Raw genomic sequence first — 72089 nt, 5'->3', positions numbered from 1 at the left:
TTTTGTTTTTCTTTCACCTAGTAAAGACCTTAAAGAAGATATTGAACTCTACATTGATTATCTGCAGGTCGATCTACAAACATCATTTCTTCAGTTTACACAACGTTGGAAAGCAGAAATTGTCTTTTAGTCTATGTCAATTATGTTTAGAGTATATTCAATTGGCAGTGAGAAAAATAAGGAAGAAATCGACGTAAACTACCCAAACGTTTTATTTCATATCTCCAAATATAATTAATTCACGGAGCACAAAGTCCTGCCATTGCAGGTACATATAAGGGGTACTAGACAAGTGGAAAATTTATTATGGATCGTTATGGTCGTTTCAAAGTTATCAATATTTTTGTGATTTTGGAAAAAATCAGAAAGCGAAAATTTGGAAGAGACAAACATATTTTTTAGTTTCCTCAAAATTTGAACCCAGTGGTTTTCGGTGTGGTGATTAGTGACCGTTAATCGATATTTATTTAGAAATCGTGAGATACGGTCTGGTGTGATGTAGGTTTCAGAAAAACATTTTCTTTATCGTGCCAACGTTTCGATCTTTATTGAGATCATCTTCAGGGCTCAAAGTGTTTGTCTTCTGTGTGATTGTGCCATTCTTGCGTGTCGTGTCGTGTCTGTACACAGAAAACAAACATTTTGAGCCCTGAAGATGATCTCAATAAAGATCGAAACGTTGGCACGATAAAGAAAATGTTTTTCTGAAACCTACATCACACCAGACCGCATCTAACGATTTCTAAATAAATATTAATACAGCATGTTAAAACATATTTGTAAGATCTATTTATTTCGTTACCTATTATGGTTATCTATTTATATATCGTTTACATCGTTTTAAACATATTTCTCATGTATTAACAACATAAATCTATAGAAAGATGCATTTTTATTTAAATATTTACAAAAATTAGTTTAATCAATTTTTTGTCAAAAGTAATAAAAAATGTTTTATCGTTGTCCGATGATGAAAACCTATTGAAAAAGCATAGAATATTGATATTCAAATAGACAAATCCGCAAATAAAACTGAAACGGATATTTTTAAGGAGAAAAATATAGACTACTCAAGAAAACTTAATAGGATATCAATAAAATGTTCCAAATTTTATGAGATATTACCAAAATCGAATTTTTCAAGTCTCATTTAATTGCAGTGATAAAAATCTTAACGTTTATTGAATCAAAACTCTGTCTATAAAACTAAATATTTTATTATAGTTCGAAAATACATAATATCTCTGAGAGATGCGAATAAAGAAGGATTCTAAGCATTTAGTATTTATTCTACTTATTAGTTTTCGTTTTTTTTAGAAATGTTCTAAAATTTTTCTTAATCATACTAATAAAAATTTATACTTTGAATTTAAATGTATAAAATTTTGGTGCAACCGTTAGTCATAAACCAAGACAAACCATAACCATATATAATTGTTTTTATAAAATATTGAAGAGGTTTATTTAGCCGAAAGTTCGTTAAACTATTTAGTACCACTAATGGCAATGACACAACTTAATTGCAGTACATTAGTAAGTAAATCAGAATATGTAGCGACATAAAATATTCCATTATCATAAACTTGTTTTGTGTAGAAACACAGTTCAACGAGTTTTGGACGAAGATAAATTAGAATTTTTTTCTGTTGGGGCTTTCTCTCCTGAATTAATTTCGAGCGTTTTTCGACCGTCGGGTCTAGGACGCAGACATTTTTGTTTGTATTATTCGAATTTTATTGGAACATTAGAGAACTGCAAAGATATAAAAGAACCATTGGTGGTAGTTCTGCTAATTATGCTCGAGCGCTTCCTGGCTTTTTTAGCTCATTAAATTGAAATAAGTCGTTTAAATTAACGGTGTTAAAATGTCTTTTATCTATTTCTTCGAATCGCTTTAGCAAACGGTCATATCAAAGTTTGCAAATTATAATTTACGTCAATGAAACTGTAAAACAATTTCGGGAGAACGAATTCCGTTCTGGAGCTTATTTTGATTTAGTTTTTTTGGATTTTTTATAATAACAATAAATAAAATATTTTTAAAAAATATAAAAAAATATTAATCAAATTAGAAGCATTTTTTAAAGATTATTGTTCAAACATGATGTGATATTCTTTTATTTATATCTATAAATAATTATTATTACATATATAATAATTAAAATCACAGTTGAAGAGGTATCGCTTGACTTATTTTGCTAATTTTGCTTCTTTCATGTCTGTCCTTTGCAAAACAAAACTGTTCCTCTTTATGACAAAGAGCTGCTTGCTCTCTATTATAAATCTGAAAACTGATACAAGGATGAAAGCCCGATTTTTATTTACGACTTTATCCTTCAATGTTTCGGAAAGCAAAAATAAAAACTGGACAGAAGATGATTCGATAAAGCCAGGTCTGGTGTGTATATTTAATTTAGGAATAACTTTGCATTGTAGTCCACTGTTTTTGGCGCAAAACGCTTAAATGATGAACTAAAGTATTTTTTATGAGGGTTCGCAACAGCACAGATCAATAATCCTTCAGGGTGCCGGTGTTTTTGAAAAAAATCCCATTTGTAAGTATGTCGGTTTTGAATGCAGGGCCGCTGGATTCGAACCCGGGACTTTCACCTTACAATGATGAGCCCCGTGTCAACATTGCGTCCACCGACGCCCCTACTAAAGTAATTCCTGTCATTAGGACAGTTTAAGGTTTAACAACACGATTGGTGACTGAACATGGAAGCAAACCACATTGCAATACTTTTTATGCTACTGCAATTTAAATTCCATAATTTTAGTACCTCATAATATAAATTAGAGTTTTGAAAATCAACTAGACGCCTATGAATAGCCATTTTAATCCGGCTTGTTTTCTCGGGAAAACTGATTATTATTTTTAATCATTTATATAGTTAGAGATTCCAACTTTGGAAGTGGTGATGTACAGTTGAGAGAGAACTAATTACCAGTTAAGTTTCTTCGTACTTGTTTGAATATCGGCAAAACAACCTGCTGTCAAAAGATCGTAGGATTAATCAAACTTTGCTTCAAAAGCTCATGTTCCATTCCAGAAATTTCTGAATATGCTCTAAATTGCCATTTTTGTGCCAGTACAACTCTCTTAGTGACTTTTTTGTAACTGTAAACAATAAATATGAAAATCTATAATTGTCCACACAAAACGAACAATCTGTAATATTCTTAAGTACAATAGATAGAAAATAGTTCGCACAGTATTTACGAGTCTGTCAAGCCTCATTGTACTGCGAAGTTCGACGCGTTTTGGCTTCTTGCCATCTTCTCTGGAGGTTTTCACAAACTTCATGTAGGTACAGTTTGAGGTGAAAGACCTAGGATTAAAGAAGTCTGATGGTAAAAATAACTTGGATAGCCAGATAAACAGTCGAAAAAGAAAACAGAAAATGAAAATATATTTGTTATCCTGCTTTTCTTGATTTTTACTTAAAATACAGTATATTCGCTATGACATTAATTGCGGAAATTATAAGTACACGTGCAGGTAGATTCATTTTTCCCTCTTAAGACACTACGTATGATTTTAATGATTTGGAAATAGAAAAACTCTACGGAAAAAAAAACAGTGTGATTTGTTACAAAACAAGGAAAAAACCAAATGTTACCCATCAACTTCCTTCAAGCTATTAACGGATTTGTACATTTACCATCCACAAAAACGCACCGAAAGAAAGGGGAACAATGCTTCTTTGCATTCCGTTCGCAAACGGATATTTTCCTGAATTCCGTCCGCCGCATTCCAGGTTCCAGAACCGCGGAGCAATCCGTAATACTCAGGCTGTTTACACGGCCCTTTTCGCTCTGTAATTACTCTGGAGGAATTCATCCCAGGGAGTCCGCAATTTCATTAACGGCCAAATCTTCTTTAACTCAACTATGCCGACTTTGAACACGGCAGAGGCAGTTTATCGAAGATAAATTCAGAGATTTGTAAAAGAAAACACTTTAAATCTATAGTAAGTCTAGCATTTTAATGAAATTTTTTTTTATCAAAACAAATAAAAATAAAATGAATGAAAATTATGTGTTGTCTCTTAAATCTCTTAAAAGCAGAGATTTATTTTTGAAGCCTCATCACATTTTCATCAATTTGTTTTCAAAATGGGATATATGTATATATAATTAGAAAGTGTGTGGACGGCAAACAGCTGAGGTCATTGCCAACCATCTGCGTCTTTTTCTTTGCTTTTTCTTCTTGCACTCGTATTTTTGCACTCGGTTTAAACTGCAGCCATCTGAGCGTCTCGATCTGGTTTCTGACTCTCTGATTTTAAATTTGTACCACATCGATATGCTAAAATTGCTAGCCTCTCGTTACATACATACACACACACACACACATATACAGGGTGAATTGCTACTCGTGCTACAAACTTCTCCAGTAGATTCTTCACCCTAAAATGAACAAAAAAGTTCATATTGTCCATGGTCCGATTCTCAACCATTTCAGAGTAATTTCGCTTTTTATCGATTTTGAAAGATATCACGTCCTGGCGTCGGAAAATCGTGATATCTTTTAATCTAAACATTTCTCTGAAAATCTAATAGCACCGTTGAAATTCCCGTTAATTTTTCAATAAGAAGATGACGGTGGCAAAATGTTTGGGCTAATTTTTTGTGTTTTATTTCAGCCAGAACTACAAAAAGAGTGGAAAATTGTGTAAATCGGAAAGTGTATAAAGTAATCCAGAGTTTCTAATTTTAGTCTCAGAAGGCAGCAAATTTGAGGAAAACTACCTGATTTAATAACGCTTCCAACGCACTCGTCATTTTCTTATTTAGTGGTTGTGAGACCAAGATGTTGATGACAAAAAGAGAAAAAATGGTGGTTCAAGGATTGCTAATGTTTGAGAGTGACTTGCTACTCGTGCTACAAACTTCACCAGTAGATTCTTGACCCTAAAATGAACAAAAAAGTTCATATTGACCATGGTCCGATTCTCAACCATTTCAGAGTAATTTCGCTTTTTATCGATTTTGAAAGATATCACGTCCTGGCGTCGGAAAATCGTGATATCTTTTAATCTAAACATTTCTCTTAAAATCTATAAGCACCGTTGAAATCCCCGTTAATTTTTAGAGAGAATCAAAATCATAATTCCATTGAAATTTTTTAATTTAATTTAATGCCCATTTAGTATGTAATGCTTAAGAAGTTTACAAACAGCTAGAAGGTCAAGGAAGAAAGACCCAAACGTTTTGCCACCTTCATCTTCTTATTGAAAAATTAACGGGGATTTCAACGGTGCTTATAGATTTTAAGAGAAATGTTTAGATTAAAAGATATCACGATTTTCCGACGCCAGGACGTGATATCTTTCAAAATCGATAAAAAGCGAAATTACTCTGAAATGGTTGAGAATCGGACCATGGTCAATATGAACTTTTTTGTTCATTTTAGGGTCAAGAATCTACTGGTGAAGTTTGTAGCACGAGTAGCAATTCACCCTGTATATATATATACATCACCACAAACATAGATGTCTGGTCTCAGAGTACTCGATCAGGGCGGGGTTAAACCCTAATAATTTTCTTTACTCTACATGTGTCTCACACTCACCCCAGTATTCGCGATATTGCTCTTGGCTTGGTTATAAGCAACCCATCTTTTTGCGCTAATAATTACATTTAATCCAATAAATTAACGCAAACAAAACACTCAATAGAAACATATAAGTCTGATCACATACACTCCTTCAGAGTACTCGATATTCCTGGGGGCGGGGTTAACTATATATATTTAAAAATCCCTATAGACCTGAGGTACCGGAATAGCGACCTGCGCCTGTTGCGTGCCCCAAGACTACGCACAGGTCCGATGATATGCCCAAATATTGTCTGTATCTTATATGTCTTCTATAACTGCAAAGATGCTCGACTGTTAATCTATCTTTGCATAACAGGCAGCTACACGGTCACTTTCCGGCCAGAAGTTCCCCATTCGTTATTTTTGTATGGCCTACGCGTATTCTTGTCAGTATGGTCTTTTCCTTTTTCGAACCGTTCTCCGTGGACCAGGGACCGACGCCTTTCATAACCTGCCACGGTTTATCAGACTTGTTTCTATTTCTACGAGCTAGGTTGTTTTTCGATTCTCTTTTTATTGAATTTGTAATTAATGGTTTTAGGTCCTTGGAGGTACAGGTTTTGGAAGTACACGTACATACTCCAGTAATATATCACTATTAATCCATCACTTCTGAGTCCAAATTTTGTTAAGCAAGATTAACAAGAGTGATGAAAAAATAGATCATTTTTGATTTAACTCATCAGGTCAGTTTAGTTGAATCCCTAACAAAAACTACAAAAACTAGCAATAAGTGCCACAAACTACCAAAATGACTCAATTTACAAGAGAAATTGTAAAACTAGTAATATATTGGGGTTAAAAAAAAATTATAGAAAGGGACAAAATAGCAATACAAAATACAAAATAGAAACTTCAGGACTAAGTTTCGATAGTTAATATAAGAACTACAAATTTGATATCCAAAATATAAAAGGATTAGACGGAGAAATAAAAAATTAAAATATATTAGATAATCTTTAAAAATGAAACATTTATTAACAAATTGTTTTTTCATGAACACAAAAATAAAAAAAGGTGAGTATAATTGTTTGGATAATACTAAAAACATTGGAAATGAAAGTAAAAATAAAAATTCTATATTCTGTAACACTTCCAAAATTGAAGCGTTATTAAAAAAACAGTCAGCCGCTGCCAATTCACTGTTTTCATTTGTTTTTTAACTTTTGTTTAATTTTTTGCATTGTTAAGTAAATATTAGGAATAAATAAATTGTACGAATTAAAAACATATTTTCAAAAAGTAATGTAAAATTAACATTTTTTCCAGAAATAAAATATAGGATGGAAAATAAGACAGGATTGCCAACTAATTTTTCAGTTCTATTTTTAACAAATGTGTAGAGATTAGTGACCGTTAATCGATAGTTATTCAGATATCGTGAGATGGGGTCGGGTGTGATGTAGGTTTCAGAAAAACATTTTTTTTATCGTGCCAACATTTTGATCTTTTATTGAGATCATCTTCAGGGCTCAAAGTGTTTGTATTCTGTGTAATGTGCCATCCTTGCGTGTCGTGTTAGAAATTACAACAAAGAAGGTTAAAACATCGTAAGACGAGAATAAATATATAGCTTTTTTTAAGTATTTTGTACGAAACATGATTTTTAGCTAACAAGAAAAATACAATGTGATTATGTAATATCCATAGCTAATATAATGAAATAATACAGATATGATTTTTGAATTTTTTATGGGAATGAAGATCGAGTATGATTTTTTAGTTCACCAAACGTCTTTCGATCATTTTGTCAATCATACCCACGCTGTTTTATTTTATTTTTAGACGCGTTTGGACGGTTCACGGATTATAGACGTAGATTTTAGTTTTCGACATATTTAACGATAACATGGCGGAACTAATGTGGATTATTTCAAAGAATCTTTACATTCAGTAAAGTATGATCATTATTGCCGGATTTCTCTGTGTAGTCATCTGGGTGATGATCCTGTAATTAGGCCGTTTCCGATTATCCCGGTCTGAGTATGATGCTGTTTCAGTCCGAATCGAAATGATTATCTTTGGTACTAAGGTACATTGAGAAAGTTCTTCTGGACGATGTCCTGTTTGCTCCATTTATTGGGGAAAACTTCTTGTTACTGCATGATAATGCTCATCAACATTTATCAGACATTATAAATAGATCGTCCGGCTCTTCCAAAAAGCGTTGAGCAGCTTCAAACCACTCTTGTTGCAGATTATGATTCTGTTTCAAAAGCAAACGAATAATCTGTAAGTTGGTACTGTTTGGATGAATAAACAAATTCAATTGTAATTGCCAAGCTTTCCACCTAGTTTAAAATCAATATTATGGCAAAACAATTTTTAATATTCTACACAGTGATTTAATTAAATTTTTAATAGATGATTTTCTAATTTCTTTGAAGACGAAATGGACTGACGCAGACCATATCAAGACCCAGATTATTCGTGAGTTAAAAATTGGTTGATAGACCTAATACTTTAACCCCAAAAGATGATTATATAAAGAGATTACAAATTGACATGGGATTTTTGTTTGTAATTTTTTTATATTTTCAAAATTTCATTCAAAATTCAAAAACCATCATGAACATTTTACAACTGTAACGTTATGTGAGGTATGCAACTCCCTCGAAAAAATGTTTAAAATTAAATAAGATTATAATTTTTCAAACTTCCCTACTCTGACAATAAAGTACTGTCAAAATAAAGCCGACAGTTATTAACTAAACGAACTTACTATTTACTAAAGTTCGTCCGAATGAAAAGATGTTATTAGATAGATATAATAAGTATTGTTCACTGACAAATTATTCATTCAAGCTATAGAAGAGGAAAAGAAGTAAAGTTGTCCCGCATCATTAAAATACAACCAAAAACGAATTATCACTAACGATCAGCGGTGATGGCTGTTCATTCGCCGGCGTGCCGCGAAACTTCACACAGTCGATTTATTCCACTCAGGTATTGGAGTTCCGAAGAGTAATCAAAGCGAGCCTGCTTTGAAGTTTTTTCATTAAAAAATTATATAAATTAACTTTTACAACACAAAATGACTTTTTGCATTACGAAGTTAATTTTCCTTTCCCCTCCTTCCTTCCTTTTGTTTACGATTAAATTATTTTCGTAGAAAGATTTCAAAAAGGGAGAAGAACATGATTCCTTTTACCTTGTAAAAAAAGAAAAAGTTATAATACCTTTGGGTTTGTAATTTTAATATTGTAAAAGTTAAATGTAATCCAAAAGTCTGACTTTCATAAACATACACATTATTTTAAAAACATTTATTCATTAAAAGTTGTAAAATTTTAGTGGAAATACTCGTTTAACGCACGTTATTTTTGAAAAATATCTCCGTTCTCTATTTGGTTTTGGTTTATGTGTAGAGCTTAGTGACCGTTAATCGATAGTTATTCAGATATCGTGAGATGCGGTCGGGTGTGATGTAGGTTTCAGAAAAACATTGTCTTTATCGTGCCAACGTTTCGATCTTTTATTGAGATCATCTTCAGGGCTCAAAGTGTTTTTCTTCTGTGTAATTATGCCATTCTTTGAGCCGTACATCACACCAGACCGCATCTCACGATTTCTAAATAAATACATTTCTAGAAAGTTGCGTTTGAATTTGTTTTTAAGTATTTAGTATTTGTATTTTGGGTAAATCAAAGTTGTATTGTTTTTCAAGTGGTGTGTGGACAATGCTGTCATATTAGTATTTGGTGTTTTAAAGTCATAGATGTGTTGGTTTTTCCGTTTTTCTAGATATTGCTATGTAATTCATATTTATGATGCTCGACAGATCGTACGGTTAATTTTATAAATTAAATCGGATTTGTAGGCTATTGTTGTTGGGTCTTTGACATTGGAAAAAAGTGTGTATACTGTTTTATGATTTTTAAAAGCTATTTTAATGTGCTCTGAGGAAAGAAATTTAGTTAATTTGTGTAACACTGTTTGGACAAATGGAATGAACATGTATATTGGTTTGTCTTTGTATGATTGTGTTGATGATGTGTAGTATGTTGTTTTGTGAAGATGATCTCAATAAGAGATCGAAACGTTGGCACGATAAAGAAAATGTTTTTCTGAAACCTACATCACACCCGACCGCATCTCACGATATTTGAAAAACTGTTTTGGTTTATTTTCTTTTTCTACTTCTCCATCTTATCTTTCTACCCATACCAATGGCAATGGATAGGCTTAGACAGTGTTACGAGGATCAATATCAGTATGAAATACGTGCTTAACAGTGATCCATTTTAATTCCCTGCTCGTGTGTCTTCCCTTACAACACAATCGATCGAACGCTTTCGTAGTCTATAATCGCATTATTGTTTCACGAATAAAGAAGCTTAAGAAAAAAATGCTCTGCCGTTTAATGGTTAAGCCCGGTTAAATAATAAATACGTCTTTTAAAGGTAAAGACATTATTTATGTACAAATTTAGCCAGCTAATCGAGTCGCTGTTGGATAAGATTATTTCATTAGATCGTTTAATTTTAATCAGTCTTTCAGTCGGTCCGTCTGAAAGGTGAGTGGATCCAAAACAGAATTTTCCACTTAAACGAAATAGACCCTGCAGCCTTGCAATTAGAGGAAAAGGCAATTTGGCCTTAGATCCTGTGTATTAATTTTATCCGGGCCATTGGCTTTATTGTTACTAAAAAACGGAATAACGCCATTGTCCCGAATTCAGAGGTGATTCCACTATCCCTAGGTTATTTTGTTATTAGCCTATTTAGAAAACAAGCCATTTTCCATTTTCAAATACAAACACCGCCTCTCGAGGTAATTCATTTATTTCTATTCGGTTTTAATCTGTCATTAATTAAAAATATCTGAGTTAATCCATGAACACAATGTCCCTCTATTGTCTATAAACGAGAAGCACTTAAAGAGTGATTATCCCGTGCGTTAGCGCGCCGTTTGTATCCATTTGGATATAATACCAATCAGTGGAAAAAAAATTTCGTTAGAATGAGCTTGCAACAATATGTAATTGGCATAATCTGACCATCGTCGAATTTCGATAATTGCAATTTCTCGTATGGGCGGTGTTCCTCGCCGGCCACCTGTTTCTCCCTTTCAGTAATGCAATGCACGATCCTTCGACGGTGCAGGACATCGGTTGTGAATATATTATATTATATTAATTACAAGAAGGGAAACGCGATGTTTCATGGGAAATAGATTTTCTCGTCGAGTCTCGTGGAACTCGACCTATCCGTCGCCATTTCGCTTCCGGTAATAAATAATTAATCCCTCTAACAACAGAATAAATTTCAATTTATAATTCCATCACGGCACTAAAACCCAACATATAATTTACGGGACAAATGCTTTCCAAAATCATATAAATTTGATTAATTTTGCTTCGTTTTATTATTTCCCTTGCTTAATGTTTTTATTTGCATGGCAAAACTCGTACATTTTATTTTATTTTTTGTAGGATTCCACGTCCGTAGGTTATTTGTATATATTTTTACCTTTTTTATTTTTCTGAAAAGGATATTCTTTAGACAGGATTAGTCCAAGAGACATGTTTTCATTTCACATCTACGTTTCAAGCTGTTTCTCCTTTTTTCCTATCTTCAGAAAACCCTTTACAAGAAGTACAGTCATTTATTTTACATTATAAAAATTAGTAATTCATTTCATTACATTATTATTTTTTTATTTATGATTAAAAACAATTCTTTTGGCAGCCACACACCGCACGTTCTTTTTTAAAGTATTTTAAAATTTATTTATTAAATTAATCCATTTGCGGTTAGTGGTCTAGTTGACTATAATAATTATTATTTTTATGTAAAATCTTGATTGAGATGGAAAAGCTAGCGTCAAAAGCGGGATTCGAACCCACGACCTTCGGCTCAATACTCTAACCATTTGAGCTATCGTGATATCAACTGATTTTAAAAGCTATTGAATTCAGTTAATTATTGAGTTAAACATAAGATTTAAAGCATTTTGCTCAGGATTGCCTCAAAAACATGTAGGAACTGATAAATAATTATCTTATATCAAAAAACTATTTTGTCCAAACTTTAGGTTTTTTCACAAAAATTAACAATTTACATTTTTAAAAACCCTTAACTACGAATATGCAGGAAACTAATAAAATCAAAACGAAAAATAGAGAGTTTAATAGACCGTATAAATTGTGAATGTACAGCAAAAAATTACTGAAATTCGGTAAAATTCTACATTTCGGTAAATCAATAGAAAGTAGCAAAGCTCATGAAAAAGAAATTTATATGAAAATTAAAATACATGAAGTAATAGTGGAGTTAAACAAAAATATAAGATATAAAAAGAAGTTGGTACGAAAAACGCATTCTTTCCCTAAGTGCTGTCTTTTAAGACCAAACATTAGAAGCTTTATTTTGTTAAGTACATATAGATTAATTAAAGCTGAAGATTGGTAATATTATCATTGCATAGATTAAATTTATAATTATAAATCATAAAGTATTTTATATTACAATAAAACTATATAAAAATTGTGATACATATGATTTATTATTATATGTTATAAGATTGTTTTTATTGTTTTAGGTAAGGCAGGATTTACTAAGGCGAAAAGAAGTGAGTTAAATAATATCATTATATTTTATTATATTCAATTATTGTGCTTTTAAAAGTCTCAGTTCATAAACAGTGGTATCAAAAAAAAAATTTAAACCTAAAATAAACAATGCTGATGTAGAAAGGTTGATGATGCGGTTTATAGTATCTCATCTCATAAAATGGCACACTGACTTTATTAAACTTTCCAGCTCTTATGATAAAATTCGTATGTAATAAAGTTCCATCTCAAGCCCATGTTTTTCATGGGTTAATTTTCATTGATCATAACGGATATCTCGTTAATTTTATTGCTGTTTTGAGCTACCAAAGTTGATTTTTCGCTCTGGGTGGTTTCCCCCCTCATCAACTGTTAAATCCGTCGTCAAATTAGTCCCAGGTTGAGCTCCATTAAGTTGCTTTGATCTGAGTATGAGTATTGATCTACCAAGAAGAACATTTTAATCATTAACAAACACACCTCTTCATATTTTATATTATTGCTATAATTTGAAAAAACCTTAACCTTTTAATACAACATTTGAAATACATATATACACCAACAGTTTTTCTCTATAAATCCAATTTTTCTGTAATCATATTATTACTCTAATTTACCTACTGTTAATCAATAACAGAGAAAATAATAAAAATTGTTTGTATGGTAGATAAAAATAATGCTGCTAAACAACATAATAAACTAGATAGCATTGGCAGTTTAAGGAACAGATTTTTTATACTATATTCAGAAAATAATTAATACAAAGATTATCTTAAAAAAATATTTTTCAAATTAAACCTTGCTCTAATTTTATTAATAACTTTTGGTTAATTAATGCTTGGAACTGAGCAACCACTGCAGCTTTTTGACTTATTGTACATTTCTTAGTTCTTTCTAGTTTAGGTTAATTGACTCGATCCTTCATAAAGGAATACCAGTTCATCGGTGGTACTCATTTTACCCGATCTTTCTCTCACCGTAGTTTATGTCTCAATTAACCTTTCAAGGCCTAATGTTGCCTTAGAAAAGACAATTTAGCTATTTTGTATCAAGACTAACGAAAAATCTCTGAGTATAGATTGATATTAAACAAATCAGTGTTGCCAATACACGGGCAGAAACAGAACAGGAACTGCGCCAGCCCTAAACTCATTTTCTTCTAATCTTAAATAAATTTTCTGTAGTTGACTTGTTGACTCGGCTATAAAGCAACCTCCGTCAAGAAAAAGTTAAATTATGAAATGGATGTGAACAATTTATGGTTGGCAACTATAACTATATATAAAAAATCGGTTTTTTGAGATAAAAGATTTCAAGATGGAAATTTTTACAATTAGATTGGCATTGAAAAAATCAGTTTGCAACAAAACGAATGAAACAGAAAGAAAACACTACACCCCTTAACCTCTTGGGATAAGGTATGCTTTAAGAAATTTGTACGAAAAACGGGGAGATCAGGGGTGAAACCATGAAGATCCGCTTTCCTCAGGTCTCTATTTAATTAGAAAAATTACAAAAATACCATCACATATGTAAAACTTTATAACTGCTTAATAAATGTATTTAAAATTTTATTTTTTTAACTTATAATTACCCATATGTTTTTAACTCAATTAATTAAGAATAAGTTGATAAAAATGATGTTTTTAATTATCATGGACATTTTCAGTTATTATGGCCTCATCTCTGATTTCACAGTTTTCCACTATTTATCATCAAAGGCCAATACCATGTTCATCGCTATTTAGAAAATTTGCTACATTTGTAGTTGTCATAAGGCGACGATGAAAAAGAAAGGGCGATTCTTTAGCATTCGAAGAAATATGCTTGGCGGCTTCCTCACCCTTATCGGATAATCTATAAGTGAGGTCATAATTGAACATACCTATTTTGTGTCGGTGTTTTATATTTATCATTTTATAAAATATCAGTATCTGTTTATAGCCCGCTGAGTTTTATCCTACTTTAGCAATCCTTTATATTTGCCAGAGTTGTGTTTTTAACTAAATGACTACTGGGTTTGCTATTTAATAATAGTGTGAAAATGAAAATGAAAGTTTATGGATCATCATACTTTTGCAAGTTAGGAAGTTATAAAGACACTAAATGCGTATGCACCTAGCTCCCAATAAATCTGGGAATTACCTAACGGGAAAGAGAAAACGTAAAATTTTTCGTTAAGGTCGAATCTGCGGCGTGAATGTATAAGAAGATAGGAACAGGATAATCAACTAGCAAATCGTACAACTGGACGCACTGGAACGTGTGCGAGGGAAGCTAAGATTTTCTTAAAAATCTCTATTCCTCTCTCTCTCTCACTCTCTCTCTCTCTCTCTCTCACTCTCTATCTCTCTGCCTCCATCTCTCACTCTCGGTCTTCCTGTCTGTCTGTCTTTCTCTCTCTCTCTCTCTCGCTCTCTGTCTTTCTGTCTGTCTGTCTGTCTNTCTCTCTCTCTCTCTCTCTCTCTCTCTCTCTCTCTCTCTCTCTCTCTTTCCTTCCCGTTTTATAAATAGATAATTTTTCTCTCACGCAGTTGTTTTTTCATAAGCAATAAATCTTTCTCACTCTGTTTAATTATATTTAATTTTTTTTTACTTTTTACTGAGTTTTGTTTCTCAACATTAATAACATTCCAATTAATTAGACTTTTTATGTAAGGTCTTGGTTGAAATAAAAAAATCTCAATTTTTATCTCAACCAAGACCTTACATAAAAATAATAATTAATTGAAAGGAATAACTTGGTCAATTGATCACTAAAACATAAATGTATTTTGCAGGCTATTAGTAGCATAAAATATATAAAATTGGTTATGATTATTTGAAAATGTTATTCCCTGGTAATATGGTGAATGATAGAACAATCAAATGGAAAAATTTTTATCGCATCATTAACAAAATATTACCTCTTATTCTCCTGTCATAAATTATTTGTATGATATTGCCCATAACTAAGTGCCATTTTTATTTGATGAATAACTCCAACTGGCAGGAATCGATTTGACGTAATTGATCGTTTATAGGGATTTTTCTAAATTATGTTGTTCGCCACAAAAATAATTGTTTTATAACGAATTAACTTTCAGAGCGACCATAATATAATAATAACTTATTCATAGTTTTACAAGGCTAACAACCGTACACTTTATAATGCCAAGAAATACGTTTAATGATCTAAGTTTATGTAAAGTGAGCTGAGTTAAATATTTTCATTTTGAGTTTTTTATTGAATAAAAAGTTAATGGGAAATAAAGCAAGCTTTACAGCGTAGGTTAAAAAATTATGAGTAAATAAATCAGACATCAATTAGATTCTATCCAGCTACAACTTTCTCAACAAGGTTTTTACTTTCTTGTACAAAGGCCCTGGGTTAAAAGTTGTTCTTGTTTTCTTTCTTATCATCACCGCGTCCCCTCTTTCTAAAATAAATTGGTCACAATTCTCACAAAAGAGCCATCAGCGAGGTTCGCCCGGGACTCTGGAGTACTATAAACAGTTCTGCTGCTAAACTTTAATCATTATTTTCATTCAGACCTTTTTATTATTAGTAGAGAAAAGAAGGGGGAATAATTTAAAATTTACCCTCCTCTGGCCCTGTGTCCATTTATATTTTTCCATAAAGTCTGTGGAAATTATTTAAACAACGAAAATAATTCTTTAACGGTCAAACTAAACTAATTTGACGTTACTTACATATTACTATTTGCCAGAACATACGGTATCATTTTGTTTTGAATAAATTATCAATTAAATTTTTTATGATAACACGAATATTCTACGCTAAGTAAAAATGAATGGAGTGTATTGAAGTAAGGTGATCTAAAAATCCTTTTTTAAAGGTTAACAAATTTATTTGCACTTTGTGATTTAAATGAACACTAGTCCATACCGGATTTATGATAAAACCAACGTTCCAATATAATTTAGTTTTATAAGACGTGCAAAGGAGGAAAATTGTCGCAAAAAGTTAAAAATGGACATGGAATCAATCACATGGAAACAAAGAGCAAAAACCGAACCGTCCCAAACGGCAATGGTGATAAATTATGACGTGTTTTAAACAATGACATCGGTTGTTGATCTAATTGTTTACAGAGTCCTCTGGGGGTTCGAAACGGTCTTTTCACGGGCTTGTTTAAATTTCAACGTGGCTTCGATACCAAAAAATTTCCTGTTTCGCGAATCCAATAAAATAAAAGCTAAAATGTTTTCACGTCGTATATTTCACTATTGTACATTATAAGAAACGTTTGTATAAGTGGAACCAACCAGTTTTAAAAATTCTAGTCCAAAAAATTTAAAAATTATAATTTCTTTGACTCCGATCATGCTCGGTTACGGCTTGCTATTTTGGCGTAATTTTACAATCTTTAGATCTTTATCAGATGGTTTCTCAGATTTTTTTAAATGTTTAATTTCCTTTTCCACATCGCCATTTCATAATAATAAAAATGTCGGTTTAATGTTATTCAAAGAGGATAATTTTGTGATCAGCTAATGCAGAGCAGATGATTTTTTTTGCAATGACTACCAGTCATGCTTGTGTAGTATGAACTGTGATTCGAGAATGCTGAACAATTGAGTTTAATATAATGTGAAAATATTTATTAGTCGTTATTACCAATAATAATTAAAGTTTTTGCGTTTTCCTTCGTACCTTATCTTCTTGTGTCTCTTCTTCTTTTTCTTCGTCTATTTCTCTAATAAACACTCTCTTTCTCTATTTCTAATTTTGAAGTTCTTTCTTATGAATATATCCTTGTTCTAAGGCTCTTATTATGTCATATAGCTCATTTCATAATTACTTTCAAACCATTTCTTATTTTTGATTAGTAGTAGTACTATATTCGAACCATCATTTACAACAAGTAAATTTTTCTCGTCTTAAAACCGGCGTTCTTACAATTTCTAACCATTTCCTTTTTTTGGTGAGTTTTGAGGGTTTTTTTCACTCTTTACCAATGACAAATTATTTAATTTTTCCGAAAAATATAATACATTTTGTAGAAGATTAAATATTTTTTCACAATATACAGTTTATAATATTTTAAGAAGTTTAACGGTTTACGATAAGTTCAAAGACAGTGTTTTAAAGTATATAAATTGTTAAATTAATTTTGTGTGACCTTCATTGTGTATCAACTGAAAAACCCTATTTTTTTTAATTGGTCAATTTTATACCGTTCATTTTTCAGGATTTTGTTTTGGTTATTGCACCAATAAAACTTCGCAATTCCATATACTCTCCGATCGTCCAAATTCTTAGATATGTCCTCGATTAGGATCATATTTGGGCTTTTCGCTGGCCAGTCAAGGCTACTACTACTATGTGTCTTTATTGTTTAATATATACACAAAGTTTACAGATCGGCAGTATATATTACAGAGCAAGAAAGACGTTCCTCATGGTTTAAAACCGTCTGAGAGAGTCTAGCACATAAACTTATATAATTAAAATCTCTCTTCTTAGTATTTACAAGTAAATATAATTAGTATTTACAAAAGGAATGCATACTTTCTTCAAAAATTTCAGTAATGTAATAATAGAACATAATTATATAATAATAGCAAAAATATGATTCCAAACATATACATCTCTTATTTATGATTACCTATATGAACATAACTCAATAATAAAATAAACTAAAGTAAAGTAAATGGAAATAAAAAAGTAATAAAGTACATTACTTATACAAGTACAAATAAATGAAGTACATTATCTACCACAAGAGATAATAGTAAAAAACATTGATATCCTGAAATTACATTTATCGCTATGTGTGCCTCAGCGACCACTTAAAAACCATAATATGTTATTTGTTCCACACTACAAAATATAATATGGACTAAATTCACCCCTACAAAGAATAATGAGATTGCTGAATTATTATTCTAATGAAATAGATGTATTTCGCGATTCCTTGAATTCAGTTAAAGTTAAATTAAAATGTTTACTTCCCTTGAATCATTAAGCCTTGTGTTTTTGTTATTATTGCTTAATTGTTCATTTGTTCTCTTTGTTATTATGCGCCTTTTTTGACTACTCCTCTTGTAGATTCTTTCTGTTGGAGTTATAATAAATAAATATAAGTGTTTAAGATATAATTTTCAGGTTGAAGATGAGCTTTTCACCTATTCGGGGGAAACCGACAAAGGAAGCCGCCTCCACCCTCACCAGGTGCCTCTGATTCTGGCTCTAAGAGAATAAGCCTCTTTGCAGAAATTTACCAAGACAGTCCAATCCTTGCCATTAATATATTCTAGCAGAATCTCACTAGATAGAGTTTCCCTAACAAAATAGTGTTTCCTGACAGCGGTCAGTGCAGGGCAAGTTGCCAAGAAATGGAACAAATCCTCCCGCTCTGTACAACTACAAAGTTCACAGTTAATATCCTGCTGCTTGAAGTGTTTGTAGTTTAAGTTAAACACAGATCCCCCCGACACTTAATTATCCACCGCATGCTATCTAAGGGTAGCGAGAGATTCATTAGATAATTTGGGGATTTGAAAAGAAGCTCTCTATGAAGTGGGAAACTGTCTGGCCATAGGTGTATAAAATTGTCTCTTTATATTGTCACAAATGGACCGCCTAATTAGTCTCAAACCATCCCTCTACAGTTCAACTCTTTCTTATATTGTTCCGGTCTAAGGACACGTCCAAATTAAGTTGCATGATATGCCTTTTTATTTCCTTAAACCAATACATATCTTTATCAACAATCTGCTTGGCTAGGATCATCGGGAGTCTATTATCCGGTAGGGGTAAAAATTCTTATTATGTAGTCGAAGTGAAGTTTCACAGTGTAGAGAAAAATTGGCAGGATTGGCTGGCCAGTTAAGGCAGTTTATTTCCATGCTGTTCGTGTGAACATAGGCACTGACTCGCTGAAATATCCAATTTTCACATGTTAGAATTTCGACATTAGGCACAAGACGTTCTATGAACAATTGTTTATGTTCATCAACATTTATCCTACTAGAATAAATGTCAGAGAACCCACACCATTAAAAGAAAACCAAACCCATACCTAAACGTCACGACCGACAATTTGCGTTTTAGAAAATAAATTTTCCCTCCGCAAATCGTGCCAATAATATTTCCATCCATCAGGTCCTGTTTTTCACCTAGATTTTTTCTACCGTTGTTCTCTTTGAAATAGAAACTATTTTTCACAAAAGTTTTAAAAATTTCAATGCGAACTGTTATTTTGCGGCAACTGACGTCATAAAACAAAACATTTTTATCCAAAGTCGCTTAAGTAACTTTTTAGGCATAATGATTAATAAAAAGTGTAATAGATATACTCGGCTAAACATAATTATTTATCAAAAAGAATTAGAATCCCTGAGAAGTTTGATATAAATTGATTTATCGTACAGTTCTAAAAATATTTTTTCGGGTGATAACGACGGATTAGTGACATTGTCTTGTTAATTCTTTTAACCAAAACCGTTTTTATGTTTGTCGGTAGAAAAATTTTATACGGACATATTTAAATAAAATATGTAGAATATAGCATAGTAGGTTATATAACCTAAATTGGTTATATCCTTAAAGTTTTTATTAGGGGGTAACTTGATTCTTCGATAGTTAAGCGGCAGAAAGTTAAGAATCCACTTATTCATTTTACGATTAATTTTCGAATCTCCATCCAACAACCAATTTCATTGCATATGAATTGCCCAGGATAAAACGTCGAATCTTTATAAAAGTACGTTCTGCCAAATGAGAAATCTTTAAATATAGAAATGATAAATGATGTAGTGAGTGTGGTGTTCAATCCTTTTTAAAAAGATAGTTCCCACTCACAATAAGTTGTTTTGCAACGATCCGGATTTCGAGCCTTTTAGCACATCATCAGGTTGAAGGACTTCCACAAACACGTCTCTCGACATGAATTGCCAAAGTGAACCCGCTGATACTTGCGCCAACGCGACGTTCCAATTAGCAGCTGATTTTTTAATGGCGCTCAATTTGAAGGTGCGAAACGCGGAAATTATAACACAAATAAATATTATACTAGTTAATTCTTTATATTATTAAATTACTATAAAAATAATAACAATTAAAATAGAGTAATTATTATTAGTTTAATCATTTGGATGTTTGATATTATTTATGTACATATTTAAAATGTGAGGTAGATCAAAATCTGTTATATTATTAATGAATTTATCACCATGTTCAATTTTACATTTTTTAATTTCAAATTTCTCAAACCAATCTAATTCTTTCCCTTTGTTGTAATACTCTTGTATTTAGCTTTGAATTGAAATTATGTTTTGTTTCATTTAGGTGGTCCTTAAATTCAGAAAATTTGCTCGATTTAGGCAAGTGTTCTTTTACTCTTGTTTTTATTTCTCTACCGCTTTGTCCTATATATTTAATATCACAATCATTACAATTGAGTTGGTAAACCCCGCTTTTTGCCAAGTTGTCTAATTTGTCTTTAGGTTTTGGGAGGATGTTTTTAAGTGAACACGTACTTCTAAAAGCTATTCTAAATCCTTCTTGTTTAAAAATTTTACTAACTTTTTCCGATAATTCACCAATGTATGGCAAACAACGGAAACCTAATGATTCATTTGTGGTGGGGAGGCTGAGTCCTATTGTTGATTCGTTTAAAGTTAATGTTTTTATTCTTTTAACTAGCAACCTGTCAATAAATATTTCTTGATACCCGTTGTTTTTTGGTCAGGTTTTAATAGTTTTTAATTCTTTTTTATAGTTATCAAGTGTCAGCGGAAGTTTTAACATCCGGTCTATGAGGCAAATGAAACCAGCAGCCTTTTGGGACCTTGAGTGGGAAGAATCCGCTGGTATCATAGTGTCTGTAGTTGTGGGTTTTCTATACACGTCTATTTCTATTTGGTTGTTTATTATGGACAGTTTTAGGTCTAAAAATTTCAAACAACATCTTTGCCAATTTCCAATGTAACATTTATATTACGGTGTAGAGAATTAATTAGTTGGAGGAATTCTTTGAGAGCCTCTAATGTTCCCGACCGTATGCATAAAATATCGTCTACATTGCGTTTCCAGAAATGAACAGATTTAATTAATTTGTTCTTTGATTTTTTAGACACCATTGGTAACCCTTTCTTTAAATATAAGTCCCGACTCGATAAAAATGAGGCCTACATTGGGGGACGAAAATGTTCTCTATGTTATTTTGTTCGTGATTAGGATAAAATTATTCCACATAAGGTCGATCGTCGTGAGATATTTACCATATTTGCAGGGTGCTTTCAGATTACCATCCATTCTAAACAACCAATTTTCAGCAATAAGAGCAAAACAAAAATCTAACAGGAAATCATCCACATACCAAGCGATACAGAATAAGTTAATATTACAAATATTATAAAACACATAGAACGTAAATTTATTACAATATGCGTTAATTTATGTACAATTATGTTAGATACATAATTTATAAAAGTTATAGAGTTATTAGGTTTCTATTAGTTTATTATTAAATCTTTCTTTTATGCAGTGCTAATAACATTAAATTAGTAAATTGAAAAATTGATTTAAATTTTTGACAATAAGCGATTTATATTTTATTAAATATTTGGCATTATTGTTGCCTGTATATTTTGGTGTAACACATTTACTTTATATGTGTATTTTTTTTTTAATTTTCGTGTTTATTTTAATTTAATTAAATGGTTTTGCAACCGGTGAATAATTGCAAAGTTTAATATTTGGTTGTTTATGGTTCACGTATAATTTATGCAGAATAAATATAAATTAAATTAGTTTTTTTAATAAAAAGTGATGAAACAAAAATGAAAAACAATCTACCGCCTGAAGTAATATATCCGTAAAAATATAAATAATTCATTAAAAATTTTGTATTCGTTCAAACAACGGCAAGTTTCGTTCCGCCGTCTGTTTGCACATTTAGTCAATGCGAGGGTGTGTAAATGTTTAATTTTTACATGTTTAATACCTGTTCCGGCTAATAAAAGGGAACGGGGAATTTTTTCCCCTTTTTGCAATTAAACGTGAGTCGCAGGAACAATTAAAATGATTTGCGGCAGTCGACGACGAAAGGAAAAAGCGTGTAGAAGGTTGTCCTGGAACAGGGCGAATTCCTACGCAGGAGACAAAGACTTTCATTTCCTGAGGTCGTGTTGATATTAACTCAATTCTCCTTTTCCTCTTCAATAGGCATCATTTTTAATTAACATTGCCCTGGAAAACAGAACCAGCTATTTTCTTCCTCAGATAACGACCCCAAAAGAAAGAAAGATATGTTTTATGTTGTCTGTCAAAAACAAATGTTCAACAATTTAATCATTCACTTGCCACAAAATAACTTTCAATGTTCTAAAATAAAAACGAAGATAAATGTTATACATTGAAAAATATAAAAAGTATAAATAAATACTTAACATTAAAAAATTTTCAATTAATTAATCTTTATGTGCGGTATTGGTTGAAAAAGTTTTTGTAAATCTTTGATAATATTCTGGAGCTGTTAAAGCTTATAAGGAGTCATATATAATAAAAACATTTGCACAATATTAAATAAATTATTTTTAACAGTTTTCAATAAATTATCTTTAATCAAGATTTTAGTTAAGATAAAAAAGTCAGTGTCACGAGCGTGTTTCGGCTAAATACGCCGCAGCTCTATTTCGACCATGACCGTATATAAAAAGAATAATTAATTGAACGAAGTTATTTGTTAAGTCGGACCACTAAATATAAAGGATTAAAATTTTAAATTATAGCATTGCTAGATCTCGCAAGGGTTTGAATAAAAGCGGTATTTATGTCACTGTGTACATTTTATAGGGTTTGATGTATCGACCACTTTATTATTCAAGAATAATCTGGATCTCGGTATGATCACTTACAATATTAAGCTCATTCGCAAATATGTCGAAGACTTGTTTTTTATTTTCTTCTGGTGTCTAATGATCTCTTCAACCTTTTCAATAGTTTCATTAATTTTGTGGTCCGCTTGACCAAGGAGGGAAAACTCAAAAGGTGGGGTTGAGATGGGAAGTTGGTGCCCGAGGGGATCGAAGTCACGATAGCTCAAGTGGTAGAGCAGTGGCGTATCTAGTCGAAGATCGTGGGTTAGAATCCAGCTTGTGCCATTGAATTTTTTATCTCAACTAAAAACCTTTTCAATAGTTCTCATAAGAATATACATTTTACTTTTGATATTTAAAACAATGGTTCTATTTCCTATCTAGACGTGACAGTCATTAGGTCCAGAGGACACATTGATGCCTAGATGGTATACAAGAGAATTAGGCTCGGACAGATATTTCCATTATTTCTCTTCTCACTCTTTTGGTCGAAAAACTGAATCGGCTTAATAATTCCATAGTATAATTTTCGTATTAAGTAGTACAAACTTTTGGAGTAAAGTTAAGAAGTTAAGTTTCTGAATTTTAACACAAAATAATAACTGTCTAAAGACATTGATTAATAGATTGCTAGAATTTAATTCAATAAGTTAACAAACAGTAAACAAACCGATAGAAATATGAACGACCCTTTACATAAATACATAAATTACTTGCTAAAAAGACACATTGGACGGTAAAATATATGCTTTGGAATATAGAGAAGTGTAGTTAAATGACTAAGTGAGCCTGTTCGTGTTCTATGATATATATGTTTTATTGATAATTTGGCGGTATCAGAAAATGTGTACTAGTGTAAGGTTAAGAAAGGCTATCAGCAGTGTATATTGCAGGTAATAACGGATCCAGAATGCTTCCTTGTGGAACTCCTAGACCTTATGTAGACAGGTTGGAAGAAGATCATCAGCAAGTTTTGTGTATTAAAAAGGGAATAAATTTAAATAACCTTGTTACACCCAAAAGTTGTTTCGGGTCAAAGCAAAGTTTATCCCGGTAGCTCGTCGGGAGTGAGGGGGTAAGAGTGGAGGGGCAATACACAAAATATATTAAAAAAATAAAATAAAAATAAAATAAAAATATTAAAAACCAAAGAAATATTGGTGAGTTGGGCGCCACCCCATTTTATGCGTTCAGAGTAATGGGGAACTCCTTTAACTAAAAAATATATTCTTGTTTGTACTCTAAATAAATTTGAGAAAAATAAATAAATATACAAAACCATCAATATATGAGAGGAAAGTAGTATTTTTTATTTTTAAAAAATGATTTACTTAGATGGGGGGGGGGTGCACTCCAGGCAAGGCCACACTAGGCTTGGGCCAGGATAAAGCCAGCCTAACACGGCGGGTCCTGATCCTTACCTTCTCCTTATCGCATTCGAATTCCCTCTGCTTAAATGATTATTCATATATTTACGAGGTACCTGGCCATGCAAAGTAATCAAGCCAAACAAAGAAAAGGAGGTTATAATAATTATATATATGATTATAGTATATAAGGAGGGAAATAAAACACAAAAAAAGAAATGAGAATCCTCTTAACAATGGGGCGATTTATTATTCCTAAGCAGAGTGAAATTCAAATAAGTACTTTGTTTCCTTAACCAGCTATAAAATAAACAATAAACCAGATCTGGACTAACTTAAAAGAATTAAAACTTAATCATCTAAATTAACAATAGAAAATCGCTAAAATTAAAACAAACAGAAATCACTTCTTCATGCAGTCTTTCCCCTAAACCAACAATTTTACTTGGGAATCGTAGGTCCAGCCACAACCATCCGCCGAGTCCTCCTGGGCTCCAGTCCTGCCGAAATCCGCTCCAAAAAAAGAGAAAATCTCCGGAGAATTGGGGCCGCCTCTATATCCTGTCCGAAAACCGCGAACAGACAGTCCTCGCTCGTCGCCGTGGTCTGGTGAGGAAGGCGCCCGGTGGAAACTCCAAAAATGGAAATACCCACGAAGGAAAAAAAATCCGGACGAGACGTTTTCCGAAGAATCTCTATTCGTTTCCCACTCGTAGGTGTTTTTTTCCGCACTGTTCTCCTCGGCGACCTCTGGCACGGTCCAAGCGATCGCGTTATCGCTTAATCCCCGGCACTAAATACACGCTCGTAATAACAACACTCATTGCTGATTTTCACCAATTTCCTACGTACACTGGGTTTTTTTTAACTAATAAAAATTTATCCATTTTATTACAAGGTTACATACCTCCTCACAAGAAAAGGAAGCTGATCGAGGCGAGAAAATAAAAAAAATAAAAAATTGATTTTGGGGCAAAAAAAACACTTTCCTCTCTTACAAACATGATATTATAAAACCCTATTTTTTTGTCACAACATTAATCCACGAAAAAAATGTAAATCAAAAGATGATCGGGAACGACCAATTTATGAATGATTCATTACCTTGCAGACGACAGAAGGGAAATATCATGAAATATATTAATAAAAAAAACAATATAAAACAAACGAAAAATATACGAATCCAAAAGTTAGTTGATGAAGAGATAAACTACGATAGCACTCAGTTTTATCGAATTTAACTAGAAAATAGGTGTCCAGTTTAAAATATTTGTTTATTTATGTACTTGCTTTTTCAGAAATCTTTACACCTGCCTTTTTTTAAATTCTTCTATAAAAGTTGCCTGAGCCCAGCAGTTCAGATGGTTATGCACCCTCCCCCGTCCGTATATGTAACATCTCTTACAAACAGATGTCCCAAAAAATAAAATAAAATAAATAATATAAACTAAAAAAAAACAAAAAATAATAATAAATTAATTAATAAGAATTTTAAAAGGTTGGTACCAATGAAAAACAAAAGAAAGATAAACATAGAAGAGCTCGAGGGGACAGAGATCGGACACACTCTTTCTACTGAACCCGAGCAGGATCATGCTAATTAAAAACAAGATATTTAAGATCATTTCTTTTAATTCCGGATATCCTTTGAGTGATCGCCAGTTAAATTTATTAGTTCATTTCAATTTATTTTATTTTACAAAAAAGAGGTGTATTTTGTTTTGAGTTTATTAAAGAAAATCAATAAAATATNCCTATAGCCCTGAGGTACCGGTACAGCGATTTGTGCCCGCTGCCGTGCCCCAAGACTACACACAGGTCCGACGATATTCAAAAATATTGCCTATAAACGTAACATGATATTATAAAACCCTATTTTTTTGTCACAACCTTCCGGAGTGTACTCAGATGTCCAGTAAAAGTAACATCGGAAAAGCACAAATTCATTTATGTAGATGAACTATTACTACAATAAAAAGAACTGGACTCTTGTAAAAGCACACCACAAATGGGAAAAGAAAATCAGGCCAGCAAAAAGGCTACTGGCAAAAACAACCCACTAAAAGTAAAAGATATATTTGCACAGCATACTCCATTAATAATGAAACCCCTTAATAACCTGGGGTCTCAACAAACGGCCAAACTGAATTATGTCTAGAAGAAATTGCGAGCAAGGAACATTTCCTATGTAACTGCCCAGCGATGGCTATGAAAAAGCTGTGTTACGTAGGAAAGTCTCACTTGAAAAGACATTTCTACTTGTATAAAAAGTATAAAAATCTTCCAGGAAGTTCTTAGAATAGATCAACTTCAACAATAGAAAAACTTCAAGGGCTGAAGGTAGAAATCCCTACGATTCCAAATGGGAAAAGGAAAAAATTTGATGGTATTCTCTGTTCCCAATCGAGAAAGTACTCCTTTTAAGGATAAGACACAACAATAACCACAAAACGATGTCACTGTTGTAGAGCTTGTGTCACCTGAAACTATATTTGATAGTCTGGTATAATTTTAAACGATTCAAGACTAGGAGAAATTTGTTTTTTCAAACATTTGGAAAAGTTAAGAGTCTTGCTAGGTTTAGCGATAATTCAAGTAATAGACAATCTTCACTGCTTTGGAAAATAAGTGGTGAGAAAAGGTGCGTGATAAGTTGATGATAAAAAATGTTATGCTATTTTTTGAAATATACAAAGTATTAAAGTGGTAATAAGGTCCAAACTTTCTTAAAAATTGGTTCTGTATATAACGCATCACTTCGGAATGGTTCCATGCAACGTAGAAGATTCTGTCCAAATTTTCTTACAATTGTTCCTAGTCTTCTTAAATCATTTTCTATTTCTAATGTGTCATCTGAATAAATACCGCAGGACAAGAAAGTAAAACCATTTGTAGTTTTTACTTCAATCGTAACCATGACTTCATACGAGTAATCAGGCTAAATAACAGCATCGCTATGAGCATTGTTAACAAATATAGCAGCCAGGAATACTCCGATTGTATTCGTGCTACTTTCTCTCGTGTGCAATTATCTTCTTCTATATAAATTATGTCGGCATTAAAAAAATTAATAAAAGATTCTAAATCCATCGTGGCTGACTTTGACACGTGAGTTTGTAAACATTAAATATCTAGCTTTTTTTAGAGTTTGTATTTTGAACAACCCTAGTTAGTATTTGATTGCTTACGTTTGAGTATCAAATTGATAAAAGGGCAGTTTCTTGAGAAGGCCGGATAATTTATATTGTTTGATTTGTCCGAGTAAGAGTTTTGTTATCATTTATTCAATTAATGCATTTAGCTTGTTTGGCTTTTTGTGAACACTCTTTATAACTGTCCAGCACAATCAAAGCATGCCATCGTGTTATGACAGTTTCATATTTGGTGGTTAAAACGGGAATAGTTGAAACTGAAAAAAAAATTAAGGAAAAATTATCTTTAACTTGACAAATGCTCCAATTAAGTATAATGTCTGATCATGTTTGCACGTAAGACAGGATCAACTTCAATTACCACATGTCTTGTCCCAAACTTGTAATTAAATTTAGGCTTTATGATAGTTTTGAGCTGAACAAGATTTTCCTTGTTAATTGCAACGGGACTGTTCAAAACAATTAAACATTTTGTTTAAACTTCGATTTCTTATAAACAAATATAAAGTGGGTAAACATTTCCGTATTTGTAAATGTATTCATTTCTTCAGAAATTAAAAAAAAAGGTATAAAAAGTGTTTTTATTTTTTTCACATCCTATAATATAAACGATGTATTCCTCAAATATCATGCATAGCAAAACTGTGGTATTAAAATGGATTTATGGCATTTACCAACTACATATATCATACATATGCAAGTTTGGCTGGTTATGGTTAATAATTCATATTTCTAAGTATTAATAAATGAGGATTAAGCTCGATTGCGTGGCTCCTATTTCTTCCGAGCGAGTTATCGCCAAGCTGATCTAGCTTAACTTCTAATCTGGTGAAATGAATTCCACCTGTCGCAATGCAAAAAAAAATTAAAAGAAGAGAGAAATATACCAATCTATATATGACCGATCGTGTGAATATTGCCATCGACTTTTTCTTGTAGATCCGCCTCCTCGGAAGGGGCGAGCTTTTTGCCAAGAAACTATGGAAAATCAAATATTTCAGAATAAAAGATGATATCTTACAATTTACTAGCGGAATTAGATTTTTACGCCAAGCTTATTTTAAGATGTCTTGATGGCTGCAGTAAAATTGTCAATTTCCTCAAATGCCCCTATTCCAGCTTTACGGGCCTCTGAAAATAAATTTAATGCCTCAACTTACAGCTCGGGACACAAACGCATTTACCGAATTAGCCTTTTAATCTCGGCAAATAATACTCATCGGTATGATTCAAAAACTTCAAAACTGATTATTTTCTTGTTTTGTTTATACGTATTTTTCTTTAACTAAAAGCATCATGGGCTGCTGTAGTTTGATTTTATTTTCCGATCACATTGTTTTACCTATCCTTGCAATGGTCTGTTGGACGTTTTTTTTTGGCATTTCACCGTCATCAGTGGTGAGTTTGAGTTCAATAATTAATTTAAAATATCAGAAATATAAACGAATTATAGAATTCATTAACAATTTCTAAAAGACTAATATAATTTTGTTGCGAAGTGTAGTTGTGACAATAAAAAGACCCCAACTGAAAAAGCCGTCTGACAGACTAAAACAAGCAGATGAAAAAACAAAAATCTACCTCAAAGCATTTACTAAAAAATGAAGCACGATTTTGTCTTTTGTTGAAAATTTGTCTTCTCAATAATTCATTAAGGTTTCTAGTTGAGATAAAAAAGTCAATGGCACGAGCGGGATTCGAACCCACGAGCTTCGGCTTGATACGTCGCTGCTCTACCACTTGAGCTATCGTGACCTCGATCCACTCGGACACCAACTTCCCATCTCAACCGCACCTTTTGAATTTTCCCTCCTTTTTGCCATTTTTCAATTTCCAATTCATTTTACCGATTACACGACATTTGACAAGTTAGTGTCTGAGAGGATCGAGGTCACGATAGCTCAAGTGGTAGAGCAACGGCGTATCAAGTCAAAGATCGTGGGTTCGTATCCCGCTCGTGCCATTGACTTTTTTATCTCAACTAAAAACCTTAATTAATTGTAATGTATTAATTGTTCAAGCGGACCACGAAATTACAATAGTTAACTTCTCAATAATGTTGATTTTAGTGAATTTTCTAACAAGTAAGAACTTGAGTGCATCAGAAAAATGTAAACCAGTTAATGAACAAATTCAACTATCCATAATTTATTCAGTTAAAATAAAATCGATTATCTTTCTATTTTAGTTACAGGAAATTAAGAGCTATCGTCAAAACAAACAGTAAATAATGTTTTGTTAACTTTTGTACAGCTTAATCCATTTATACAAAAAGTTGCATTATGCCCTTCCATTCTGCTACGCCTAAAGATAGTTTTTAGTTAATTTCATTTGATATTGCTCTTAGTTTTAAACCATTTTCAATGACTTCACCATTTGAATATGACAGGGTCATGAACAGGATACAGCCAGCACGAAGTCGCTGTATAGTAATCGTAAAAGAAGTAGCATTTCTTGTGGGAAAAGCCAAAAAACGGTGAATACTGAAAAACGTAAATCTGAAAAAAATGATTGTATGTGCTGAAAGGATTTTACCTGTTTAAAGTACACAATAGTAATCGTTCTTCGGTTTTTCAGCCCTTCTGAGAAACAGGGCTCACGCTTTTAAGGCCAAGTCAGGTCTACCGACGAGAGAGCAGATAGATTCATCCGTCATGCCTGTCAGGCTTTACGAAACTGCAGCAAAAATGATCAGATAAGTCCGAAATGCTTCGATTTCCTCCCGGACTGTAACGAGTCTCAACAAAAATGACTAAATAAGCTTTGTGAGACCCGGCTCAAAGTTCAGATTTGAACCCAATCATTTGGGGTGGCCAGCTTAAGCGACGAGTACGACGGCGAAACCTAGATCGTAACACCCTAAAAGATTTTGAAACGGGTGTTTTAGATGATGGGAAAGAATTCCTCAGGACTTTACCATAAACCTTTTCCAAGAATTGCAATAGCTTTTAACAGAGTTGATTCGTACCAGTAATGGAAATACTCAGTATTGAAGTGGATAATTTTTTTACAGTTTATTTGTTTATCAATTTTCTGGACTTTTTCTTTACTCAATAGATTTTTTTTAGGTTTAAGCAAATAAACATTTTCTTTTTAAAAGTTTTATTTTTAAAATCAAATCTACTTTTGTATGGAAAAATGGTTAAAACTAAATACATTAAAATTTATTCGTGGTATGCTTGTTTGTCCATCAATGCACCAATTTCTAATTGAAACTAATTATAAGCAATGCATAATAATACAGGGAAAAATATTGTTAGGTCGATTGACAAGTAGTCGTACATTAATCTTTATAACGTATCGAAAATTGACAAAAACCGATCAAAAATATTTTCTATTTACTGCATACATGATTTGTCTGTATTTATTTGATCATGGCATATTAAACACTTTTGTCGTAAATAATGACATTATTTAAATTCTATTGGAAATACATAGATCACGTTTAAACAAGTCTTGCCTCAATTTGTCAATAAAAACTGGAATTGATACTGCCCAGTAAAAATATATATACCGGATAGTTTTATAAAATTATACAAAGAGTAAAAAAATATATATCATACATTACATATATATTGGAAATGTATTGATTACTAACAAATATCTAGTTATCAACGTTTAAACAAACTCGGTGCTACCCAAATTTTCCCACTTAATTCCTCTTTAAAAGAACTAGCATTTCTTGTGGGAAAAGCTAAGAAAATTTGAATACTGAAAAATGTAATTTTGAAAAAAAATGATTGTATGTGGTGAAACGATTTTACCTGTTTAAAGTTAATTTAAGTTGAAACTAGTTTGGACCAATCAATCATATAAATCTCTGACAGATGTGCATAAACTTCACCACTTTTTTTAACAAAATCCTTTACATATATCAATTTTGTACAGACTAGTTTAAATTATTGTAAGCAATGTAAAAAAAAATAGGAAGTGTATAAATTCATTATTAGTTGTTACATAGGAAAAATAAAACTCGATATGGAACGTAATACACGTTGTTAGAGAGGATTTGATTTTAGTTACCCGAAACTTGATCATTATAAATGATGATGATGATGTACCTTAATTGCACAGAGAGTTTTAACTAAGTAATTCAAGTAGTGGAATAAAAACATCCATACATGGCTATGGCTGCTCAGGTTAAAACCACAAAAAACTAAGTAAATCTTGAAATTGTAAAACGTTATATTCATATGGGTGGTGATTAGTGACCGTTAATCGATGATTATATTAATGTCTTTTCTATACCGACTTCTTTCCCCACTTCTTCAAAATCCAAAATCCAACGTATATAAGCATAAAATAGCAATTTCGCACTGTCACTCTCAATACGACACGCAAGAATGGCACAATTACACAGAAGACAAACAATTTGAGTGATTAGAAATACTTGAATGAATATAAAAAATATATTTTGCATTGTATAAATTCACTTTTTTCCACAACATGTATTTGTTAAATTTAAACAATGATTGTAAATCCCAGGCCCTGAAGATGATCTCAATAAAGATCGAAACGTTGGCACGATAAAGAAAATGTTTTTCTGAAACCTTCATCACACCAGACCGCATCTCACGATTTCTGAATAATCATTGACAAACGGTCACTAATCACCATACATTATCACACAAGTTGATGACGTTCCTGTTGATATACAATTAAAAATAATTCATTTACAATTTGATGCAATTACATGANTCTCAATAAAGATCGAAACGTTGGCACGATAAAGAAAATGTTTTTCTGAAACCTACATCACACCAGACCGCATCTCACGATTTCTGAATAATCAGTAATATTCATAGTTTTTATCCTGCTAAAATAACATAGCAACAATTTATTTATACGTGTGCCACAAATAACTACAAAATTGGAGAGCAATTTTTCAGGTGAAACGTTTCTAATTTACTGTTCTACAAAGCGATTTTCTCAATTAAAACACCAACGCTATGTAATTGAAGTATAATCGCAATATCTTGATGCTAAATCGATACGCTTTTTTCTCTATCCCATTCTAGAAACGGTTAAAAATAAAATTTAGAAAATTACCTTTCATAACACGACTAAATTTAGCATAAGATTTTTTTAATGGCCTAATTTTGAATCATACACGCTGCCTTTTTATCCACCGGTGGTTTACTAACAGGCAATTAATTCTAATCAAAAAACTTCGTTCTTTAAAAATGAATATATTTGTTAATCAACCGCGTTCACCAAAGCGAAACCAGAGGTATCCTAATGTTTATTAATGAAAATATACAATCGACAATATAATTTTTCGTTATTTCATACTCTTAATTGGTCAAAGTAAAACATAAAATGTAAATTTTATTGTAGAAAAGAAAAACTCTTAGCAATTACTTTACTCTCTCTCCAATTTCCCTTCATTTGAATTTTATACGGCGAGGCATTGTTCATGCATAAAAATGCATGGAAGATACAAATTGGATGTGAATGTATAGTCTCATAAATGAGGCGGCTTAATTGAGTGAGATGACAAAATTGAAATTGCTTTACTATTAATTCCGTCACCCCCTACTTTACTTTTTCTCTTAATAAACTTCTCAAAACCAAACTTCTCCTAATAAGGTCATCACGATTAATTTACTGTTTCAATAAAGGGAAAATTGTAGCCCAAGGCCGGCGAGAAAAACTTTTGTTGTCAATGAAATTAGATTGTAAATAAAGCAACACTAATTAAATGACATTATCCAATGTAATAAAAAAATACGATCAGAAATTAAGCAAATTAATTTCTACTTCTTTCAATTTTTACAAAATGTTAAATAATCAATCGTTTCTATCATACAAGAAGCCTGACATTATATTTTGGGTACTCGGTATGTGTCGGACACAAGTAGAAATAGAACGGTGTCCCTCAGAATTGAATGGTAATAATGCTTGGCTCCGATATGAGAAATGTATTCATTTACGATAGCAAATCTGAAGGTCATAATGAAACCATATCGACCCCTCATAATCCTGGTATGTACATAACTACTATGTTCACACAACTCTGGACACAATTTCAATAATAAACTCCTCATTTACAATGTTGTGGTAAAGCCTGTCCTCCTGTACTCCTGCCCCGCTTGGAATTACATCTCCAGATCAAGTTGGAAGAAGTTACAGTGCTCACAAAATAAATTTCTGAGAATGGCAACCTCTTCGAGCTGCACTAAAATTAGCCTCCTCCATGAGATTACAAACATGAGATTGATATACGACGAAGGTAAACGGCTCACTGAAAACTTTTTTAATAAATTATTATTCGGAGATCGTGAGATGCGGTCTTGCGTGACACGTAGAAAAATATTTTCTTTATCGTGTCAACGTTTGGATCTTTATTGAGATTATCTTCAGGGCCTGGGATTTATAAACATTGTTTAAATTTTACAAATACATGTAGGATGAGAAAAAATGAATTTATAAGATGCTAGAAATTTTAGTTAAAATAATAATAATAATGTATTTATACAATGCTAAAAAAATTTAGATTAAAAAGAATGGATTTATACAATGCTAAACAATTTCAAATTTAAAAAAATGAATTTTTGTAATACTAGAAAATTTTACATTACAAAAAGAAAAAAAATTAATTTATACAATGCTAGAAAATTTTAGATTCATTCAATGTATTTGTACTCACTCAATACTTTAATGGAATCCAAAATTTTCTAGCATTGTAGAAATCCATTTTTTTAATCTAAAATTTTCTAGCATTGCATATATCAATTTTTTTAATCTAAAATTTTTTAGCGTTGTATAAATTCAATATTATTATTTTTTTAAATTTAAAATTGTTAGCATTGCATAAATTCATTATTTCACATCCTACATTTTGTAAAATTTAAACAATGTTTGTAAAACCCAGGCCCTGAAGAAGATTGCAATAAAGATCGAAACGTTGGCAGGATAAAGAAAATGTTTTTAAAAAACCTACGACACACCAGACCGCATCTCATGATCTCCGAATTATCATTGGATAACGTTCACTAATCACTAGACATTTTTCAATAAACTGATTGAGCACAGAAATCCTACATGCCAAGAAGTTAGAAGGAACCCTACGAATACCATTTGGAAGCACAGGAGAGTAAAACATATATTAACGTAACAATCAGGCTAATACATGGGTCAAGATGTGTATGTGTGTGCATGTATGCACACTGCAATCTTGTAAATTATTATTCAGAAATCGTGAGATGCGTTCTGGTGTGATGTATGTTTCAGAATAATATTTTCTTTGTTGAGCACTTTCGACAAGACACCCAAGAATGCACAATTACACAGAAGACAAACACTTTGAGCCCTGAAAATGATCTCAATAAAGATTGAAACGATGGCACGATAAAGAAAATGTTTTTCTGAATCCTACATCACACCCGACCGCATCTCACGATTTCTGAATAATTATCGATTAACGGTCACTAATCACCACACACTTGTAAATTATGTGTACCAACATGTACATAAATGTACATACTTTGCATATTTGTTTGATTATTAATCTTCTAATGTATTAATGTATTTATCTTATTAGTTTTTAATGTATTTATTTATTCAGTTATGTTCTTATTTATATAATTTGATTAAACTTAAATTGATTATCCTTTTTATTATGCCAAGACACTGTTATGTTTTATTACTTTTATGTTGTTATTATATTTGGAAATATCATTTATTCCTGTGACATCCCTAAAGCTACTCAATTTAATATTGACATGATTTCATTTTCCTTATATCTTATTTTTGTTGTTTTTTTGGAATTTTCCACGAGCACAATATTGTTAAAACCTTAAGGAAACTTAAAGGAATGTGTTCTGTGTAAATTTATTATAAATAAATCAAATCTAATCTAATCTGTGTAAAGCTGATAAAAAAAAAGTCCGTGTATATAATAACGTATTAAATACAATTTTGATTTAGTTCAGGTCTTTATAATTTTATGAAAGTACTAAAAATTATTTTTGATTTTTGCGTGTATCTTCATTGTTTCTAATTTTTACCACATCGTTTGGCAAGTCGTTTCGTGAAAGACACACGCATAAGAAAAAATGTATAACAAAATATAAAAAAAAGTTGCATTAGGGCCCTATAAAGCTTGATTCGACCAATCTGTTCTACGGCCTTATATCGATTATGCCATCAGGGTAGGTTTGTGTATAATAAAGCAATTCGTTATTAACCACCCCTCCATTCCAAATCCCATTTCTGCCTAGTACATTGCCCACTTCGTCGTGTATAATACAGGTATCATGTGCCCTGGCAATCTGAGAAGCCCGTAACGCTTAAAGCGAGAGAAAAAACAGCTTTGCCGAAAGGAAACTCTATTTGTCAAAAATCCCCTTAAGGTTTTTCACTTTGCAATTTGTCATACGAATAATAAATCAACCATTTTATCTCGGAATAATCTAATTATATTAAAGCATTAATAAAAGAGGACAAATTTATACAAAAAGACACAATTTGCTCATTTTTCATAGTGTAAGAACGGAATTAAGAAGGATGATTAAAATGGTATTAGGTGATGGCATCAGTAGACCATTTATCCACCCCCTCCCTAGGATTAATAGTTTACTTTGCTAATTATTGATAATCCCGTAGTTTATTAATATTAAAGGGGTGCGAATTAGCCAGTTAAAGCGGGCATGAAATTTCAATCGGCCATAATTTAAAAGTTGGATTTCCCTCCGAGCCTTAGTTAAGCTGGTTTAAATAATAAAGCGTTTTTTGTATCGGTTTTTGAAAGGGTAGATATAACTGATATATAAAAACCTCTACAAAATTAAAACTACAAATTAAGTTTGTAATTTATTTATTTCAACTTTATAGACTGAATTGCATCAATAATACATATAACGTTATTTCATAAAGCCCGCTATTTCTCCCCACCATGGAGACGAATAGAAAAGATAGACCTAGTGTAAGATGAGATAGGGCTGACCGGCCCATTCTTGTTGAAGAAAAGGTGAGAAGAAAAACGTGGCCCGTATTAAGTTTAAAATTGATTATAGATAAAGTGATATCAGTTTATGTTTTTAATTTTAATTTAGTTAAAGGTACATTGTACACAACACACACAGTAAGTGTTTCCGTTTGTGCATGCACAAGAATTTTGGTTAATTTTTCCTTTGGATATTTTTCTTATTCTTGTAAGCATTAATCTTTTTATAATTTGTGATTGGGAATTTATTTTTTTTAATATAATTTGTGATTGAGCATTGACCTTTTTTTATAATTTATAATTACAATATATTTAGTTTAGAAGATAAAGTTTTTTGTTCTATTTACTCATGATTCACTGAGGTACGATCCTCCGACTATAAAAAAGTTAAATAATCACTACATACAAAAAGGACCAACAAATAATTAATTAAGGTTTTTAGTCGAGATGAAAAAAGTTAATGGCACGGTAGGGATTCGAACCCACCACCTTCGGCTAGATACGCCGCTGCTCTACCACCTGAGCTATCGTGACCTCGATCCACTCCGACATCAACTCCTTATCTTATGAGTTTTCCCTCCTTTTTTTCATCTCGACTAAAAACCTTAATTAATTGTAAAGTATTAATTAGTCTTTATATACNATATATATAAACTGAATTTAATTTTTAATTATTTTTAAATACTTATAAGGAAGAAGAAAAATCTGTATTAATTTAACATTTGTACGTTAGAATAGTAGTTAACAATTTTGATACTAAATATTAATATTTTCAAATAATTTATAAAGACAAATTCATGGTGTTACAAAGACCGGTAAAATGAGCTATTTACCATTGTATAAATGATCAAGAAAATAATAATTATAAATACATGTCATATGTAAATAATGAGATGTAGAGATATAATAATCACAAAGTTATCATTAACTAATATTCCTGTAAAATTTAAAAAAACCTACATTGCCAGGAAGTAACTAGCCTGTTAGGCTTCCTGAAATTGTTTATTAAAGACAATTTTAGCCATTTTTATATTACAAGGCTTCATGCCCTTCTAGCAAATATTTGTTGAACAGTTTCTTTCTCACGTCGGTAAGGCATGTGTATTGCGCAATAAAATGGAATAAATTCTCTGTTTGATTAGCAGAATAATATGGAGATATTACATTGTCTTTATTCGAACGAATGTTGTGGATCCACAAACGCATGTGATGTTTTCAATTTTATTTGTATTCAAAAAAATCGTAAATATTTTATTGTATCTTATGCTAGAATAAAATATTTACGAATTGTTTCATGTTTATATGTGGAAAGGAAAATAAAAACAAAAAAGGACTTTTTGAGAAATTCCACATTATATTTCGTGGTCTATTGATCAAATTATTTCTATCAAGTAATTATTCTTTTTATGTGATGTTTTGGTTGAAATGAATGAGCCGAAGATCGTGGGTGACACTGACTTTTTTTATCTCAACTTAAAACCTTAATTAATTGAATGATATTAATCGGTCAAGCGGACCACGAAAAATAGTGAATAATGAATTAAAATGAAGTATACTTTACTAAAGCTCTCCGTGGCCATTTCATTTGTCGCCGAGAATCCAATCCGATTACACGACATTTGAAAAATGGCAAAAAGCAGGGAAAATTCGAGGGGTGAGGTTGAGATGGAAGCTAGTGTCCGAGCGGATCGAAGTACGATAGCTCAATAGGTAGAGGAGCGGCGTATCTTTCCGAAGATCGTGGGTTCGAATCCCGCTCCTGACACTGACTTTTTATCTCACCTTAAAACCTTAATTAATTGAATAATTTATTACAGTTCACAATACCAAATAGTATAATAATATAATTTAGACCTGTGGCTTGCCGATGTGCCTACAAAAGAAAGTTATATTGATGGGTTTGTCATAATTAGAGAGTAAAATATTATTTATTTTGATGAGGTGAATATTTTAAGTAATGTTCATGTTGAATTGAGCATTTAGATATATACTTTGTTAAGTAAACGTGATCCTCAGCATTAGGGTAGATGAAAATGTATTCTCTTAATCTTGCTAATAATATCAGTAACCCTCGAAAGCTTTAACTATTAAGCCTTAAAAGTATCTAGGGAATCCACGGAACCGAGATGTATAATCCTCCTTGATAACGTCAAGTCTTAGACTCTCCAAATCTCGTAGTAGCTTTGATAGAGAGGAAGTTGATATTTCCCTTTGACACAGAATAACATTTAAACAATTCAGTGCCAAAATGTTGAACGTTGGAGGAGAAAACCCCGACGAGACTGAAAGGGATGAAATTTACTCCGGATAAAGTTTTACTTTCGTTTTGCCGAGGCCCAACAAAAAAAATTGTAATTACTCCCGGCTTTTTTCATTATTGGATGAAGCTGCAAAAGTGTAAACTCATATTTTTCACAAGAAGATTCAAGAAAATAAAAAGTTCATTAGCCAAATGAAAAGTATAATAAAAAGATAATTATGCAATTTCCTGGAAGTTAATACACTGTGAATTCATGGTATGTTTATATACATAATAAAATTGTATGAAAGGAAATTATTATTTACATTGTTATCCTAAAACAGTGTTTTTAGTTTGGAAAACTATACTAATCATTGCTCTTTTAATCATTTGCTTTTTTCCTTTTATTTCTCCCAATTTGTTCATTCTGAAACATTTTGCTGATGCTGCAATTATATTATGTTGACGTCAATTAAGCTTCGAGTATTACAGTATAACCGACACTTGTCTGTTAATTGTTAATCGACACTTCTGTTATTAAATGTTTCTCTATCCAGTGGCACTCTACCTCAAGGTCTCCTCAGGCAAGTATGAAAATAAACATATACACATTTTTAATTTACCTTTGAGGTATACAACAAAAGATTTAACAGCTGAATTTTTTTAATAAGTCTAATAAATAGAGTAACAAAGAATAAAACAACTAACCAAACAATTAGGATAAATTTTTCTGTTTACAAACACAAAAGAGAATCGATAAAAGAGCAGGGTAAAGCATGCACAAATTATTAAGGTTTCCAGGTACTATAATGTTTCTTGGTTGTAAGGTTTTTCGATTTCTTTTAGGCCTGGCAACCTATCGAAAAACCTTTCTCTTGTTTCTTCATATACAAGACATAAGAAAAATAGATGTTTTTTGTACTTCTGTTCATCGCAGGTCGGTCGGTTCGGTGGTTTAGGAATTATGCGGATAAGATGAGACCAGCAATTGCCGTGGTCTGTCCGGATTCTGATCATTACAGAATAGAAGTTTTTACTTCCATTATCTTCCATAAACTATGGTGAGGGGCGCAGCGTAAGAAATACGGATTTGTAACAGGAGTAAGTTGCTTGTTTTTTTTGTTTGTTTTTAATAAATTAAAGGCAGCAACCTTATTGGTCATTAAGCCTTGAGTCTTTGCAAGTCAACGGCGCAGCCCGGCCCCCTCAGAGCGAGCCCCCCCGCTGACCACGGCGCAGTGGCAGCCCCAGGCCTGGAAAGAACGGTACCCCATGGATCTCTCGCAACTGATGCTTTTAGTCTTAATATTTCGCGCAGGACTTTGTCGAGGAGGGGTCGGTGTCTAGTCACCATCGACACCTCCTCTAAGCTCGCTGGAGATTCCTTGACCTCAGAATCCGGGGAGGCACCCCTCAATCCAGCCCAAGACCGACCAGCACACGAGGCCCCGCACGGGCGTCGCCAGAATCTTGTAAATTTTGTTTATGAACACTAATTTTAACACATGCAACAATTAGCCCCAAAATAAATAATGTTTATTAATTTTTGTTTTGTAGTTATTTACAAGTTTTTAATTTAGGAAAAAATGAAAAATATTGAAATTAAATTATCAGTAAACAATTGGTTTATTACAGAGGTGATCATACATGAACAAATATAAACTCTTTTAATGTAATAATCACTAATAGTAGAATAAAAATAAAGTAAAAACCTTCAATTTTTATATAAACCTCTTATTGCTTGTTTTGTAAGTTTAAAACTTAAAAAAATTATTTTTAAAATAAAAAATTAATTAAAAAATAAAGATTAATTCTTTCACCATCCAAAAATAATTATAAATCAAAATTTAATTTTTCTTATCTAATTAACAAACAAAAAAGATTTCTTTCTTGAGAATAGTTTTTTTTTTTAATGGCTCACCGTTGATAAATGCGTCTCGTTATTTTTTGGGAGATCTTCGCGGTACCACGTTCAGCGTTGGACTCCCCCCTTCTTCTTTTTCTTTGTTGATATTGTAGGTCCAGTACGGCAGAGTTGATTGACAATGATCTTGTTACGTAACAATATAAACCCTCATGTTTTGTGCTGTACCACGTATCCTCACCAGAATAAACCCATCGGTGAAAATTAGGTGGTGTCACGGTCGTCTTCCGGATACTTCTCCTCCAAATAATTGATTAGTTATATTTAGGGTTATCCAGAGAAATCTTTGAGATAAAACTTTGAATGTATGCTGAAGACCATTGGGTAGTATAGCTGAAGATTGGGATAAACAAAACACACAACTTTTCCGTTCAAAAAATATTATTATCAAATTAGACTCTATCACACTACTCCCGAGTACTAGATATTAACGGCGTGATTGCATAGGAAGCTTTTCAATTTATTCTAATAAATTAGATACATACTCGGACTCGATATTTCTTGGTGGAATTAGGGGAGAAAGCACCGCCATTAACGCTAATAAATTACATTTACCCTGATTCAGAGTACTCAGCATTTTTTCGAACCATTGGGTAAGAATTCCTACCAATTACAATAATAAATTACATTTACACTATCATTGAGCACTTGATAACCCTAGAAATAAATGATTATTTGGGGATCGTGGGATGCTGTCTGGTGTGACGTAAATTTAAAAAAAAATTTCTTCATCGTGCCCACGTTTCGATCTTTATTGAGATCATCTTCAGCGCCTGGAAATTATAAACATTGTTTCAATTATACAAATACATGTAAGATGGGAAAATGAATTTATGCAATGATAGAAATTTAGGTATAATCAAAATATTTGTTCTCAATCGAAGTGTTTGTTTTCTGTGTGCATGTGTCATTCTTGTGTGTCATGCTGAGAGTGCCAGTGAGTTTATATACGTTGGATTTTGAAGGGGTGGAGAAGGAAGTAGGGATATAAAATCATTTTTACAACAAGAGGAGTCGGCTTCTTTGTGGTGGAAGGAGCCGGGACAATGGGGAAAAATGGGTAATGGTTTGTTGTTTGTACCAGGTTAGCCTTGCAGTGTAATTTGGGGATACTTACGGATAATAGACGGGGATAATTAGGGAAAGGACAAACAAATTGTTGAAAAATTAGACTATCTAGAAATGTTTGATGTATGGAATGTAATGATTGTTTTATATGTTGTACTGTTTGTTTTGTATGTTATAAGTTCGTTTCGTAAACGCCGGCGGGAGAAAGTATTGGATTTCTACCCTCCAAGTCCGGCGCTACCAGAGATATTGTAGTTGCCGGCTGTTGCGTAAAGGATTTGATGTATAAAAAATAGTTTAATAATTCGTTTGATAATCAAATTTATTAATTTATGACATAAATACGGAAATTAAAATCTGGCCAGAAACAAAACAAAGTTAACGAATATAACGAATATATAGAAATATAGTTAGAGAGAGAGAGAGAGAGAGAGAGAGAGAGAGAGAGAGAGAGATAAGTTGATACCAAAAATGGCAATATTGAAGAAAAAAAATAATAAAGACGTTTGGACGTCTTGTCGACTCACGACAGTGAAGATCAAACGATTTTGTGTTTATCTTGATTGGAGTCTGGGAGCCACTCGCCGGACGAAGTCAAAGGTGCGTTCGTTTCGACCCGTCGGAAACCAGAGAGCGACTGGCTGAAGAAAGCTGATGTACGTTCGTGCGTACTGGTCGAAAGCCAGGGAGCGACTCGCTGAAGACAGCTGATGTACGTTCGTACGTACAGGTCGAGAACCAGGGAGTGACTCACTCTTTTTACGACGTCTTGCTGAAAATTGATCTGTTTCTCCCTCCAGCGTCTTGATCCTTACAAATTTTCCTTTTTCACAACTTTTCAAGATGATAAATTTAAGATAAAAAATGACGATTACTTAATTAACTAGTAATAAATAAAAATGTTTACATTGGCGTAAACAACGGTTATGTACGTTTATGTTATTGATATTGAATTTGATTAATGATATTAGTTACATTAATGATATTATTGTTGTAAAATTGAACATGGTGATAAATGCATTAATAATATAACAGATTTTGATCTACCGCCCATTTCAAATATGTACATAAATAATATCAAACATCCAAATAATTAATCTAATTATTTTAATTGTTATTATTTTTATAGAAATTTATAGTAATATTAAGTATTTATTATTCTAATATTTATTTGTGTTATAATTTCCGCGTTTCGCACGTTCAAATTGAGCGTCATTAAAAAAATCAGCTGATAATTGGAACGTCGCGTTGGCGGAGGTATCAGCGGTTCACTTTGGCAATTCATGTCGAGAGACGTGGTTGTAGAAGTCCTTCAACCTGATGATGAGCTAAAAGGCTCGAAATCCGGATCGTTGCAAAACAACTTACTGTGAGTAGGAACTATCCTTTTAAAAAGTAAGAAAATGTTTTTCTGAAACCTACATCACACAAGAACGCATCTCACGATATCTGAATAACTAATAAATTAGATTCACTATGCCTCAGAGAACTTGATATTAGTTGGGATAATTAGGTAAGAAGTAGGTTTTACGTTAATAATTGCATTCGCACTATTTCGGAGTACTTAAGTCATTCCATGAAGTGATTACCATTCACACTAATAACTATTATTCACATTGCCAATTTTTTCCATTCGCCGTTTACATCAACGCCAACTCCTATTACTAATATTATTTCTATACTCTGTATTACTCGGGGATCAAGAGGTATAGCCTTTCTTTTTATACTAATGGATATATTGTTCAAAAAACTAACTTATAGGCAAACAAAAACACACAATGATCAGCGACAACTGACACACAGAATGTTGATGTTCTTTCTTTGCAAACTCGATTCTGTACAATATGTTATTACAAGTTCTATTGTGACAATTTTGTGTTGTATGATCTTTTCTTTTCTACACCCATCCGCTGTAGTCCAAGTGCCTATATCATTATTAATTTTTCTTTAAGGATGCATTTAATGTGTTTCTTTTGGTTGAGCGGATTCTGTGTTCATTTTTTATTGTCAACGCATTTATTCTTTCTATGCTCTCTAGACAGTGGTGTCGAGTAGTGACGTCGTTGCAAAATTTGATGTTTTTTGCTGCATCGTTCAGAGTTATAATAATTTGCCCAGGAACCCATGTACCAAAAACAAAATCATTTATTTCTTCCTTACACCTTGCATTGTTAAATGTAAATTTAAAACGAAGCCGTTTAAACAAATTTCTTTTTGTTTATTTAAGAAAACCGGCAATTCAAAAAAGGCCGAAACGGAATACAATTGCAATCTCAGCACTCCTGAGACGCCAGCTGTTTACAGAACTTGGAAACTCTGACATTATACCTCCGCAACTGCCAACGAGTTTTAATTAGAAAATAAGTTTATTTGAAATAATTAACAAAAGGCGCGAAATCTGGCAGATGATTGCGGCCGATATAAGCCGGGCCGAGCCCAGATTATTAAATATCCAATTTGTTTCCCACCCAATAAGAAATTTCATTATAAATTTCTTTCCCTGTCTTGCTCAAGTTTTTGAATCAATTTGCAAAACGGGCAGGGCTTCCTTCTTTCAATATTTCCGAGGAAAATTAAATCCTTGTTTTAACTTTTATTTCTTGTTTCAAATAGTCATGAACCATTATCAAACTTTTCTAAAGAGTAATAAAAAAAAGCTCGAGGATAAAAAAAACCACCCAGACGTTGGAGATGGGGCAAAAGAGTTTTCGCGCCACGAAAACCTATCTGAAAAACTCTTAAACGTTTCGTAAAGGAAGAGGTTGTAAAGTGGGAAAACCAGATACTGTGATAGCACCTAGGGTTTAGGACAAGCCATGAGGTTTAATACCTTTTCCAAGGATTCTAGTAAACAGGGTTTAAAAATCTTGACAACGCGCTTCTCACCCTCGGCTAAATTACTATTTAAAAACATAGAGACAACTTGCCATAAAAGAATTTTTATCCGATGTTTTAGAGACTAAGCCTAAAAGTCTACGTGATCTAACTAAGTTTTAGTTGGATGAGGTAATAGATAATGATAATGACTTGAGCCCACACGCTGCCTAACATGCCTTCAAGCTAAACACGTTTAAAACAATGTAAACAACTGAATTACTTGTACAGCTTTATGTTTTCTACACTGAGATAAACGTGCGGTTTCGTCGTTTTCAAATTTATTTATTTATATTATTTTTACTGCTTTAGACTTTCAAGTGCATTTCCCCAATTCGCCATATTTACTGGCCTGTTTTTGAGATTTTTCGTCTATCGTGCACTTTAATGAGTTCCATATTCCAACATATATATCAAGGAAGAACATAGCAGCCTTGATTAAGATATGATGATATTTACTACTTCTACCACATAACATTGCATTTAGTGTGTGGTGATTAGTGACTGTTAGTCGTTGATTATTCGGAAATCGTGAAATGCGGTCTAGTGTGACGTAGGTTTTAGAAAAACATTTTCTTTATCGTGCCAACGTTTCGTTCTTTATAGAGATCATCTTCAGGGCCTGGGTTTTACAAACATTGTTTAAATTTAACAAATACATGTAGGATGTGGAAATAATTTAATTTATACAATGCACAAAAACATTTATATTCAATCAAAGTATTTCTCCTCACTCAAAGTGTTTGTTTTCTGTGTGATTGTGCCATTCTTGTGTGTCGTGTTAAGAGTGCCAGTGAGATATTGTGTTTTATGTCTTTATACGTTGGATTTTTGAAGGGGTGAGGAAAAAAGTCGGTATAGAAAGACTTTTTTAAGGAGTAGGCTTCTTTGAGGTGAAAGGAGCCGTTGGTAATGGTTCGGCGGGAATAATTAAGGAAAGGAAAGCCAAATAGTTGAAAAATTAGACTATGTAGAAATGTTGATGTCTGGAATGTGATGATTGTTTTATATGTTATAGTATATGTTTTGTGTGATGTGATGATGATATATGTATGTTATCGATTTTCAATTTGATGAATGATATTAGCTTAGCTGCGACCGAATTTACATGTGTCCGTTCTGTAATTGATGTGTTTATCCTCTTGAAGTAAACCATATGTAAAAAGTTACATTTTTATTTGTTTTGTTCTGTGTATAATATTTTTGGACTGTTGAAATCGAAGTTGTGTTGGTGTTCAAAATGGTGGGCTGCCAGTTCTGTAGGATTTTGTTTGGGGTTTTTGCAAACATAGATGTTGTTGTTTTACTCTCTTACACAGATATTGAGATGTAATACCGATATAAGTTTCCGGACAATTTAAACAATTGATTTTGAAAATTACGTCAGATTTATTTGTTACTATTGTGAGATTTTTAATTTTGGAGAAAAGTGTGTGAATTGTTTTACAGTATGTGAAAGCTATTTTAAAGTTGTGTTTAATTATGTGATGGGCCGTGAATGAATGGCAAGGTATGTTGGTTTGTCTGTATTTGATACCTTTGATGTAGTATTATTAGTAATAGTGGATGATGTTAGTGTTGAGTTGTAGTTTTTGATTATTCTGTTGATTATTTGTTTAGGAGAGTGATTGTAATGGAGGATATGGTTCTATATCTTTATGTTCTTGTGATGAAATGATTCATGGCTTAGAGTAATAATTCTTTGAAGTAGTCCTTTGGTCGTGTTTATTATTGTAGGTTTTTGATACCAATCTGTGAATAATGTGCCATCTGGTTGTTTTATTACGAGTGTATCTAAAAATGGTATTGTTTTGTTGTTTTCGATTTGTTTTTGTTGTGTAAATTAGCGTGGGTGAAAGTTATTTATCCAATTTAAGTAGTATTAGGCTAGATTATAGTTTGCATTCGTTTCGAGCTGAAATAACCTAGCTGTCGATAGCACCCGACGGAGCAAAAAGGTAATAATAATATTTTATTCACTATTTTTCGTGGTCCGCTTGACAAATTAATAACATTCAATTAATTAAGGTTTTAAGTTGAGAAAAAAAAGTCAGTGTCACGAGCGGGATTCGAACCCACAACCTTCGATACGCCGCTGCTCTACCACTTGAGCTATCGTGACTTCGATTCCCTCGGGCACTATCTTCGCATAATATTTTATATTTTGGTATTATTGCTATTTCTTTGAATAATTATTTACACATGTAAAAAACATACATTTCTCATTTAAAAGAGTAAATAATAAAATAAAAAAATAATTGTACGTGTTACACGGTTTTTCCGCCATTGTGAAGATAAAAGGTCGGCCCCGGAGTTCAGTGCGACCCTCGAGGTTTGGCGGCTGCCTCCGGGGTGGGATTAGAGCCCGAGCCCTTGAGACAATATATCCCTCAAAGACACAATCCGTTGAATACATGAATACGGGATCCACGTGCCCGCTGAGCCTAGTGTTAGCTTAAACACCTTGAAAAGAAGTACGGGATTACTTTGCCCTTTATTTATAGCTACACCTTTCCCCTGATTGTTTTACAGAAAAGGGAGAATTCGCAAAGAGGCCTTAAACCACTAACCTACTTACTATACATTGTATGTTGTGTAGTTTAAGAATTATTAGAGACGCAGAAAAGAAAAATACAGTTGTCCAATCTTTTAAATTAAAAATACATGTTCAATGATATTCGGATAAAAATAAATCACTTGAACAAAAAGTTTAGTGATAATAGTTAAGTAAAAATACACGCAATCAATTTATTTATGAATAGATTTTGCTTATATAAATATATATACATTGACAGGAAAATAATTCCACCCACTAGAAATATAACTTTTTGTATATTTTATATATTAATCAAAGTTTCATGTTTTTTAATGGTTGATAATTGAGGCTTGGTTTTAAAAAATTGTAAATAGCTACGGAAAATCGAAAAAAGACGGACAGAAAAAACTTTTATTTTTGTTTTAGATTTTTAATTAACATTATAATTTCGTGTATTTCCTCTTCTTGCCTTAATTACAAATCTTGAAGACGTCTCGGCATACTTGCTACCAGTCAGGAAATGTCTCTTTGCTGGAGGTTAGCCTATTCTTGACGAAGAGACCTTTCAAGATCGTGAAATGTGTCTAGAAGTGATGGACGTGGATTCGTTCAAAGTTCGATGGGATTCAAGTCTGAAGAAAAGGCTGGCCAGGCTAAGATCCTGATGTTATTTTGTTGAAGGTACGTTCGTACCATGCGAGCGACATGTGGACGGGCATTATCGTGCATTAGAATAGGATTGTCGCTGATTTCATCAAGGATAGGCAACACATAAAAAAATCCAAAATGTTCTTAAATTTCATAGACATAGCGAGTCAAAGACCCTCCATGAACAAAAACAACTCTGTGCGGCTTTCTATTGAAATTCCCGCCCACATCATCACTGAGCTACGTTGAAAAGGGAAACGATAAAATGTCTTCTTCACACTCTTTCACGCCCATCTGGATACCATAGTGCAAATCTACACTCATGTTTAAAAAATACAGCAGACCAATCGTCCAAAGTCCAATGGTTGGGTTCTCGAGCAAATGCCGTGCAACTTTGAGTGTTCTGGTCCTCTAACGGAGCGAAAAGGCATCAGTTCACACTGATTTTATCTTCTTCGAGTAGAGCGTTCAGAAATTTGGACACCTCAAACTCCCTGGAACTGAAGAATCGCTTGATCAGTGGTAAGGTGCGGGTTTCACAAAATTCACGAAGGCAAAAACGGTCATGTGGGGTTCTGTTACCTTAGGCCGTCCAGAACCGCGCCTTTTATGGTAGGACCCAGTTTTTCAAAAACGTCTAACGTCATCTCGCAGTGTTTCGTAGAGAACTCCGATGGCAATAGCCGCTTACCTGATGGGACATCCGTCATCAATAAGTGCCACACCACGCGCAATATCCTCAGTACTAAATGGCATTTTTAAGTTTAAAAATTGAAATTAAGAAAACAAAGATGATAACAGATTTTTGCTTCAGAATTCAAATGGGACTGAATAAACATTTCAAATTCCGTAAAACGTAAACATTGAAAAATCCTTTATCCTTGTATTGGATTAAGGATAAAGTGTGTTTACCTCTAATTGATATTGCCAGTTTAAAACATAGCATAAACATTGGTAAAATCAATAAGACAAATTAAAGGCAGAATTTTCTTTTATCGAGAAAATAAATTAAAAAATCAATAGACTGAAATTTTTTCCCTGTCAGAGTATATATATATATATATTATATATATATATATATATATTTTGTACAAATGTAAAATACTATTTTCATTTACTACCGTTCGAAAGTCGATTGTACTTCTTTCAGCTTATCTCAATAGCATTTAGATGTAATGTCAATATTAGTGAGAAAAATACGGGTAAAAGCAATAAACTGCTCAATTTTTTTCCCTTTCATTCTCTATTTATTTTCAAAAACAAGATTTTATGCCATTACGTTAAGTTTATAAGGTTCCAAACTACTATACAATTTCCTATTGATCAGAAGAGGTAAGTAGTAAAATAACCACCCTTTTCGAAAAACTGAGAGGCATTTAGAAGGAGAAAATTGTTGAAAAATAAAAAAAATGTTATTCTGGGTTGTAAAAAAGAAGTACGTAAATGCTTTTATTGTATAAAATTCGACTGCATTTACATTACAACTGTCTGGTATTAATAAAAAGGCAACAACTTTTTTAGTCAATTTAACGTTTGAATTATTCGTAAAAAAGTATTACTGCTTTATCGTATTATGTTATAGAGTTGTACAGTATCCCCCACCCAACAAAAAAAAACAGCTCCTCTCGCATTCTTCATAAATTAAGAATTTAATTAATTTTTTTAATGTAAAAATCCGAAAAATGTAGATATGTGGGAATAATTTTAATTAACTCTTGGAATTTTATTGCTAAATTTGTCTCAACATGACTCCTATACCTAAAGAATAGACAATAACATCATAACATAAAATAAAAAGATTTTTAATTTAAAAAATATTGGGTCAACCAAATATATTATTGTATATGTTTGTTACTAATTGACATTTGAAGAAAAAATCAAATTTTTCAAGAATAGTCAAAAACTGATACTGAAATTTTACTTCGTTTTTAATAACATTTTAAAACAGAAACCTGCTTATTGTTTTCTCGAATAAAATTCAACAAGCATTCAACCGTAACTAAATAACCCCGATTTGACTTCCAGCAATGATATAATAACAATGAAAAAAGATTACTCGAGGGGTGAATGCGGAGATAAAAACCAAAAGTTATCTCTTTTAAAACTGCTTTACTCGTGAATTCGATTGAATGAATCCCTTGGGTGCAATTTAACTAAATTTGATTAAATCTCGCTTCACCATGGAGTGGTCGGTCCGGCTTTGCCAATTCAAATTAAAGTATTTGTAATATACGTTATTTCAATGAGGAGGCTTTGTTAGCGGAGGATCCGGTGGAATTGAATTCTTCAACATCAACTTCCTCCAGCTTGCTTGGAAAAGCTTGACCGGTTTTTTCATTTTCCCTCTGATCTCGCAGGGTTGCCGCAAACTCGCGATTCTCGACTGGTAGAACAATGATATAGATTTCACAGTGGAATATCAAAAGACTGTTTCCGTTTCTTGTGGTACCTTTATGGTTGAACCCTAGTAAAGCTTTGTGGCGATTTTTATTGGAAAACCTTCATGTTATGTTAACTTATGTTAAGTGTTGTTATTAAGCCAATTCTCAACTTTAATACGCCTTCTGTTATGCGAAAACGAACAAAGTTTGATGCTTTTGACGAATGATGTCGTAATCCCTCAGAATTTATCAAATTGATCAATGGCTATCATTTTTTATTGTTAACGATACCATCGTATCTCAATATGATAAACGTTCCCGATACAGCCAAAACTAATTAATTGAAAACACATTTCAAAGTGTAATTATGAACGGTTTTGAACGTTCAATGCAAACTGTAAACAAATTTATTAATTTTTAATTGAAGAAACAATTTCAAAATGGCTGGGGTGAAAATGACACAACTTGTTTAGACTATATAATTTAAAATTGAAATCAAATGAATTTCAATGCTGGTTGCAAATAATAAATATAATGTTATAGGTAAAGATAAAGTAAAAATATTGACGGACAAAAGTATGCCAATCGATCAGTTAAGACGGGAGTGGATTAAAAAATACATAACTCTTAGCAAACATAAATGCAAAAATAAAAAATTTAGGCGCCAATCGTTTTATTTGTTAAAAATAAAAGATATTATAAATGAAAATTTTAAAATACTCTCTACTCCCAGAGAAGACACGAAAATGCATACGTAAAGATTACTGGATAACCACACAGCTGGTTGGTTTTGTGTCCAATTAAAAAGATAAAATAAATAAATAAAATTAAATATTTAAATCATACTAAAAAAGTAAGCTTTAAAACAATAGAAAAATCGAACAAAATTGACCTATTTTCTTTATAACTAAATAAACTAAATAAAACAAATAACTGTAGTTTACCAACATAATGAACAAAACTCAACGCTCTACGCTACTTATAAAGTGGGTCTGGCATCCAGGCATATTTTTTAAACTTAAGCGCTTCCTATCATTATTACCTTTTTTCCCGCATACTCGGTCGTCCTAAAAAGGACAATGAGGATCTTTAACGTCCGCACCTAGCCTATTCGGCCTTATCGGACGTTTCGATTCTCAAAATGAGAGCAGACGCATCTCCACATACGACGGAATGGTGTTCCTGCCGCAGCACTGGTTCAGAGGCAGCTCAGCCCCGAAGGGCCAAGACAACCTCGCTCCCCGCTTGCCCATTCCGAGTGGTCGGGTCTGCATTAAGCATCAGACCATATGCCGACATCAATTCGGTCTCCTGCACACTCCCTACATAGAGAAGGCCACTCTATCACCCACAGTATTGGGGCTTCTTTAGCATAGAATCTACCGGATCCGCTCGGGCCGCGGTTTTGTTTAAAGTGGAATTTCTAACCACCCTCTAGAAGAAACCGCCTACGGTCAAAGCCTCCAATTGAGTTCAGCCTACACCTACGTGCAAAGCATACTCGAATAGAAGCAACCGATTCACTACCCATTCCATCCGCCACTACTCATGCATTCGAGAGACTTTTTAGCATAATCGTAGCGTCCTCAACGTTCATACGCTGCCGTCCGATCCACCGTATCCCGTGAGGCCGGGTGTATAATGGTGATCATACGCAAGTTTCGTGCGAAGGTAGAAGACAGCCACCCGCCTGGGCGTCGCCATGTGCCACTACGAATCCATTCCCATTGTAACAGGGACTGAATTTTGGAACATTTCTGTTACCCCGTAGTTCAGATGGTTATTCACCCTCCCCCGTGTGTGCAGATAGGATCTGGTACCCTAACCCATGTGTGCATCTGATAAGGCACCCGCCGCCCATGCCGATTCGAGGCCGACACGAGTACAGCTTTAGAGAGGTTGCCACGCCCTCTAGGCTACACTTATTTTGTGCCTGGACAACCAAGGGATAGGGGGGGTGACAGGATAGAATGAAGGAAACTGGATTGAGAAAGGGACGTGAATTTGATGGACACGAGGTGGACATTTTCAGTCCCCGAGCCTTAACCGCATTATACCAACCGTTGTCGCTGTAGTTCCACATTGAGTGGGCCACTACTCCCTGGGTGGGCAATATTACCTTCTATTGAAATTCTACCTAACTGATCGCTGTTTCAAAGTTAGGTGGGCAATGAATTCTCGGAAGTCAAACACATGCGGCCGGTGAACCGCAAGTTAGTACCCTTGATATAGAGCATTTATACTGCTGACCTACCAATACATCCTGATACTATTATCACCACCTTCGCGGACGACACCGCAATCCTATCTTCTAACTCGAATCCTGTCCAAGCTACCTCCGACATCCAGGAACACCTTGAGCTTATCGAAGACTGGTGTAAAAAATGGAGGACAAGATGATCGAAGAACAATGCACACAGTGTACTTTTACGCTGAAAGTCTTGCCCTCATTGTACAACAAAGAGATGCCAGTTTCCAATCAAGTCAAATACCTGGGCTATATTTCGTCAGCAGACTGACGTTGAATCCCCACACAAGACTTAAAAAACAGCAACTTAACACTTGACTTAGACTACAGAAAAAGACTTTGACAATTCAGACAAAGCTAACACTGTACAAGACTTTACTAAGACCAACTTGAACATACGGAGTGGAACTGTGGGGACTTCTAATATCCAGCGCATCCAGTCCTTCCAATCGAAAGTCCTTAGACGACTTATTATATCACTAACCTCACTGCCCACAAAGACCTCAACATTCCTTTTGTCAACGCACTAATCCGGTCCAGATTCCAAACCTTTCACACCAACTTTTCGAACCATCCTAACCACTCTGCTTGAGCCCTCTCCACTCATTACCATCCTGACAAACCACCACGTCGCCTCCACCGACGATGGCCTCGGCACCTCCTTGACCCCTAATCATACACATTGAGCGCCAGCAATGGCTAGATCCTTAAAACATGTGTTCTACCGGTGCAGTGCTGGCATTAGTGCTCGTGTGATACATTAATCACGTGTACATATGACCATGAATAGGTAACAAATAAATAAAAAAACTTACGAAGTAACACAGTTGTAACTTAAAAAAAGCCTCATTTGGTACTTAACGGTCAACTTCATGCCTCACAACTTATTAGGCCTTGATGTTCCTCTGGCGAATTTCCCTGCGAGTATGCTTCCTGCCCTGGATGGTGGGAAAGAAGTTCTCTTTTTTACAGTCGCAAATCACCTTCCGTGTATCTGTCCTGTTCCCAAGATCCAGGATGATTTTGGTTGAATATAAAAAGGAATGATCGACTAGCCGCCGGCATCTTCTCCCCGTCTATTGGCTCGGGCCTCAACTCGCTTCCTTTCTCATCTCGGACCGTGGGAAAATCCCCGTCCACACTGCACCCTTCCGAGTATCTACACTGAAAACTCGATCAGTATGCCCTCAACCGCTCACGAAGAGGAAAAGTCCTATGATGTCCTAATACGATGACACTTTTCTTCATCTTTCTCCTCGGGCCTGCCGGACTTTTCTGGTTTTCCTCTTCTTTCTGTAGAGTGAGAAAAATATCTTCCAATTCTAGGTGTGGATGTACAAAAATTTTTTAGTTGTGAACATTGAATCTACATATTAGGAAGTAACGTATTCTGTGTTGATAAAATGCATGAACATTTAAATTAACATGTTTTTGTAATGTAAGTAGCTGCTGTTCAATGAGGCAGAAATATTTTAATAAAACAAGTTAACTTTGGAAGTAAAATATTAGAAAACTTTACGTTGGCTGATTTTTGACACTTCATAAAATAATCTGCTAAATATACGTTAAAGTTAAAATTAAGTTGCGTTAGTATGCCATTTTCCACAACAATATGTATTAATGTAATGTTGTATACTAGATTTTTACTGGTAGGTTTTTATGGAAGTTAGACGATTTTTGAAAGTCGTACATTTGACATGATGTGTTGAGTTAGAGCCAATGTTGAAACTCAATTCAATTTCAGTATTTTTGGCTGCAGTATTAAAGTTCAACGGAACGTTTGCTAAAATCTTTTTTATTTTTCGCCAATATTTGCATTTGTAACATACCCAATCTGGTTAAAAACGTAATTCGAAGTTTTTTTTAAATTGGACTTAGACAGCTGGGACGTTGTGGTAGGATGTGGCGTGTCGGACAGCCGATGTAGACGCCGGCCAAGTTGAGGGCTGTTACATGGTTTGGCTCGTGCCAATTGGCCAATCCAAAACCGTCTCATTGTCCGCCTAACGCTTGGGTTTGATTAACTTAACAATCCTTGGATTGGAGAAATAAATAAATCAGAGTGTTTTAAACAAGCCGACAACCAACGAGTAACGGCCATTTCAATTTTGCAACTACTTGTAGTTAAATTGTTTCCTTTTTTTAATAAATACTCTTTTATTGTTTAAAAATAAACTATTTTTCTAGGAAATAATGAACCCTTCAGTGTCCCACTAAAAGAAAAACTCAAATGTATTATTTTTTGGGTTAACTCTCTAAGCGTTCTTCGAATGTCAACTTAACTAAATCAGTATATTCTATAAAATTATTCAATTCACTAGTTTCGAGGTCCGCTTGACCAATTAATATATTACAATTAATTAAGGTTTTTAGTTGAGATAAAAAGTCAATGGCACGAGCGGGATTCGAACCCACGATCTTCGGCTTGATACGCCGCTGCTCTACCACTTGAGCTATCGTGACCTCGATCCACTCGGACATTTGAAAAATGGCAAAAATGAGGGAAAATTCAAAAGGTGCGGTTGAAATGGGAAGTTGATGTACGAGTGGATCGAGGTCATGATAGCTCAAGTGGTAGAGTAGCGGCGAGTGGGGTCGAATCCCGCTCGTGCCATTGACTTTTTTATCTCAACTGAAAACCTCAATTAATTGTAATATTCTATAAAGATAGAAAACCATTTAGTAACGCCCGTGGTTATGCAAAAATCAATTCAATCATTAATTTAAACACTTGATGGTTAAATAACGTCTAACCAGAACAGGGTCCGTCTCCATTTATGAGTTTTTGTGTAACTGAAGATCCTTTCGGCTTTACGCCATCGTCAGTGAGGAACAGACCCAGTTAGCGACTCAGTGCCGGTTCAGCATGTGCTCACCGACTTACGTACCAACATATACTATGAATTTTATAATACGTTTTAATCCGTCAACAGATAGTTAATTTTTGAGAGTTCCAAATTTTATTGCGATTACTTACCTTAAATTACTAAATTGACATGTTGGCCAAAGAGGGGGTTATCATGAACTCTCTGGGTCCTGAACCCTATTGTGGCTTAGCATCCTACCACAAAAGAGAATAGCGTCTAGAACCTGGTGGAACAATACCACAGGTGTGAGGCACGCACAGCCTTACTTAGAGCCTACCTGAGAAGAGCCGTCCGCAAAACTTACAAAAGAATTACCGGAAGGCAACCGCAACCGAACCAGGATTCTGGTTGGACTCCTGACAGGACAGTGCCACCTAATAAAGCACATGCTTTGGATAGGAGTACAGACAGAAGAAACACAGTGCAGATACTACCAGGAAGAGAAGGAGACCGCAGAATACACTCTATGTTTCTGTGATGTTCTATGTAGGTGCAGGTACTGGCAACTAGGACAAGAAAAACCGCAAGGAAGATCCTACTCCTTTGATAGCTGGCAAAGCTATGGAGACTGATTGTCAATCTGAAGCTGGCCAGCGAGTTATGAAATACAGGGTACAATAGATCTATTCATGTCGAAGTGCTCGCCTCTTTTATCCCTATCCCCTACCTTAGATAATCTATTGTTTTACGGTAAACATTGACAATTTTAAAGTTAGGCTCAAAAGAGAACCAAGATGTATCAACTTATGCCTTATTAGATAGCATTACTGGTGGTATGACTTTATGAAAGATCTGATATAAAAGTAAGCTCAGTTCTTTTATTTTAAGTCCTACATTTAAAAAAAACGAGTCTTAATCCTTTTGGGAAAGACATTTTCTTTCTAAGATTATGGCTATTCGCCATCTTCAGTGAAGGGCGGACCCAGTAGGCGACTCAGTATCGGTTCAATATGTGTACTCGCATACCAACATATACTATCAACTTTATAATACGTTGTAATCCGTCAATAGGTTAATTTTTAGCGGCACACAATTTATTGAGATTAAGTATTGTTTTACGGTGAACAATGACAATTTTAAAGTTAGGCTCAAATAAGAACCAAGATTTATGCAGATAATGCATTGACCGATGTATTTTTATACCGCATATGAGGTGGTACGATTTTTTCAAGGACCTAATATTAAAGTATTGTAGATCCAGTACATATATTTTATTGTCGTATATCAAATTACGAAAGTAAATCTTTTTGAGAAAGACGTTTTTCAAGGAAAGCAAGTTCGACATAAAAATATTATTATTTTATCATTTGATCCGTGAGGCTGGGCGGCCGACCACATCTGGAAAAGACGCCTTTTTATATATAGCTCGACAAGGGAAAGGTTTTACTCCGGAGAAAGGAAGTGGCTACAAATTGCAGTTTCCATGGGCCGAAACAAGACTTAGCGGAGGACGGAGCCGGTGCCCTTAGATTACATTTACTGCAGAGGCGGACAAATAGGGCAAAAAATGATTTCCGACTTTTTCTGGGCAGACTTGTTAATTGGGAGGGGCTGTAAGCCCGGGGTGAAGTTGATGTTTCCACGTTAAAAGCCTTATTATATAAAAAATGTTAAATATGTTGTATCAGACCGTTCCAGCGAAGAAGAAACTTTTTTGTTGTTCAACCGTTCTATATCGTAATTGCCTGCTTGTTCTCCTAGAGTTTATCAGCTTTTTTCACTGTTTAATATTCTCGGTGTTCTTCCTCAGTATTGCTATACATGAGGGATTATTAATTCACCTTAAAATTTACAATGTTTCAAAGATTATATGGTTTTAATCCAGCCTGTTTCATTTATTATAAAATATATTTTGGCACTTGTTTATAAAATAGCCTTTGGTAAAAGGCCAGAAATTATTCTGAAAACATTGAAGCACCTTCGATTAAATGGTTTCTGAACAAGTTTCTGGCGTAGTTCCTTACTGAATAATGCAAGTGTGAGTTTTGAACATGGCGCCGCCCCATCCTGAACTTTGTCAAACGCAGGCATAAAGTTTTAATGACTAGAACACTCATACGGCTATTCCATAGACAGCGAAATCCTGGGTTGGCTTAACACTATCCATAGAGAAGGTTATGATTTGTCGTCGATTACAAATATTAAACTAAAATTGTTCTTAAACTGAAAATTTTGTGAATATGGAAGAAGATCTATTTTAGCTAAAACGCTGAGCATGGGGTTCTATAATAAGGAAAAGTCATCTTATTCAAAAATAGAAATTCGACTTTCAAGAGTCTCTATCAAAACTTCTACGGCTATAGCGACTTACAACGTACTTAAAACATGTTTTCCAAGAAAATAAAGTTGTCAAAGTTTCATAATGACGTCAAAACACCCTTCATTAAAAACATAATCCCCATTAAATTTTATACGTTTCACAAAAAACTCTTCCCATATCTAAACCCATTAGCGCAATTCACGTCCAATATTACCCACCCTTACAACCAAGTTAGTTAACTGAATCGGATATAGCCAAAAACCTTTTCATCATAAGTTATTTAACTATTGGTCATTGAACGCCTTCTCCAACCAATTTATACACAGACTAATTAAGTGCATAGCAGGTTCTCTCTTTTCTTTATCCGGTTTCGAGCATCTCTGTTTCTCAGGGTCTCGTTAATTGTGGATAAAATAACATAAATTACAAACACAGATACACATACACGATAAAACAAGATATAACCTCATATTCTGGTTACAATTCACGTAATTGGTGAATAAGCCACTCTATCCACGCTAATAAATGACATTGACATACCAAAATTCATTCAAACTATTTCTGGATAGTTTATATATTCGTCTATATTCGTCATAGTGATTAGGGATATGCTACTCCATTCACGCTAATAAATCACATTCGTACACCAGGCATAGTGAACCTTCTCCACAGAGTTCGATATTCCTCGGGGTAACTAGGGATGACCATTCCAGTCACGCTAATAAATGCATTCGTTCCAATAAATAACACATATCACATATATAAAGTTAAAAAAATCGGTAGGGATCTATATAAAGTTTAAAATATTTCTGACCTTGAGATATTGGACCATTCATGTTGTCATGCTTAAAAGCCGCTCTTAGATCAAGCGGGATGTCGTACTTATTTCTTTGCAGATGTTGTGACTGCGGGTTTTTATAAACAGTTTTTCCCCGCAAACGCAGTAACAGGCAAAATAAAACAAAATGATTACATTGTTAAGGTTGTAGAAGGTTATAAAGCCCGTTGTCTTTCGCACTTCTAACACAAATGAAAAAAGAGTTAGGTTGGAATTTGTATATATGTAAATATTTAGTCAAATATACTCTTTTTTCAGTCTTTGCAGACGTTGTATTTTGTGATTTGGTAATAAGTACTCTTCTGAGATTATTTCTTCCCACAATGTGCACGTCTATTACAAAGTGTTCCAGTGTGATCTTGGTATGACCTATGCGCAACTTGGTAATTGCGACGTCTTCGCTTCTCGACCAAGCCTGCGCACTCGGCAAGCTTCGGACTCAAGTCTTCCTTAAATGTGAATGAGTTGGACGTATTTCTTTTAGTCCTGGAAATTCTCAATTCATTCTTTACTTAATTAGTAATCGTTCTTTTTAATCTGCTGCATTCTGGCACCCGTGATAATAGAACCATGCCAAATTTTAGATAATTACACAAATTAAATAGTTTATACATATTGTAATAAAAACAATTGTAAATAGTTAAATAAATTACAAGTCTTTCACGAAGGAGAATTTTTTTAAATTGACACACATTACAAGGCATACACTCATATAATTATACATTCAAAGACAAAAATCAGACACTCGTGTTTATTTGCCTATTTTCCATAATAACTAGGTATAAAGTTTAATAGTTGACATAAAACACAAACAAAACTTTAATAACTTTATTTACTTTATAAATTGTTACTAATCCTTAAAGCCAGGAACACACTTACCCGATGCTACGCCAAACGACGCTACCCGATGCTACCCGACGCCTTGCCACGTTTTGGTGGGGTGTGCACATCTATCCGACGCAAGCACACGTCGCGTACAGTCCACAGCGTTTATCACAATAATCACTATCACAATCGCAACGCATCTTTTGTTCTTAATGCACTATTTTGAGCAAAACCTTGTAATAAATTGTTAGTTAAATTTTATGAGCACAACCATCTAATAAATTGTTTGTTAAACTTAATTGTTTTAAATAAAGTTACTCCTAACCATCATAATTAAACAATGTTTATAAAAACTTACGCATTTTTGATCTCGTTTAATTTGGTTTACATTAAAATGACATGTTGTAATTAATATAACGACAAAATTACTGTACTTAGTTTGAAATAAACTACAAAAAATATGAGTGTCCTGTTCTGATGCTCCCCGACATTACAAAATGGTGTAATTTTACGAGCAAAACAATGAAATAAATTGTTAATTAAATTTCATGAGCAAAACCGTGTGATAAATTGTTCCAATTTTAGTATATGTACCGCCGAAGCGAGCACAATAAATTGTTAGTTAAATTCATTATATGAAAAAATCGTATTCCGTTGTTTTGATGAATTTTCTACCAAACCATTAAAATTAATTTTTTAAATAAAAAGTAATTAATTTTTAATCACAGTTAATTTGGTTTATATCAAAATAAGTATGTTGTAATTAACATAACGACCATAATACATGTAGTTTGAATAAAAATATAAGTGTCCGGTACTTTTGTCTTCAACTGTACTCGATGCGACCCGACGAAAATCTGGACAGTGGGGATCGCAGAGGGTCGGGTAGGTTAGCGTGGCATAGCATCGGGTAGATGTGCACAGGGGTAATGCAACCTTATGGAAAATCGGAGTTTGGATTTGCGTCGGGTAGCATCGGGTAGCGTTGCATGGCGTAGCACCGGGGAAGTGTGTTTCTGGCTTTAGACTAAAAACAACGGAAATGAGATCAATTTTTTCTAGGGCCAACTTGTCGAACAGTTAATTGGATTATTAAATTGTTTTCTTTGTCGAAACAATAAATTCGATTTTTTCTTAAAAGGATGGTGTTAGCTCAAGAAGATTTATCCCAGGTTTTAGCTAAGGACGTACCTACGCCAATGTGCTGCGGGTGTTCCGCACTCTACCTTCTGCGATGATCTGCAATGGATTTAGAGCCATTAGAGCCAATTTAGAGAAGTTGAAGCGATCGCGATGCATGACTGCTAGAAACTATCATTTTATTGCTCTTCGGAAGTATTACGGACCAGTCATTATTTGATAGGTAGTAAACTCCAAACGTTCGATAATGGACGTGTGATGCCTACAGTGATCAGAAGGCTTCGTGATAATAGTATATAAAGGTCCAGTATCAGGTTATCTACGGAAACGCTACGAGTAGAAAGGAGACTATTGGCAAATCAGAATGTCGCTCGGACACATGAACAATGGGAGAGTTGTTTCCTTCACACATGAACCAATGGTTCTGCTGTGGCAATCAGATGACCGTGAGCCTTCTCCATGTTAGCCAGTTGTGGTATGGAGTGGAAGAACGTCCATGCCCGTACTGTACTAATTATCGTACAAAATGGATCTTTGACTGCACTAAGGTACATTGTGGAAGTTCGTCTGGAAGCTATGGTCCCATTCCGTCCATTTATTGGGTACAACTTCGTATTAATGCATCATAATGCTCGACCACATGTATCCCGAGTTCTCATCCATTACTTGGAGGATGTAAGGACAACTACAATACATTGACCATGACATGAATCCTATAAAACACTTATGGGACATGATAAAGAGACGGGTTAGACATTGGATTCTGTTTCAGAAGACAAAGTGGGATCACTTCTACCAATACCTAGGATGTAGTACGCATTATCAAGAGTAAAACTAGGTAATAAACTGTTAGTTAAATTTTAATCTATCACTAACTGATTTTCCGATGTTTTGGTGAATTTTATATCAAACCAAATTAATTAAATCGTTTTTAAAAATAATCACTAATTACTGATCTTATTTATTTTGGTTTGCATGCTAATAAGAATGTTGTAATATTACGATACAAATATACATACAGTTTTAAATAAACAAAAAACCACGAGTTTTTTTTCGCCTGAGTGTATTTAATCTTCATGGTTTCAACTAAAACATAAAATAATACAGACCATCCATCTTAATAGTCAGAACAGAAAGATGTTAGAAAAAATAAGCATGTCAGGTAAACTGGAAACATGTTAAAATTAATTAATGTTTACATTTATCATCGCCCTTTTTTATAGGTTCTTACTTCAGAGCCTCTAATTGGTGAATTTTTGTTTGGTAATTACATCTAATGTTTCCTCACATTCAATCAATATTATTGGTTTATAATAGCGTTTAATAATTCATTTATCAATAAAAATGTAAATTGTATCACCGATTATTTAAAAAATTTATGAGTTTTCTAGGAAAATTTAATATCAATTAAACATCGAAAATGTTAACTGAAGTGTATGCAAATTTCATTATTTATTAGTGATTCCCACTCCCCATTTCGCTCTGATTGTCATTAAATTAGTTTATTATTGATTATTGGATGTGTTTTTATTAAACAAAATAAAACCTATATTTTATTAAATTGTTAATATTGTTAGTCTTTTATAGGTTGTATTATTACTTTTTTTTAAATCTTATTATTTATTATATTCCGTAGACGGAGGCCACAAAAAAAATTCATAAAATTATTTATTGTTATTTTACATGAATATTCTTTTAAATTGACAAATGTTTTTAATTTAAAACAGCTGGGGAGGCGGAGTGGGCAGCACCCCGAAATCGGTCGTGCAAAATAATAATAAATATTGTAATGAAATTTTGTTTTTTGGATGTAACTGTCCTTGGAATAAAATAAATAATAAGATAAAAATCAACCTACGGATTAAACAAAAAAAATATTTATGTTCAATCTCATTTTAGGTTATTCTATTAGTATAACGTTAAATTATTTAAAGTGGTACAACAATGTTTCCTAGACGGTAGTCATAAAAAGAAGAAAATGGGATTACAATCTCTCCTAAGGAAAATTGAATTCCATTTTAATCTTGAATTATAATTTAAGAAAAACTGTTTGCTTTCACTTAGAATTTACAGGGCCACTTTGTTCACCACGTTGGGCTAATTAGAAAATATGAGTCCAATCTTTTTTCTCCGTCGTTCCTTTTCTCCCTTCTCGCCGCCTTCGTCGCTAGTCTTACAATTTTTCCATTTCAACTTCCCGGCAGGTTTTTATAAAAGATACACCCGGCCCGTGAGGCGATGAAACGCCCGACGAATTAACCCGGACGGAATGAGTTATGATCATATCGCAGATATGGATCTAGGTTGCGCGATTTGCATACTGTCGGTAGATCTTGAGTGGCAGTTGTTGCCGGTGATTTGTTAACTTTCCGCTCTGCCATTCTCCCCTGATGATTCCAAATGGCACGCAGAGAAAAACAACCATCCAGATCTATTCTCAACTTTTAAAACTACGAATAAATGACCTATAACAAATACAATTTAACGCTTTTAAATAACAAACTATGAAAATTAAAACTTCCCGAGTACAGATGCTGCCTTAACCGAGAGACATGGCTCTCACCCTTTTGAGATAAGCTAACACATGAAATATCCCAGCGTGAGTTAAAGAGATAAAGCCAGGAAGAAGATCGCCCCTGTCGATATCACTATCTCGCTTTTCCCCTCTTAGCCTCTAACTCCTTTGTGGAACATTAATTTCGCTAATACTTGATCCACAGGTGAAATATTCTCTTTATCAGACACATACACATTTTTTTAAATTTATTTTATTTAGGCATATCTGTACAAAATAAATATACATTGAGGAAAATTTATAGATCTGTCAGATCTGAAAGACCAGGAGGAAGTGGAGAGAGAAACTAGCCGGTGAAGAGATAGTTTAGAGTGGAAATTGAGGAAGCATTTTTGGATCAAATCCATCGCAAATGAGACTTTATGATCATCATCAATTTTTTGATACGTTGCCTCGAAAATACTACAGAGAACTTTCGATTAAAAGGATTGTATTCGTTTGAGGTTGGAGCATTTTGTCATGCCACATGGTTCGATCAGTAAGTCCAAATCGGTCTGTTCTGTCTTTTGATAGCGGCTAGTTCGTTATTTACGCTGTTTAGTTTGGTCCCAGTACATGTCTGAGCTCATATCTTTTGTTAAGGTTTTTGACTTGGTTGGATGGAGGTATTATCGCCTGGTTGTTTATGTCCACTGGTAGGTAGGTCTAACGCAGTACAGTCTAAAAGAACCTGTAAGAGTGGCAAGCGTAATAACCCAGGCTCTTAAATCTAAAAATGAAATGTTCAAAATAAAAATAAAACAATGGAAAAAAATTAATAATTCTACTAAGATATATAATAATAATGAAACCGAAAGGACAAATCCAATTCGCCATGTTTTATCTTGAAAATCATGTAAACATAAATAAGGTTCATAAATGAAGCACTGTTCATAAATAAAGCACTGTTCACAATAAATAATAATAGCGATGATGTTACTACCAACAACGCAATGTTACTACCAAACTTAGAACTCTAACTTGTCTAAATACTAAACAATATTGAATACAAGCAGAATTAGACTGTTAAACTACTCAGTTACTACAATTCGGGCATTACTCAGGAGGTTTACTAGAGTAGGATCATATGTGCATTTTTCCCCTCATTATTATCATTCATTTCTTACAGTCAAATCTGAGGTTCTATGCAGATAATTTTTTTCCTCTCGCTCAAGATTTAGCTCTTTACATATAAGATTTGGAGTAATACCAATGGGTGTTTTCTCCACTCTTGGTTTTAATTTTGTTTTGTTTTAATTACCTTTCTCACTGTTACTTATTGCCTACTTTAGTTGTAATGTACAACAAATTTAAAAAAAAATATATAAGATTATTATTGCTATTTCGAACTTTATCATAAAACTATTTTTATGTTTGGAGTTTAATTTAATATTTAGAATTTTCAGTCATTTTCATACATTTTTCATTTAAAATTAGCATTTATTTCATTCGGTTCTGCAAAGAATCGGAGAAAGTCAAAATCTCTGAGCTCACAACGGAAAAGCCCTTGGTTCAACCTACAGTGCTGGCAAGNCTCTAGCCCAGAAATACTCATGCTCCTGGCAAAACTCCGGTGTTCGGGAGAATCTCTCGGACCTTTTAGTGCTTCCTTACAAAATAATCGAAGTTCATCGAGAAGAAGCTGTGAATAAGGCGAAAAGCACAGAGAGGTTCTACTTGTATAAGGAACTGTCCAATGAACACCTACTCTCATACAAACCGAGCCTTTCCCAGGACCTTAATATTAGAGATTCTTGTTGGCTATTCAAACTAAGAGGAGAATTGTTATACTTGAAATTCAAACCCTGGGTTTTGAATGATCCTCAAGATGAAACTTGTCCACTTTGTAACAGCCTCGCCAGGGAAGATTCATATCATTTTTTGGGAGTCTGCTCTCTTCTCTCAGAATTGCGGGTATCTTACTTGGGTAAGACAGTCATCTCCAGAGTTGAAATACTGGAATATCTTTCTAACAAAGTATCCCCTTTACCGTTAATTTCCTTTGCTCGGCACGCCTGGAGAGTGAGATACGAGTGGCTTTCAGATATGCAATGATTGTCGTCCCTGTACATATACTTTTACTTTTACTGCTTTGTTTTTTAACACTCTATCAGTTCTCAATAGGTAATTTGTTCTGATTTAATTCTTTTTGTTTCCTTCTTTTTTCTCATACTTCCATCTATTATGTTTCATACACCTGCTATATGTTAATTTTCTCTTCGAGTTTTTTGTTTTTGTTTTAATATTCCTGTATTTGTAAGCTTTTAAGCAGTAAACTCAGCAGAAGGCTATTAGCCATGCTTATTATACTTTGTATCAGTATTTCTATTTTTTCTGTCTGTATCAATTGTAATAAAGTATTGTGTATTGTATTGTATTGTATTGTATTGTATTTCATTCGATTCATGCTTTTTTTGGAAACTAAAGTACATCCTTCCTCATACTGAGATCCGGTCGGAACTGAATTTTTCCCTATCTAATGACGGGTGTATCTCGGGGAAGCATACTCGGTCCGTTTATTTTTTCAATATACAATGAACAATAAAAATAAATTTAACGAAAACCGTATGGATAAATTTTATCTTGTGTAAAAGTTTCTCTCCCCCAATAAGCGTAGATAGAATTCCATAGAATTTCCAATTACTGACCATGCGAGTTGTCTTGAACTTTTTGTAGATAAACGACTGACTTGGAATCCCACAAGACTAAAAATACAAGAAACAAACTAACGTTATAAATTATTAGAAAGACAACTTAACACTCACGTTTAAAATTTTACTTAGAAATCGACCTTTTAATTGACAAGAAAATAATAAGCCCTTCTCTGGGCGTACGGGTATAAAGTATAGTGCTCACTCTAGAATTTCAATTTTCAACGTCTTCAAACTACGCAGTCAAAAACTCCATCAAATTATAAATGCTTTTTCATGTTTCATATCATGTACATGACGTCATCAAAACGCGCTATAAAAAATTCCACTCACTGAGCGTTCACAGTAATCTACTAGTACGAAAATTAGCACCTCCAAACTTAGCACAAAATCACCCAAGGCGATTGAAGGGAAAGTGGCTCCGAGACCTTTTCAGTGTGACTAATGACGAAAATTCTTTACGAAAGAAAGCTATCACTAGGCGACTTCTACAAGTGACTCAAACGACACTATCATTATACATCGAAAAAAGGGTATTTACTGACTACATTTGTTGTAGTTGAAATTAACAAATAAATGTCATAAAAAAACCTTCAAAAAATTTAACCATTACAATTTTTCTATAACAATTTATGATAAAAAGAAAATCTGATATTCATAGCCAGTAACATTCTTCACATTTTTATTTCCCAATACTTTAATGATATTTTTAAAAATTAAGGTAGCAACTTAGAAAAATAAATAAAAATCGATTTACCTAAAGATGCCCGAGATGGATCCGACGTGACTGGAAAGAGAGTGAAAACCGGAGACAAAAAACTACTTCAAAATTTTTGAGAAATAATATGAGTGAAAGTCAAACACTTGGATTTGTATATCGACTGGGAAGATTGCGAGTGTGACTTTAACTTGATGTCGCTACAACTATTGTTGTTTTATCAAATTTTGATCAATTCCGGAAAATATTAATTATTCTGTTTTTTTTCATCTTCTTATTGGAAGTTTTTTCATGTTGCATAGATGTTTATTTAGAACGTTTATCTAGAAGCATAAAAAATGTAATAAGTATAAGGCTTAAAGTTTCTTGAAATTTATCTAAATAAATAATATATACTTTTTTAAAAAGTTTAAATACTCACATAAAATATATATCTAGTCTCATTTATATTTTATATTATTTTTAATGTAAAAATTACAGTTAATATGCAAATATTGGATTGTGTATGAGAGTTTTAATTTTGTTAATTTTTTATCGACAAGTATGTTGTTTTCGTAATGTAGCATTTTGTTCTCTTGCTGTGTAATTGAAGTAGAACTGAAGGTAGAAAGGCCAGGTAGGAGATGTGCCTTTTTTCCACTAACAAACAAAAAGTTAGCAACGTATGTAATTTTAATTCGGTAGAAAAGTCATTCATGCAATTATTACGCAAAATATTCACAAAAATACGATAAAAATGAAACTATTCATATTCTTTTATTGTATCTCTTGTATCTCAGAATTTTTTTCATTAATTCCGATCGCTTTATTTAACAAAACCGCGTTTGTGTTTTAGTTGAATTGTTGCTGGCGATTTATTTGCATTGGGTTCTTGACTGGGAATTTGAAGTGCCTTGGTAACTGATGAATATTGATGATAAAGCGGGTAGCTAAGCACTCTACAGGAGTTTGCCGTGTTAACATAACCCGTCAATTTGGACCTAATAAGTTGTTTCAACCGCAACTTCGTGAAGGGTCAAGTTGTTAAAGTCCATATCATGGTTGATTAGAATAATTGTTTTCATAGCGTGGGCGTTGCAGTTGTCTATTTTTTCGTTTTTAACAATTTATATTTGTATTGCTTCAGATGATTCATCAATCGTTTTTAGTTGACGAACGATGGAATTTAAAAAACATGTACCTTTCACGGCGCAGACGGTATACTAAACCATCATGACTGGCACCCCTTCAAAAGTAATATTCTCTGCGCCGTGCATAGCCGATGAAAAACAATTGTGCAACTAACTAAAACATTAATGCCTTATTTATTTTTATGGTGAAATGCTCTAGAAAAATAGGCGATTGACAAAATAACACAGACTAACTATTGAGAATTGGAGAAAATGGCAGAATCTAGGAGACGAACAAACTCCAAACAGTTAATAATTGTATAATATTTGTATAATATCCTGGACTTTACCTGCTAACCCCTAAAATCCTGAAATATTTTTTCAGGAAATCTATAACACTGAATAAATGAATTAATAAAAAAAATTGTTTGCAAAAAGAAAATACATTTTCCTAAGAAAGCATAACACAAATCAAAGCAAAAACAGTTCATATACTTTATTGATTACTAAGCCTTCTACTGGAACAGGGTCCTTCTACATTTATGAGTTTTGCTTTTTTGCTTCAGATGTTCGTTTTTAGTTGACGAACGATGGAATTTAAAAAACATGTACCTTTCACGGCGCAGACGGTATGCTAAACCATCATGACTGGCAGCTCTTGCGAAAGTAATGTTCTCTGCGCCGTGCATAGCTGATGAAAAATAATTGCGCAACTAACTAAAACATTAATGCCTTATTTATTTTTATGGTGAAATGCTCTAGAAAAATAGGCGATTGACAAAATAACACAGAATAGCTATTGAGATTTGGACAAAACCGTAGAATAGAAGAAAGTACAAACTCCAAACAATTAATAATTTTACATTATTTATATAATATCTTGGATTCTACCTGCTAACCTCTAAAATCCTGAAAAAGATTATTTACAAAAAGAAAATTTTAAAAAAAGTTTATATACTGTATTGTTTAGTAAACGTGCTGGAGGTAGCGGTTGAATGAGATTCTCCTAAATAAAATATATTATTTGTAAAACCAATAATCAATATACTTAAAATAAATTAAAATTAAAATCCAATATAACATTAAAAATTAATAAATCCATTACAGTTCGGGGTCCGAATGACCAATTGACTTTATTCAGTTAATTAATATTTATGAAAGGTATTGGTTGAGATGAAAAGTCAGTGTCACGAGCGGGATTCGAACCCACGACCTGGCTAAATACGCTGCTGCTCCACCGTGACTTCGATCCGCTCGGACACTAACTTCCCATCTCAACCTCACCAATACCTTTCATAAATATTAATTAATTGAAAAAAGTTAATTGGTCAATCAGACGACGAACTGTAATGGATTTAATAACTAAACTGAAGTATATCTTCCCGAAAGCTCTCCGTGGCCATTTCATTTATACCCTTCATAAATATTAATTAATTAAAAATTAAACTGCCTCACGAGTTGTCTGCAGTAGTGCACTACCATCCAGGTCTGAAAAATCCGGAGAAATACGTTTTGCGACCAGACACGGCTTGAAAACTCTCAAAGTAGTTCCCTCCCCCCCCCAAAAAAAAAAAACCTCCAAACTCTGTAAGAATGCGATACTTAGCCAAAAATAGATAAAACGCAGGAGTTATACAATGCGCAGATTTCAACAGAATCATCTCACAGAGCGGAGAAAATAAGTTAGATAAGTTCTCAACTAAGTTTGAAGAAGCAACAATTTACGTTGGTATAAAAGACAACTTTAGATTATTATTGGTTCTGTCGAAAAATGCCTTGGATGATCATTTTCTTTCCCTCAAAGTAGAGCAGAAATCTGTTGGATTAAATGTCAATTTGCTACAAAGTTCAAAATGCCTAAAATTAACGGACAATTCAAAAGCCGAGAATTTAGAGAACCTTTATTGATTGCTGGTATAGGGGAACAAAAATACTTCATTCGTAATTATATTCTTGAACACGTTCATGTTGTTTTTTAATTGGGATTTTCGAAATTATTTAAAAAATTACGGCCATCTTGATGTTATTTTGAAAAATTACAATTTTAGTTCTAATAATAAATTATAATTTACATTGTTATGTTATTATTAGAATATAGTTGGTGGTAGCATTTGGATAGCTCATAGTGGCTTATTCAACGGGTTGAATTGGCCCTTTCAATTAACCGAAAGGTATTGGACCATTTTCCGAATATCCTTTTTTTCTTCTTTTCCCCTTTTTAATGCGACCAAGGATCGTCTCAAATGCGGGAACGTTTTTCCCATATGTCCGACCGGAGGGCACCATTTGTAGGAAACGACAATAAAAAGCTTGTATTCACCCTCCCACCCCCAAATGGGCAACACCCTTTTTTTCTCTCCCAATTAATAAAACAATATAAAAATTTTATTAGGCTAGATAATGATATGTCACGTTTCAGTCGTTAGAAATCAAAAAATGACATTGATATGTTCAAAAATTAAAAAACGGACACATGTCTATTTTGAAAATAGAAAAAAAGGGTAGTGTTATTTGGCCGGATCTACTCTTCATTTAAGTAAAGGGTTTGAATCGTTTTCATAAAATGGAAGTGTAGTATAACTTCTAAGTTATAGGCTATCCCCTTCTCTTTTGGGACACATAAAAACGTTAGGCGTTAAAAATAATTTACTCTCTGGGCAGCCATTAGGAGACAATCCCTTCTTTTTCCAGTTTCTCCATTTTCTACTCTCTCCTCCTTTCTATTTGAGTAATGTGGACGGTTTGCTTTCATTAAAGTGGAACGATGAGTACGATTATTTTGAATATAAATCAGTCACTTTTTTCCTTATAGACTTGTAACTTTTCTCGCACCTCAGTTGACTTCCTGAAATTGAGAAATATTACATACAAAATTTAAAGAATTAGCTTAATCGTTAAACATTTGAATATAAAAACACCAAAAATAAACCCTTGATTGTTTTTAATTATTAATTACTACGTATAGAATCTATGTAAGTGTGGTGGAAATTTAAACCTCGTTTAGTCTAAGCTTTTGAACCTAATGTAAGGTTGTTCTAGCCATTCCAATTTAAGAGATTTGGCACGGTAAAAATCTCTCCTCTTTGGGCTATCAACCTGCCTTACGTTTTATATCATGCTTTGTTTTTTATTTTATATCAGGAAATTAATTATTTTCACATTTCCTAACGCTTTTTATGGCAATAATGATAAACAATTTTGTCCAGAATATGAAAATAAAACGTATCACTTATACTATATACTTTATAACCAAGTTCTAATTTAATACTTATATATTCAACCGTATAAAACAACGGATTTATTCGTTTTCGTTTTACACCGATTTAAGTCATTTTTTGTTGGGTTTGTTTGAGCGTAATTAATTTTAATCAGTTCTAATCTTTCTTCTTGTTACATTTAAAGCTAATTTTTTACATTTGTTTTGTCAACATCTAAGATAAATAGTAGGAAACGTCAATAGCAATGATGATTCATGTGTCTTGAAAAAAGAACATAAAAAGTTCTCATATCACACCGAGATTTCCTCTGCCAGAAACCACTTTTTTATAAAAAAAATAATAATATATGAAAAATGCCACTTTTATGTCTGATGTATGAACGGTCTGAGGATAGATTAACATTTTATTATAAGAATTGATTAATCTAGGTTTTAACTAATAAAAATCAAAGTAGATATTAAAATGAACATACGACATAATAAAATAATTGTAATTGTTTATGGTTTTGCTGAAACCTTTATGGATCGATTAATTGTTGTAAAACTTCATAATTGTTTTATAGCTGATAAAATCGATTTAAAACGATACCTAATTTTCATATCATTTATAAAGAAAACCTTATTATTTATGTTTGTAAATCAAACCCTTACCTAACATTATTTTTTCCTATTTATTTGTTTATTTAGATTGGGTAAATGTCCGTAAACACAGATTGATTCATGATTACACTTTTATAGTTATTTTTTAACTGTTCTACAAGTTTGTATATTTCTAAAGCTTTAAGGCAATTATAACAAATTTTTTCATGTTCAGATTCTCAATGATGTTTTTATTATCAATAAAATTATTCGTGTTATATAACTTAAAAAATATTGGAAAATATCGCAGCACTAATTGCATGTAATTTTATTGAACGTTGAAACTTTCTGAATTTGTTATTTCTTTTTATCTTCATTTATAATTTTGTTGTCAAATTGAACGAAATGTCTATCTCTCCATTAAAATCGCTCTACAATTTTCTCCGGGCCCTCGTCCCCAATTTTGTGGTTTCGCAATCGAGATTTTTTTTAAGACGTTTAAGCAAGTGTTTTATTAACATTTCCTTATCCATAAGATAGTGGTATCAGAAACTAATTTAAGAGTGTTAACCAAGCGAGGATGAGCAAAATAATATGATCAGAAATGATTAAATTTAAAAAGCAAGATAATAACAATTTTGTACATTTCAAAAAGGCCAAGGTACCAGGAATAAATAACTAACAATAGTCTAAACTTACAGATAAAACAAATTAATGTCAAAGTGAAATTTATTATAAACTCAGAACAACACAAGTAGATTGATTTTCTGAAAACCTCTCATCCCAGAATTTATTTAACATATGCACATATACAGGTGTATCAGCTTTTATAGTCATCTTTGATGGTTTATGGGCTTTTATTAAAAATGATATTATACAAACCCCAAGTGAATTTTGACTTGAAATTGGGTAGTGGCAAGAAATTTAACATAACTTTCTCATCTAATCAGAAGATGACA

Source organism: Cimex lectularius, unplaced genomic scaffold, assembly GCF_000648675.2.
Source record: "Cimex lectularius strain Harlan isolate CLEC.00 unplaced genomic scaffold, Clec_2.1 scaffold30, whole genome shotgun sequence".
In the NCBI taxonomy this organism is placed as follows: Eukaryota; Metazoa; Arthropoda; class Insecta; order Hemiptera; family Cimicidae; genus Cimex; species Cimex lectularius.
This window is presented reverse-complemented; position numbering follows the sequence as displayed.